Here is a 72,089-nt window from a genome sequence, read left to right as displayed (position 1 = left end):
ATTTTCCAAAAACACCTACAAATACATAAAATAACCAAATAAGTACAATATCGAGTACTAACAATATATATAATTGAGATAAATTAGACACATAAATGCGTCTATCACTAGTATAGAGCGATAACGTCTTCACGAACAAACAACGAGTTTACCCTGACTATATAAAGGATATGACTTACCGACAAGCTCATATCGGGATAATTAATGCTCCTAGACAGCTTGCTCTGCTAGTATAGAGCCACAAAGTTAATTATTCCTAATTACAATTGCTCATATTCAATGATCGAATCCACAATTGGTCCCATGGAATGGCAATAACAATTGCTCCTATTCCATTGTCGAATATGCGACTGGTCCCACGGAATGGCAATAAACAATTGTTCTGATTCTATGATCGAATCCACGGCTTGATCTCATAGAATAGCAATAGCTATATTATCTCATTACGCTGATTTCATGATCGAATCCACAACTGGTCTCATAAATGGTAATAGATAAATCTTAATTACTCTGATTCTATGGTCGAATCTACGATCCCATGGAATGGTAATGCTCACTTTATTATTCTGAATTCGTAGTCGAATCCTCAGCTGATCCTATGAATTAATAATAAACATCTTATTACTCAGTTTTGTGAATTATTCTCCACTGAATTCCACAATTAGTAATAAATAATCAACAACCGGGCGTCTGAGCTACCTCTAAGTAAGCCCCGATTCAAATGGTGAAAGTGTGTTCAACGACGATACACTAACAGTCACCGCACGACCGAGTATTTCAAAATACAACGAAACGATGAACCTATGCAAAATAGGGAAGAAAATAATAAATAATTAAAAATATGGACCAAGGTGCTGGGAACACGGACACACGACCTACCGACCGTGCCGTGGTCAGTTCCACGCCAGTGTTATATTTTTAATACATTTTTATTATTTTCCATGATTTGATGAAAATTCTCTCAACTGATCAAATCTCCTTCGTCTCGAGGAAGCTCCTCGGTTTCATGGTACTTCCATAAATCCATGACAAATAATATAAAATTAAGGAAAGGAGTGTGGGGAGTGACCATTGGCCAACCGGCCATGCCTTGGTCCCAGCCGGCCCCACACCCCACAGTTCCTTATTATTTTATTATTATTATTATTATTTCTCTAATTTCATGAAAAAACTCCTTGATTTCATGGTATTTTGCACAAATCATCATATAATAATAAAATAAAATTATGAAAACTTGTGGGACCGGGCCACTAGCCGGCTGGCCATGCCCTAGCCGGTCCCACACGCCCTTTGCTTTATTATTTTATTATTATTTATCCTATTTTTCCTTGAATTAATCAAATTCCTTGATTTTATGGTATTTCTCTCAAATTAGGAAAAATCCCCTCAAATCATCAAAAATACCTAAAAATATTAAAAAATTAGAGAAATTCGTGGGACCGGCCCTAGCCGGACGGCCGCGCCTTCATGGTCCCACACGCCCTTGTTTTTATTATTTTAATATTTTTTGCTTCCCTGAACTCATGAAAACTCCTTCAATTCATGGAAATTCCCTAAATTCATCAAATTTCTCAAAATTCATGAATTTTTCATAAAATCATCAAAATATTATAAAATTAAGGAAAAGGCACCACGAGACCGTGGTCATGACCGGACGACCATGCCTTGACCACGGCGGTCCCACGCCTCCTCATTCCTTATTTTATAATTATTTTTCATCATCTCATGGTGTTTTCCTCAGTTTCGTCGAAACCCTAATTCTGACATATTTTCTCGAATGGATGCTCAATTGCACGCCAGAAAATATCAAAATTCTCAGGACTGAGACGCGGACGCCTTGGGGACACGAGCACGCTATCTTGACCGACCAATATTGGCTCTTTGGCTCACGGAAGCCGGTCCCATCAATTTTCACTGTTTTGACCTAATTTGCACAATTGCTCGTAGTAGGTCCAAAACTCTTCCAAACACTTTAGGTTTTCATGAAGTGATCGTCAGGCGGTCACGTGACAACTCAGGGCCGGTTTCGTGACTCCATGGTCCGTCCCTCACCTCGTCATAATTAATTAGGTTTTCTCACCTAAGGCTCAGACGAGAATTTTTGAATAAATGATTAAGCCAGCATTTAATCATTCTTCCACCAACAAATCGTAAACTCTTCAAGAGTTCTTTGTATTTTCTCACGTGAGAATATGGACACTACATGGTTGATCCATGATCCCATGTAGTCGCTCCCTCCTTCATCCCATGGTTAAACTTCTGACGAACCATGAATTGATCAAATTAGGGTTTCTGAATCCAAGGATCATCATTCCAGATTCCAACCTTAATAATTTTACGACAACCTCATGGTCATTAATTTTATTAATTATGCTCGGTTCAACGACCAGTATTCTAATTAATATTTTTGGTACGCTGCCAATAAGCCATCAGATGAGCAACACATGCTCAGACGATCAAATATTCAACAATTCATCACATGAGCAACACTTGCTCAGATGATAAATATTTGCTCAAACCAAGGAATATTTATTCAACAATCAATATTCAACGATCCATCGAATGAGCAATACTTTCTCACTTCATCGTAAGAACTACACCTCTGTCTCATGACATGTTCAATTCATGAGTTTCAGAACATCATGTTCAACTCAGCAACTACATGGACTCATCGTCCCATCAAACCACGAAGTCATCAATTGACTAACAAACCACGAGACGTCAATCGCGTCACTTGAGGGATATCACTTAGGGTTTTTGGTTTGGCGGTCTACGGCACGCGTGTTCAAACACACGATGGAATGTGAGCAAGTCGTGCAATCAGTTGAAGGAATTCACGAGGTAGTGGGTGGAAAATCGACCAAGTCTCCACACGTTGAGCAACTGGTTTCAAACACGATCTCCACTTCCCCACTCCTTGATTCCATCAACTGTCACACTTCATGGAATCATGGTGTCTAAAATTCCAGCAATATAAATAAGTCTCTGAATCATGATTGAATGATCAGCATCAACAATATCATCAATCTCACGTCAAACTGACAACACGAGATCATCAACTCATCAGTTGAGCAATTTCAATCACTCAGAGCTTATCATATTCAGAATTCACACACCCACAATCTTTGATTACCATTGATTCCACACATTTCTCAGCTTCCCTCTTACAGATCAACCCATCCTCTCTTGTGATCGAATTTACTCTGGAACGGTCATTGTCTTAATTTAGGCCGGAGTATTACAGATTGATCTCTCGAATCTAAAGCACCCCCTTTGCAGCGGTGCATCTATGTGAGGTTTAACATTTCGCTCGGTTCGAGGAGTCTCCTCCCTACGGTTGTCTCCTCAATTCCTTAAAAAACAGCAAATCGTTTTTCCCTATCTACAGTGTGAAGCAGCATAATCCCCTCATTGCAGGTAGAACCCAAGTGTCGCTCGAGGAGATACCAATTTTCTATGAGCAATATCCATGGGATTTACTGAACTGCGAAGAAATCATCATCAGTGTTCGGAATATTTATTATTTCAGGTGCTTCTTCTTCTTCATCAATAGAAGTCCCAGAGGTACCATTTCTTGAGATGTATATGTGTAGGTATCATCTCTGGGAGTATCATCTTTGGAAGTGCTATCATGGGAATCAATCATCCTTGCAAAGTTGTTGTGACATTCATACAACGTTTATACTTCAACATATATTATTCGTAGATGCAAATTTTACCAAAGCATTGGAATTAAGGCACAACAAAATAATAAGGATGCTCACGTCAACATCTACAAAAATGGTAACTCTCCAACTCTTATCTGTTTACGATTTCACTAGCAGTAGAGACTATAATGCAAAAACTGTAAAAACTTGCTCATTCCTTCAAACCTGCAAAGACGAGCAAAATTTATTATCCAAAATCATAACTGGAATTTAATAAAACTGTGAACAATTCACCTAACTTTCACTGTGTGAGCAATACACATGGTTTTCACCGTGTGAGCGATTTACATAATCTTCACCGTGTGAACATTCATTGATTACTACTGTGTATATACACTATTAAATCACAAAATTCATGAAAACATTATTTTACTATGAGAACGATTGTTTGCTTTTAATAATTGCTTTAAATCAAAATTTGGTTTTACACAAAATTTTTATTATCGTGAGTAATTCACATATTTTTTTGAATTTTTTTTACGTGAGATGAATAACTCACGAATTTTTACGTTAATTAAATAACTCACGTATTTTTTTAAAGAAAAAATTTACTTGAGTTAATATAACTCACGTGAATAAATAAAAAAATTCTTTCCCGCTCGAACGAGCATTTATCTATGAAACGAGGGTCTTTTCTATATTTTGTGAAAGTCCGCATATTCAAAATAAAATTTGTTTTCATGAAAGCTCATACACAAAAAAATTAACCACTGCAATTAGATCATGCCTATTCAAAATATATATCTTTCTCTCATGATAGGGATTATTGTTCGTTTCTTAAACTAACGGACGGAAGGACGAATGTTTCCTAAAGTAAATTCTCATAAAAAATTTATGCATGGGTACACACATATATGAGATTTTTTGTTTTGATAACAATTTATGAACTTCAAAAAAAAAAAAATCGCACCTGGTCGGTGCTGGCAGGAAGTTGGCGGGGCGGTGGTCGGCGACGGCCAGCAGTGGCAGTCCGGCAAAAAAAAAAAAAATCTCCTCCTTCTCCTGCTGCTCGGACGTGAGAAGATATCAGGGGAGGGTGGTCGGTCAAGGAAGAATTTTTTTTTTAAAAAAAAAAGCTTTAGGGTTTCTTCCCTTTTATAACAATTTTATTTCCAAAAAACCTAATCAAACAAGGATTTCCTTTTTTGGGCACGGGCCCGTGAATGCTAAGCTGACCAAAACTGGATGTCCGATCGTCTAAATCAGCGGTGCCTCATCTCTCCGTGCTCACGGGATGACACTTTATCATACTGCCAGAGTCCTTTTTCAGGCATTTGCTCGTACACGACATCATTGGAGCAAATCGGGGATTCTGGCAATGCCTTTTTACGACTAAGTTCAATTACTTATCTAATCTACTAGAAAATCACCATCCAGTGCTTACTGCGGAACATGACTGTACCTCACTAAGCAGGGGACTTAATGTTGATGGTGGATTTTCGACAAAGGCTAAAATCGAAAAATCATGATACTGCAAACCCGGCTTCAGGAATGTATTTGACAATTCATATTTTATGATCCGTTAACCATTTCACGACCTCTGACGGAGCGAGCATCCCTCTCAGAGATATGATGAATATGTCCCTCGAAAATCCTCTCAGCTGAGCTTTCGGCACTTCGCACATTTCATCATCACCTCTACATATAATCAAAATGATTGGGTGGCTCCTAGACATATTGCATGCTAGTATAGAGCCTAACGCCTTCAGGATGTCACACTATTTGTTTTTCCCTGACTATGTAGAGAGAACGTGTATAAAATCTCTTAATGATTGGACGGCTCCTAGACATATTGCATGCTAGTATAGAGTGATAACGTCTTCAGGACGTCACATTGTTTGTTGTTCCCTGACTATACACCCCTGCATTCAGAACGAGTATGATGCTTCAATTATCCCATGCCTTGTTTCTCGAATAAACTCGCTCCTAGACATATCGCATGCTAGTATAGAGAAATTCATAGATTAATTCTAGCGTGTCATTCATCAATTGAATTCCTAGAAAATATCTATTTATCTCATTACTCTGTTCCATGGATGATCCTCAGCTGGATTACATAGATCAGTAATAGATAATCATTATATCTCATTACTCTGTTTCATGGATGATTCTCAGTTGAATTCCATGAATCAGTAATAGATATTCAATTTATTTCATTACTCTGTTTCTTGGTTGATTCTCAGCTGAATTCCATGAATTAGTAATAAATATTCACTGAGCGGGCACCTGGGCCACCACCGAGTAAGCCCCGAGAAAATGGTGCGAGTGTACTTAGCAATAATGCACGAACGATCACCCGAACGCATGAACGAGCATTCAAAAATATGGACAAGCGAGGAAACCTACACAAAATAGGTACGAAGAATAATATTAATGAAATAATAAAGAGGCGCTTAAGGGAACCGGGCCCACCGGCCTGCCGGTCATGCCGTCGTGGCCGGTCCCACACCTCTTTATTCTATTTTATTATTTTCCCTAATATCATGAAAACTCCTTCATTCGAGCAAACTTCCTTGTTTGAGCAAAACTCTTAGTTTCTCCATATTTTTCTTCAGACGATGAAAAAATAGTAAAAAAAAAGGAAGGGTGTCACGGACCAGGCCACCTCGCCGGACGGCCATTCCCTAGCCGCGACCGGTCCCACACCCTATAATTCCTTATTTTCTTATTATTATTATTTCCTTCATCTCATGAAACTCCTTCGTTTGAGCAAAAAACCCTAGTTTTCATATTTTCTCAAATATTACTCAAACCGTCAAAAAGCCAAAAAGTCAAATGGTCACATGACCGACTAGGCTACTCACGAAAGATATTAAAATATTATTATTTGAATATTCTCAAAATATTGGTCGCACGAGAAAAATCGAGAGTTTCAGCCAAGATCAAACTCTTCTGAAAATCCAAAATATTGCTCAAACGTGCACAAGAAAATACCAAAATTCCAAGGATTGAGAAACGGACACTATGGTGACAGGGGCATGCCACCTTGACCGAACAAGGTCGTCCCTAAGGCTTGTAAGGAGCCGGTCCCATATATCTTCATAATTTTAACCTAATTAGCTTTCTACAGTTCATAATTGGGTTCAAACTGTTTCCAACCAACTTGGAAATTTTTCAAACGACCACCAACTGGGCCCACAACCACCAAGGGCCGGTATCATTCCCCTTGGTCGATCCCTTATTTCTCCATAAGTAGGTTTCATTGTCTAATGCTCAGACGACCACTATTTTTAATAAATAATTAAACCAGCATTTAATCATCCTTTCACCTATGGTCTACAAAGGACTTTGGTGCATGCACACTCGAGCACCTGGGAGTTACATGGTCGTCCATCATCCCGTGTAGCCGGTCCCTCTCTCACTCAGTGATTGATTTTCATTAAATCATCAATTGATCAACAATCGATCGAAATTAGGGTTTTGAACTGAACGCTCTGCAAATCATAATTCTGAGCAAGTTCAAGCACTAATAATTTTATGTTGATCCAGCAATCAACATATTGATTAATTATATAGTACTCGGTCCAGCTGCCAATATTTTAAATTAATAATTTTATTTCGGCATGTGAGCAATATTTGCTCAGACTATCAATATTGATTCAACTATCAATATTCGATAATCCATGAAATGAGCAATATTTTCTCGGAAAATAATGTTACAATATTTAATAATTCATCAACCGAGCAATATTCGCTCAGACGAGAAATATTTTCTCATGATATGAACTATACATATGTCCCAACAGTCATGTTCAATCCATGAATCATAGAGTAATCATCAATCATGCTCGATTCAACAGTACTTAGACTCATCATCTAATCAAGTCAACAACTGACTAATTAAATACACGTATGCCTTGCAGACTCCACATTCGTGAGACATCAATCATGTCACATGGGGGGATTTTAATTAGGGTTTTGGTCTGGCTGCCTACGGCACCTGTGTTCATCCACGATGAGAAATATGAGTAAGTCGTGCAAGCAGTTGAGGGAGTTAGCAAAGTAGTGGCTGGACAATCAACCAAGTCTCTACACGACCTGGAACTGGTTTAACCACGATTTCTCACTTTCCCACTCTTTCACTCGAGCAACCGCCACACTTACTGGAGATCAATGTGTCTACATTATGGCAATATAAATAAGTCTTTGAAATACTTGAGGACAAGACAGTTAACGTTCATCTAAACCAAGAATTCTCATTAACTCTCAACAGAGAAGAATTCACTCAATCATTCAGAACTTAATTTTTATCTGAACTCAGCAGTTCATGAAACTTGTAGAAACCTACAACACATTCACAATCCTTGATCACCATTGATATCACACACTTCTCAGCTTCCCTCCTACAGATCGACCCTCTTCCCTCTTTGTGGCCGAATTGACTCTGGAACGGCCATTGTCTTGGTTTAGGCCGGAGTCCTACAGATTGATCTCTCGAACTCAAAGCACTCCCGTGCGGTGCATCTGTTTGAGGTTAAACAGTTTGCTCGGTTGAGGAGTCCCCGATTGCACGGTCGTCTCTTCACTTCCTAAAAAATCAGCAAATCGTTTTGCCCCATCAACACCACGGTTTGCAAAGATTTTATTTCTTAATTATAAATATATTTTTTCATGAGTATGAAATCATACTTAACCGATTTTAGAACTTAAACCAACTCAGTTTGCAAACGGGTACGCAAACTAGAGTTCCGGACTTTGATCTTTTCCAACAGTTCGCAAACAGGTACGCATATTGTCATTCCAGACTGAACTCGGGTGAAACAATTTGCAAACGGGTGCGCAAACTTGGTTCCCGGACTTTAACAGTTAAAATTGTTTGCATACGGGCATGCATACTTGGTTCCCGGACCTGAATCATTCTTACAACAGTTTGTATACGGGTATGCATACTATGCTATATCCAGACAATGGTTAATTATTTTAAACTCCCATTTCAATCATTGAAACATCCTTAGAAGACGACAATAGCTGTCTCACACAAACTATTAGCTTAAAAGTAATTTTCAAGAGATCGAATGATCAATACGAAACATTCCGAGTCTACGTCAAATGACTATCTCACACAAATCATGTAAGATGTTACAAGGCGATTTTCACATGATCATCTTTTGACTCATTATTTAGTTTCAAACAAATAATTGTTTCCAAGTAAACTCGTCAAGAATAATGATGAACATAGTTAAAGCAAAAGGTTTTCCAACACATATTTCGAGAAAGATATAAGTGAGTTAAACTCAGCTCGAAATATCAAATGTGTATAATATAAAGTACATATAGCTATAAGACTTAGTCTCAATATGAGATAGAATAGAATATACTTCCGAGTGATAGATGAGTTCAAGTATCCACATACCTTTTATTGATGAAGTTCCTCCGAGCTCCCCTTAGTAGATCTTCGTCTTCAATCAATGAACGGCGTGAAGTCTAAAGCTCAACTACACATTCAATCCTTATCCGAGACATAACTATAAGTAGACTAGAAATCAAGACTTATAGTTTTGACACCTAAACTTGACAAACAAGCTTGAGATAGCAACGCTTGCGATTTCGACTGAGCAGTGCTCTAATAATCTCCCATTTTGTCATTTTTAGTGACAAAACTATCAATACATATGGATTATAAAATAAATAAACTTTGTAGCTTCTCATCCAAATGCTTGATTTCCTTGGTTCTTCAACATTCCTTGAATTCTTCCTCATTCCAAGTACTCCAGTGATTCTGAACGTATTCAACTCAGCATTATAGTTGTTGAAGATCCGTAGCCATAACAATACGAAAACAATTGTTCTCAAATATTGTTATACAATGTCATAGTATTATTACACATCATCAAAGTTCAATTGTATCACAACTTTGACAATAATACTATGTTGATATGTATTACTCCCCCTTAGTCAATACTTCATCTCACAATGAAAACCACTCCCCCTTAGATAATGATCCGTAAACCATATATATGTAGTGTGAACTACAAAATAATTCTCCCCCTTTTTGTCAAAATAAATTGGCAAAGGTACGAAAATTAACGGGATCATAATGAAATTCTCATAGAGATACTTCATGACTAAAAGAGAACATGTCAACTTTGTTTCGATGATTTCACATAGTCGAAACTTAGTGTATTCATCAAGGAGTTTATAAAGATACAATATAACTCCTACGATATGCACAGCCGCACTCCCCACAAAGATTTGGCAATTAAGCACAAGTTAAATTAAGAACTCTTCCCCATAAAATGTCATTCCCGAAAGAACAACAAGAACGACCTTACTTTCACAAAAAAAGAAGGATTTCTTTGGACATTAACAAATCACATGAAACATGAATTTGTATCCAGTAAACTTGAATAAATTAACCACAAGAGAACCTTAACGATTAATTTAATCGGAAACGCGCAACATAAGAAGACATACAATACTTTCACATAGAAGTGGATCAGGGAAAGATCAATACTATGGAATATACAAAAGTTCATTCTATGTTTTATCAATATTTTCATAATGACATATAGACTTAACTTTTGACATATGTGGGACAATCATAGTTCACGGACGTAAACACCCATATCCCATAACATTTTTGCAATATGAAAAACCATAAAGATTAATACTGCAAAATCATCTTCCAAATAACTCAGAATTTAAAATAAATAAACCTAAAACATTGCAAGATGATAATCGTTGGCAATAGCTATGTGTAATCACAATATTTGTTATTTTAAACCCTAGTTATCCTTCTTAAAACACAAGAATAAATTCTCATAAGAAGTTTCCTATACATAATAAAAACAACTCCTAAAAACCAATAAGCAAACTCAAACATGAAGATAAAGAACACTTCCGGAATCCTCACGGGTCTTGAGACCTTTGAGCTTGTGATTGACATCATCCACTGCTTCTTCAAAGAATATATCCTCATTGAGAATATCGTTTATATGTGTCTTCATGAGAAACAAGGTCAGAGCTAACCTTTTTCAACTCAGTTCGTAACACATCGAGACCCTTCATAGTATCAACGAGCTGCAGTTTCGCTTCCTCAAAGTATTTAATGAAATCATGAACCACTTCGGCCGAAACCATATCATCATTCTCTACATCTTGATGAGTATAAGCATAGTAGCATGAGACATCAGAATAATCATCAGGATTTTGATACTTGATATCATCAACTTCTAATAGGGTTCTTTTCTTCTTCCTTTTGGACCCGAAACCAATACCTTTATCAAGAAAACCTCTTGCAAAATCACAAGTGTGAGACGGTGACGACATCCTTGACAAAACCGAAAAACAACCTAGAGTATGCGTATGTGACTCAATAGGATCGGTATTTAAATGGTTTCCTACAGAATGACTTTAGGGTTTCTAAAAATTGGTTCGTGACAAGTCAATGGATACCCGTACGAAAACCAATATTGTCCCCAAAACAAAACTCAAAAACTGTAAAGTACCTTTTTACAAGGTAAAACAACACAGCAAAATTTTTCTACGTGAAAATTTTCTTTCACAAGTTTTGGATCAATAAATTTTTTTTTCTCCCACGAGGAAAAATTTAGAGCACAAAAGTAGCTCACAAATCAAATGTAAATTTTTTTTTTTTAAGATTAAAGAGTAAACACTAGAAATGATTCAAAAAAAAAATACTTAGGCAAAGCTATCTGTAGACAGTAGTTTAGCTATGAACGATAAGAATATAGCTCAACTCATCAGAAAGCATTTTACCAATAAGTATACCCGATTATTAGCAAATCTTACTCAACAGGATTTTTCATGAGTAAGAACTCAACGCTTGTGATTAATTAACACAAGTATGAGATTTATGCTCATCAAATGAATATTGTTCATGGTTAATCCTCTTTCTCCTTCTAATTTTTGGAGGAAACCCTTTTTGATGTGAAAAAGTATCATAAAACTTACTATCATCGAAGTATGAGACTAAGTTTGAATCCTTACTAGAAGAAGTTAGTGTGGAGGATTTTGACAGCCTGTTGATAAGATCCTTGTATCATTCAATAATCAGATTAAGTCTGTCCTTCAAATCTCCACTGTTGTCTTCACCTACTGGTACTTTTCTCACATCTTGAACATCATTCTTCACCTTAGGTTGAACATGACCTTTCTGAATCTCCTTGACCAATTTGTATTAATGCTACAATTAGTTTGAACGTTCGATAAGCAGATTGAACTGACTTTCCTGGAAGAATTCACAGGGTGAGTTCTAAAACCAATAGGTTTATACATCTGAATGTCATTTACACCTTTTAGAATTAAATCTAAGGTGTGTTGAAGTCGACCAAAATAGTTTTCATTCAACCTCAATTTGCTCTTCCGTTGAACATGTCCTTTTGAATCACAAAAGAGAGATACTATCTGATCACCAGAGTGATTAGAGTGTGTAGGATTAGCAACATCGTTAGAAGATTTCTTCATTTCGTGGGATGTGGTGTTTCCATGATCAGCGGATGAACCAAGCACCTCTTTAGCAATAAGAAGGGTTTGCATTTTAGCTTCTGAAGCTGGTTTCATTAGAGAAACATGATTACAAGTAGCCACGTTTTCTAATGTCACAGTTGTGTCAGAAGTAATTGGTATGATGGACTCCACAGAACAACCTTTATCTTGAATAGAGAGATTACTCAATAGTTGTTCTATTTCCAGGGCATCTTCCTTGAGTTTAGCCTCGAGTAAGGTTCGGGATGAACAACTTTCAACATTTTCCTCATGAAGAAATCTTAGTTGGGAATCACGATCTTTTATCATACCAATCATCATATTGACCTTGTGTTTCAACCTACTGAATTCAACTGCCTGGATTCTAACAAGTTTTAGAATCGTTGCACTCTCTTGGGATGCTTCCCTTTCTACTTCAGAGTCAGACTCGTCAGTAAGATAATCAAGGTAACACATATCAATACTTGTTTGTTTCATGGGAAAAGCTTGTTCATCTATATGTGAGATCGGAAAGTCTTTCTCTTTAATATATTTCAATGAAACAAAACTTTTATCTTTGGTTATGCATTTGTCAAAGATAACACTTTTTTCCATAGAGCCAGATTGCTACAAACACTGATTTATGGGGTCTTAAACGTGTTTGCCTGCTCTGATACCAACTGAAAAAGCAGAGGTCTAACAACCACACCCAATATTTTGTTCGACTCTGTATGGAATAACTCCAATATAATTCCAAGAGAATCAACTAGACATTCAGACTCAATCAAGGAAAAACGTCCAAGAGTTATATCTCAATTTCTCAATACAATATGCAATGGAACAGATGTGAGCCCGATTGATATGAGAAATAACTTGAACGATATAAAAAACCAATGTTCAAGTATCATTCAATTTCAATCAACAACCAAAGGTCGGATTTACCAATTGATTGAACTACGCAAAATTTGTGATATTTAAATTATATAAACAAATATAATGCGGAAAGGAAATGACACAGACACCTGAAGTTTTGTTAACGAGGAAACCGCAAATGCAGAAAAACCCCGAGACCTAGTCCAGTTTTGAACACCACACCGTATTAAACCGCTACAAACTCTAGCCTACTACAAGTTAACTTCGGACTGGAACCTAGTTGAACCCTAACCAATCTCACACTGATTAAGGTACAGTCGCGTTCCTTACGCCTATGAATCCCAGCAAGAATCTACGCACTTGATTCCCTTAGTTGATCTCACTCACAACTAAGAGTTGCTACGACCCAAAGTTGAAGACTTGATAAACAAATTTTTCTCTCACATAAAAGTCTATTATGATAGATAAATCTGTCTCCGACAGAAATACCTACGAAGTTTTTGTTCCGTCTTTTCATAAATCAAGGTGAACATGAACCAATTGATAATACGGTCTTATATTCCCGAAGAACAGCCTATAAATATCAATCAACTCACAATAACTTAACTATATGGTAGTAGAACAAGTTTTTGTGGAATCACAAAGAATGAGATGGAGAGCTTTGTGATTACTTTTTATATCTTACCTATCGGAGATAAATCTCGAGAAAATCTTAGAGAAGATAGTACTCAATATGATAGAACAAGTAAGATCAGAACACGCAACTACAGAGAAAATAGTTGGGCCTGGCTTCATAATCCCTCTTCAAGTCGTTAACCTATAATGGTTTTAGGAAAAACCTAGGCTAAAGGAAAATGGACTCTAGTCGCAACTAGTATCACACAAGAGGTGTGGGGATTAGTTCTTCCAGTTGCTAGAGTTCTCCCTTATATAGTCTTCAAATCAGGGTTTGATAACTTTGAAACAAAGCAATCAATACTAAGATGAAAACCTGATTTAAGATTCAAGCTAAGTTTGCTTAAAACTAAAGCAATATCTCTTCACCGTTAGATGGTATTAGCTTGTTACACACAAATGAAATATACCTTCATTTAGATATGGGTAACCGTACCTAGCTAAACGTTTATATTGAGTTGGCTCAACAATAGTTAGCCGAAGTTAGCCATATGAACACGTTTGTATTAACAACATTCATCTTAACACTTCTAGATCAAATGATACTCAAATGAGTCTAATTTTGTTACTCATAGAGTTGTTCAATTGTTTATATTCTCATAGAAGTATACAAGACACAATTGAAGCAAAGTTGGATTGATTCAAAAGAATCAGATCATGAACACTTTAGCCACGGTTTGCAAAGATTGCATTCCTTAATCTATAAGTGTATTTTTTAATGAGTATGAAATCATACTTAACCTATTTTAGAACTTAAACCAACTCAGTTTGCAAAAGTGTACGCAAACTAGAGTTCCGAACTTTGATCTTTTCTGATAGTTCGCAAACGGGTACGCATACTGTCGTTCCAGACCGAACTCAGGTGAAACAGTTTGCAAACGGGTGCGCAAACTTGGATCCCAGATTTTAACAGTTAAAACCGTTCGCATACGGGTATGCATACTTGGTTCCCGGACCTAAATCATTCTTACAACAGTTTGCATACGGGTATGTATATTGTGTTATATCCAGACAATGGTTAATTGTTCTAAATTCTCATTTCAATCATTGAAACATCCTTAGAAGACGTTAATAGCTGTCTCACACGAACTATTAGCTTATAAGTAATTTTCAAGTGATCGAATAATCAGTACGAAACATTCCGAGTCTACATCAAATGACTGTCTCACACAAATCATGTAAGATGTTATAAGGCGATTTTCACATGATCATCTTTCAATTCATTATTCAGTTTCCAACAAATAATTTTTTCCTACTAACCTAGTCAAGAATAATGATGAACGTAGTTAAAGCAAAAAGCTTTCCAACACATATTTCGAGAAAGATATAAGCGAGTTAAACTCAACTCGAAATATCAAATGTGTATAATATAAAGTATATATAGATATACGACTTAGTCTCAATAGGAGATAGAATAGAATAAACTTCTGAGTGATAGATGAGTTTAAGTATCCACATACCTTTTGTTGATAAGTTTGTCCAAGCTCCCCTTAGTAGATCTTCGTCTTCAATCGATGAACGTCGTGAAGTCTAAAGCTCAACTACACATTCTATTCTAATCCGAGACATGGCTACAAGTAGACTAGAAATCAAAACTTATAGTTTTGACACCTAAAACAAGCTTGAGATAACAAAGCTTGCGAGTTCGACCGAGCAGTGCTCTAACATTACCGTTCGGGGTAATTCATATCTTCTGTCACGGGTCGTGAGTTAAAAAATGGCTATTAGAGGTAACTCATATCATCTAAGAAGAGGTGTTTTTTGTCGTTAAAGGAAAATCATACCCTCCATCAAGTGATGGTTACATCCGGACAGTTCATGCCATCTATCAGGCCATAATTGGCGCCACCACCACAGGTAGATGAACCGTCTGGGACAATGAGATTATTAGGCCTAAATAGCACATTGTCAGGCCTAACTGGCACCCCACCACCTCAGTGGCTACCTAGAAGACTGTTTCTGTAACAGTAACAAATATTGAGACTGATCAACCCTCACCCGTTTAATACGACGTGCGTTTTCGGGTCGGCTAGCATTCAACCACCTCGGCGGTTACCCGAAAGACTGTTTTTGTAACAACGGTCGGTATCCGGAACTACCTTGACAAATAGATGACGCTTAAGTAAGGTTTATGTTCAACAGAATGTTAGTCTCTGAACTTTGGCGTTCGCATACAAGGTGATTCATATCATTTGTTTGGCTCAAATAAATATCAACAATGATATTTACAGTTTGACGGATTCGATAACCCTTCGAATGAAAATCGTGTTGTCTACTGATAAAGAGTTTAGGAAATATTAACCAATGAATATTTGCTTGGTAATACTTCAATTGGTCCAAAAAAGTTTTTTGTAAAAAACCCAGTTTCTCGAGTGGCGTATCGGAAAGTCGGAGCTAATCCAACCTGTTGGAAGCGAAAATTTTTGTTCCGTCACAACAGACATATTAAAGTATAGAGTTCGGTTAGACTTTTCCAGGATTGGTCCTAGATTGGGTCTTAACTTGGGATCGGTTCTGGATTAGATTCTAACTTAGGATCGGTCCTATAGATTAGATCCTGAATCACATTTCCAACTAAGAAGCAAGTTTCGCAAGTCTACTTCCTTATACAATATAAGTGAAATTGCTTTCAAATATATATATTTTTAAGGTATGAATTAATCCGGAAGTTCAACACACTAAATAATAACAAATTATCAATTAGTGAAATATCGATATCAACGAAGTCCATAGATGAACTATACTTCGTGACTACATATACTCGAATTGTAGAAACAACTAGTATATAATATCTTAATGATACGTTAATCATGTTATAATAACCAAGTCACTAATACTAGAGTTATTGTAAAAAAACTTCACTTCATATGTTATGTTTTCAACGAATATTGACGTGAAAGAACAATAAATAGAAATGAAACAAGTCAAGTCGGTAGTTACTAACCTCAAGCTGAAGGATGATGTATGTGATAGGTTTCCAGGTCTTCGTGAGTAACCAAAGTGTAGGATCCAAATATCGCACAACGTTAAGAGTTTGCGAAATTATAGATAGAGCCTACGAAGTTATAGAGAGAGCTTGCGAAAAGGTAGCGAATCTTGCGAGAATGTAGTTTGGGCGCGAGATAATATGAGTTGTACTCCACTACATATGAGCTGTCATCCACTATGTAAACACCTATATAAAGGGAAAGTCAGAGAGAGATAAGAGGGTTAGAATTGGTATTATTATTATGTTCCTTCTTCTTCCTCTACCAACTTAGAGCTCCAAATACTCATTAATGGAATCTCCATGTAATCAAGATGTAATCACAAACAATCATAGTGAAGATCCCTAACCCCGTGGATGTAGATCAAATTGATCGAACCACGTAAATCTTGTGTCTTATTTTCTATTTTCATTATCTTTATCTTTATTTTCATATCAAATAAGTTTAGATCTAGAAATCATAGTCATGATAATACAAGGGGTATGTTGTAGGATTTCCTGCAACTATATTTTGGCGCTAGAAACAGGGAGGAGTAAAGGATTTATCCCTCCTGTAGCTTGTTGGTTCAAGAAGTTTCCATGAAGATTAGCTATTGTTCATATTTTTCTAGATCTACAAAGTTTAAGTTCAAAAATGGAAATTTCATGGAAGAAATTACACTTTCAGGGAAGAAAACAAAGGTTTCAATTGAAGATTTCCATGTTCAGGAGAAAAAGCAAGAGGCAAATTACTTAAGGAAATAAAGGAAACCGAAGATAAGGATGAGAAGCAAACAGTGTGATTTCTATCACAAACAGAAATTCGCACAGATGGTTTGAGCTGGAGCGAGTAAACAATAGGTCACGGGTTCGAATTCGCAGAGACACATATTTTTCATTTTCTTCTCATTTGCATGGGAGAATAAAAGAATAAGAGAAAAACATTGTGCGTTTATTTCGCAAAGAGATTCTTGAACAGTTGGTCAAGAGAATAATATGTACGTTCGTGGTCGCAAGTTCGAACTTCCCTGCGAGCATAGTTTTCTTCTTTTTACAGATAGCGAAAAAATGAATAATTTCGCAATATTGTCTCATTAGTTTGCAAACAAGAGGTAGCACAGTTGGTCAAGCTTCGCTAGAGTGAGTTGTAAGACTTGAGTTCGAATCCCTCATCAAGCTTAATTTTTCGCACATTTTTGAAATCCTAAAGGCGAAGAAATGGAATAAAGTACAACATTGTGTATTTCTTTCGCAAGCAACAAGTAGCGTAGATGGTCAGAGAAGGAGTATGCAAACTAGAGGACATGGGTTCGATTCTCCCTGCGACCAAATAATTTTTGCTTCGCAAATATTCATTTAGCAGAGTTGATATTTGATTACTTCGCACAGTCTTTGATTATTTCGCAAGAGAGGGTTAGCACAGTTGGTCAGGAGGCATGAATCCAAGCAGCTTGCCTCTTACACAGTTGGAATTTGATTACTTCGCAAGAACTTTGATTATTTCGCAAAAGAGGCTTAGCACAGTTGGTATGGTGCGAGAAAATCCAAGAAGCATATCAAGGGTTCAAGTCTCACTTCTCACACTTCTTTTTGCTGCGCGAAATTCATACATTTCAAGGCATTTATTCACTTCTTTGACAACAACAACGACTCACATGAAAGATAAGTACCACTTCCTTGAACATTTTACTTTATACTAAGAACGAATAAAAAGATTACTAAAAAAAGCGATTCAATCGCACGATTACAAAGATTTCAAGATTTCAAAGATTATAAAGATTACTAAGATTTCCAGATTACAAAGACTTCAAAATTACAAAGATTGCGAGATTTCAAAACTACAGAAAACTGAGAAAATTTAATTTATATGTTTCTCTAGAATATTTCTTTTACAGAGAATAAAAAGATTTTTGATTTACAAAATGCGAAACAATCGCAGAATTACAAAGATTTCACAATTACAAAGATTTCACAATTACAAAGATTTCACAATTATAATGTATTAGAATTTCTCTTGAATATTTACTTTGTTTCAAATGATATGATATTATGAGAATGAAAGAATGAATAAAAGAATAAAAGAACAAAGAAACGCGAAAATTTCGCAAGACACAATCTAAGATCCATAAAAATCTAAGATTATAATGGGGCGAACCTTTATGGCGTACACCCTAGTTCGCGAATAAAATTTCGCAAGAGGCAAATGTAAGACCTAAAGTACGTCATATTAGGGGGTACCTGTAGCATGACTCAGGGAAAAGGTTACACCGCCCCTGGAACCTGAGTCATGGAGATTTGGGGTCAATAAAGCCCATCCGGGAGAGGCACCTTGGATTCTCAGCCTAAGCATATGAATTAGGTTGGGCGAATAAGGTAATAAGAACTCTCCCAAGGAGTGCAGAATATGATCAAGGCGCCGAGGTACACGGTTGAGTCAAGAGTGCCAGGGGCGTTTGAAGCGTCCTTGCCATTCTTGACAAGTCTTGGCTTATACTGCACTCGGCCCGAAGAAAACCCCACTTAGGGTGCAGTCTCGTAACCATAAGCCCTATAGGTAAAAGGGATAAGAGGCTGCGAAAACAACTGGTTGTTGTTAAGACCGGATGGGAGGAGCTAACCTTGTATGGTAGAAGTACGCCTCCTTGAAGGGGCAACCAGGAGGGAGATAAGGGCAGCACCCTCCATTAGGGAGCTGATAAGTGTCTTAAGACGCAAATGTCATGAGACTTTTTACTCGCAAGGGTATTAAGACTTGTCATATTTGTGAAACAATCCTGAAGAGGCAATAATACTAGAGAAAAAGATAAGACGGGATCAATGGGTCATTACATGAAAGTGTGAAGACGTCCTGCGATTTCGTCGCAAGACGGCAATGTCATGGGGCTTTATTTTCGCAAGAATATTTAGGCCTGTCATATTGTCGCAACAATCCTGAAGAGGCAATAATACAAAAGAGAAAGTTAAGGCAAGATCAATGGGTTTTTACATGAAAGTGCAAAGACGTCCTGCGATTTTTTCGCAATGACAAGAGGTGGAAAAATAAGACCTTTAACTAGGAAGGAAAAATAAGACCACATAAGAAAATGAGTAAGCAAGTAAGCTTGCGAGAATGATTATATGTAAGCAAACAAGCTTGTGAATATGTACATGGAAATGAAACTGAGGCAGTGAAAATGTTGCAGACTTGATATTATGATCATACTGTTATGAGATACTAATAGTGCGGGAAAAAGGAAAGATGAAACACAAGTAAGAACTTGTGAGGAACAATAACTACACGAAGAGGAATGCATACACTAAAGAAAAAGCCAGAGAAATGGAGAATGGAGGCAATTTAAAGCTACATCAATTTTAGCGTGCAAAATGAGCTAAGTAACGCAAACATTAACTAAACATTAAAATAGATAAGCATTCTCATCATACAAGCATCATACTCGCATCATAAAAGCATTGCACAAGCATTTCATGGCATAAACATCGCATACACATTTCATAACATAATCATTACATAAGCATTTGATTCGCAGAATTGTTCAGAATTTCGCAGAGTTATTCAGAATTTCGCAGGATTGTTCAGAATTTCGCAGGATGATTCAAAATTTCGTCAAATGTGTCAGAATTTTGCAGAATGTGATTATTCCGAAAGATATGATTATTTCGCTCAATTATTTCACACAATTATAAGCAACTCGAAGAGATTATACTATCGCATGAGCACAACACATGAGACATAGGCAAGATAAGAATAAGGAAACAATTCGCACATTCAACATTTTCTCAAGGATTCTACCTTCATAGATAAAGAACAGAAGCAACTATGGATTACCAAGAAAACATTTTATGTTCTTTATCTCCTCGGCAAGAATCATTTCCAAAGTGGACGTACAACAACAAGAATCCTCACCAAAAATGAAGTAATAATTTCGCACGAATAGAGGCAATACTTATTATTAAAGGACATATAATTCTTATTTACTTCGCAGAGTTCTTCTTATATTTCGAGGATTGAGTACTTCTTATACTTCTTCAAGGATATTTCATACTTCGCATACTTCAAGAGATGATACTTCTTATTTACTTCGCAACGCTCCGGAACTTCACAAAAGAATAGAGGCAAGTACGTACTTTTCAAGTCCAATATTCTTTCGCTCGTTCTTCTAACAACTACTACTACAAAGTGGATTTTTCCTTAAAGATCACTCTTCAAGCAATATTCAAGGAAAAAGAGGCAAGATGTAGGATCCAAATATCGCACAACGGTAAGAGTTTGCGAAATTATAGATAGAGCCTGCGAAGTTATAGAGAGAGCTTGCGAGAAGGTAGCGAAGCTTGCGAGAATGTAGTTTGGGCGCGAGATAATATGAGATGTAATCCACTACATATGAGTTGTCATCCACTATGTAAACACCTATATAAATGGAAAGTCAGAGATAGAGAAGAGGGTTAGAATTGGTATTATTATTATGTTCCTTCTTCTTCCTCTACCAACTTAGAGCTCCAAATACTCATTAATGGAATCTCCATGTAATCAAGATGTAATTACAAACAATCATAGTGAAGATCCCTAACCCCGTGGATGTAGATCAAATTGATCGAACCACATAAATCTTGTGTCTTATTTTCTATTTTCATTATCTTTATTTTCATATCAAATAAGTTTAGATCTAGAAATCATAGTCATGATAATACAAGGGGTGTGTTGTAGGATTTCCTGCAACTACACAAAGAAAATCTCCATATTTTTATGTAACTAGTATAACCTAACGAAGTCGTCATGGTAAATTTTTCTGACCATGATGGTTCTTTCAATTTTTTGTCCAAAATGGTGTCGATTATATTCTCTCACAGTCGTCATGGTTTAATTACATGATGGATACCACATAGTATTTAATATTGAGATTTAGAACCATGATGACATCGCTAGTATTTTTGAAACATATTGTCAGACTTGGACAGTTTCCCACCTGCAAAACTTAAAAAATGCCTACTGCGGTACAAGATTAGTTTTAATGTTGTCAAACTATAAAATAGACTGGGTATCATGATCTATAATGTTAGAGCATTGCTCGGTTGAATGCATTAGGCATTCGTATGTCAAGTTTGGTTTTCAACTTTAGTTCCAAAACTCGGTCGCTTGAATTACTTACTACATTCAACTTCGTTAGGTTGGACTTAAGATATAAAAATGTTGAGACAATCTCTAGGTAGTCATATTGAAGAGTTGAAGACGTATCAATACAAACAAATACATTATCCTTCAGACTGAGGTCAGTAGCTATTGAGTTTGTCTCGTTCTATTTCTATCAAGTTCTAACAATCGCATTCATTGAAAACATAACATGCAAAGTTTGTTTACATGGATTTAGTTGTTTAGATGACTCGATCATCATTATGATCTAAGTGTCAAATGAAGGATATACATTAGTTATTTCTGTAAATTATTGCATAGAGTTACATAGTACAGTTTACTATACTCAAGTTGTTTCGACATAACCAAGGTTGTGAAATTGTGAAGTGCGAAGTTACTCGTTTTCATTATGAAGGATCGAATGGTATGTTTCAACATGAAGTGGAGTTTCGTTGTCATTTTTATTTTACCTTACAAACTAAACATGAGAACGTGTATACAAAAGTAATGTTATTGCATATGCAATATTTATTGAAATCCAATCAAAAAAACTTGACTTATAAATTCATATGATGAGAAATTGGGTATAAATAAATTATAGGCTTGTTATTAATATATAAAAAAAAATGGCATGATCCAATAGTTTAGAAATGTGCTATTTGACAAGAAGGTCGGGTGTTCGAGATAATAGAGGAATCTTTACGATTCTTGGTAAATTTGATTCTTATTTATGTTCTGATTCGATTTGCAAATGAGTGATACTAGTCTAATAACCTTAGACATAACACTAGTCTAATAACCTTAAACATAACCTTAGACATACTTGTTATAGATTGATTCCAAAGAGTGAAAACCATGTAAGCATGTAAGAAGTTTGCCATGTAATACAAAGAATAATGTGTACCCGTGTATATTCCGATTAAGGACCGTGCACAAAATATAGTTTGCGAACTGTACAAAGTGGTTCATGAATAATCAAGATCGTTGGTGTTCAGGAACATACTCAAAAGTACCTAGTTCGTGAACCAAGAAAATCATTTCGTGAACAAAAGAAAATTTAAAAAAGTTATAGAAACATACCAAAAATGCATAGTTCGTGAACCAATGAAACAGTTTGTGAACACAAGAGAAATTTCACGAGTTCGGGAACATAATGAAAACTGCATGTTTGTGAACCCTTGTGCACTTTGGAGTTCAGGAACATCAAGTTTTATGCATAGTTCGTGAACTAGCTAGAAAATCATTTTCAGAACATTAATGCAACTTGATGTTTTTATGATCTTATTCTATAAACATAGTTTGTTGAACAATAAGAATTTTCCTCAACCTTCAATAATGTTATAAGTCCTAAGAACATCCAATGCTGGAATTCATATTTCGAAATTAATTAAGTACAAGCTTGAACTCAAAACTCTTCTTTGCAATTCACCATATACTAAAGTTTATGACATCGTCTTAGTAGATAGAATGGTAAACACACATACCTTGTTGATGAAGTTCACGCAAATGTCTTCGTTGTTCTTCGGTCTTCAATCTTCGAGTGTATTTGGTGATTTTTGATACTCAACTACCATGCTCTAATCCTAGTATGAGACTGACTTTAATAGACTATAAATCAAAAAATAGTTTTGTTAGAGCATTACTCAGCTGAATTCAGTGGTATTGGTATGTCAAGTCAGTTGTCAAATTTAGATATCAAAATGCATTCTTGATTTAGTCTACCAAAGTTAGTTTCAGACTAGATTCGGTCTAGTGGAGTACAAAATCAAAGTTATCCTTGAAGACTGAAGATTCAAAACTATACGAAGACAACTATGGAGAACTTCACAAAGGTTAGTAACAAAGACTTTTTCTTTTGTGACTCGTGTTTATTCTGCTTATGTATCTACCGAAGCAAAGTTATCACTCTTTGGAACAATTCGTATGACGGTAAATACGCTTTCGTGTATACAATTAAGGAGAATTGAGCCTAAAACTTTTGTGAGAATGACCATTGACCTTTGATAAGGTTCTCGTCTTGTAGAGAATGGAAATATGAATTCAACGAGCCAAAAATTCACTTAATTTTGTTTTATTGTATAACGAGGAAATTGTGAGAGAAATACTTCATTTAATTCTGTTGTACTAGATTTTGTGTCCGTGCTACGCACCGGGCGGACCCGAAAACCATCTACCATCATTTTGTTTTTACCTATAACCACATTTTTGGTTTGGTATGATGTGGCTTCGCCTTGCCTCGTCATACGTTTTTATTTGGTGTCGCGGGGCTTCACCCCGCCCCGTCGTTTAAGATTTTTGATTTGTTTGGCTCGGCTTCGCCTCGCCCTGTCCCAATACATTATTTGATTTTGATTGGCTCGGCTTCGCCTCGCCCTGTCCCAATACATTATTTGGTGTGACGTGGCTTTGCATCGTCCCATCGTGCACTTTTATTTGGTGTCTTGGACTTTTCCCCGCCCCATCGATTTTTGATCTGGTGTCACGCGAATTATGAGAATTGGCATTGTCTGATATATCATTTCAATTTATTATCTGTCCTATGTACTAAATGAGAAATTTTAATTTGGCGTGGCGGCATTTTACTTTTCCCGCACCGTCACAGTACATTAAAGTTTGATGGGAGTTTTTGGTTGGTGTTGCCGTGCATTAAAGTTTATGGAGACACCAACAAACATCAATTCAAGTGATTCTCTAATGTATTATCGAGTAAGAATTGCGCAAAAATTGATTTTCATTCGCGTAAATTTATGAGATGAGCAATTTGAATTTAATATTGTCCTGCAACTGTCATTAATTCCAAAGCCATACATAAACAAATCTCATTTGACACTTCAATCATTTTAAGTAAGCTGCATACAAATTATAAATCTTTATGTACCATTAACTGAAGCACAAATCAAGTCTGGAAATCTAAAACTTTCAACTAAGATTAATAGGTGGAAAAATGTTTCTGATTACCCTGATTCCTAGAAGATTCCCAAGCCTTCCCAAGCCTGCATCTGTTCGCTGAATTGCTTAAGCTGTTTAAATAGGCGACTGAAGAATCAAGTTAACTTTGTGTACCATCATACAAAAGAGCAAGTTACTTACACTAAAGCTGACAATGCCCAATCCGAAAACAGCAGCTGCTGAACCTTTTTTAGGTTTGGAAACATTCGTACCAGGACCTGGAAAACATAAATACACCAAAAATTCAATACCATAGGGGAATTAAAACAACTGAAAAAAGTCAAAACAATCAGCGAACAAAATCCTAACATGTAGAGACCCAACATCTAAGAGTACAGACTTTGTCCAGAGGAGCTTTCGGGATTCATTATGCCCACATTTTTCCATATAATATTGCTAGAATGCTTCTCACTTCCAAAATCGTAAATCTATAATGGCAGAGTAGTTCTAATCTCAAGCTCATTTCTTTTTGTCCGTCTCAAAGTCTCTCTTAAGACATGGTATAGGCAGAATTTCAACATCTGTCTCATTTGTTGCTCAATATGTCGTTACCCTGTTACATGACCGTTTTCAAAGATACTTAATTTAACTTTGAAGACCTGCTAATGATATTCCGTAATGACATGAACTTACTTTGAATCCTATGCAAAAAAGCCAAAAAACCAAATATCAGTCTGTCATAAACTTAGTTTCACATTATGTAAGTTTTGGATCCATGAAATAGTGGTGTACCTATGCTCCAGTAACAGTCATCAACCTTGACCGATTGGAGGAAATCCCCCTGAAACTATAAAGGATTACATGGTAAAGGCGAGCCAAAAATTAATAAAAAAAATACTTCTAGACGAAATTAATTGTGTTCTTTAGTACCCCACATACTACACGGAACTCAAATAGTACCCTTCAAATGGTAATTTTTATAGAGTTTATAATTGAGTCCAGCAGTCTGTCCATATATATCCAAGACAGTATATCCTTGGTGACACTCTTACAAACAGATAGAAAAGGGAACATAAGAACCAATTCCAACAAAAAGAACATGGTGAAAGTTTAAACACATGCGCATTCGATCTGATAAGATAACCCAACCAAGAACAAATGCGAAATGATGGATGCACACAAAAATATTACCAACGCAATCAAATCTTTATGTGTTAAAACTCACATATTCCAGCGAACGACCATGGCCCATTCTTCATCTCGACAGTATCAAGACAAAACCTGAGAGAAACTATAATTAACTCCATTAGTTAAAGTTCCAAAAATTCGTATGTAAAAAACAGTACTCAAATTATCCGACCTTAATTAGCGCCATTAAGCACCATTGTTTTTTGCATCTCTACTTTATCCAAGTCGGTTTGCATCATTCAGACGCGACAAACATATCTACCAACACACAAATCAAATGGATCAGACCCTAAGGGTTCCTGCCATAAATAGAACATGTAGAGGACAAAAAAGAAACCAACAATAGAAAGTTAGTCTTCATTCAATTGCATTAGCTCTTACAAATTCAATTATACCTGAGTTGGTGGCTTTCTTCAACACAGTTGTGCCTATATTCCGCTGTTGCTTTATCAAAGAACCTCATCAAGCCTTCACTCCTATCCCTGAGTGCAATAAAGATAAGTGAAGAGTACAATGACTATGGTTTAGTATCCATTAGTGATTTCAGCAACAATCTCAGCAAGTCAAAAGTCAAGTGCCTATATTCCGTTGTTGCTTTATCAAAGAACCTCATCAAGCCTCCACTCCTATCCCTGACTGCAATAAAGATAAGTGAAGAGTACAATGACTATGGTTTAGTATCCATTAGTGATTTCAGCAACAATCTCAGCAAGTCAAAAGTCAATATTGATTTCATTATCAGTCCACAAACTTTGTGACGGAGTGAAAGAAAAGAATATACAACAAAAGAACTAATTCTGCAATTGGGAAAAATATTACCTGATTAACTTTTATACAACTACATTATGGAGGTGATGGTGATAGCGTCTACTGAAGAAAAAACACCCCAAATAAATCAATTTTGAGGGAACAAAAACACAAACCCAGACCTATATTCTGGTGGTGGTGGTGGTTTCTGTTAAAGGATAAAACCCTAAAAAATTAAAATAAAAAATACAAACCTTGAATCTTCGCAAGCTTGGTGGTGATTCAATAGAAACCTCAAATGTGAGTCAACTTGAATCGAACCCATAAATCAATGGTTCTTCCACTGATTTGAATCGAACCAAGAAATCCCCAATTACAGCAGAACATCGAACCCAAAACAACCCCAGACTCAAACTTAATCCCTTCTCCATCACTGGTTCTCATAAAACCCTAATTCACTGAATCTTCCATGTGAGTTAAGAATCAGTAGCTAAATCTCCTCCCTTACTCTCAACACATAATACCCATCTCTAATCTCCATCTGCATGTTCTAAATCGAACTCCTCTTCCAAATAGAACTTATTGAATTCTAGCAGAAACCCTAATTTTTATTTCTTCTGATTTCTTCTTCTTTCAGAGATCAATTAGCTTCCAGATTCATCACCCTCTTCTTCGATTTATCTAGCTCTGTAGATTTACATGAATCCCTCATAAAAAAATAAAAAAAAACTATTCATTGGATTTGAGTTCAACAGGGAGAAAGACATGAAGAACAGAAGAAAAGAACAGAATAAAACTCACTTCGATATATTGGTGTCTCTGTTAGCTTTAGGTTTAGTTTTTGGTGTAGGTAGGTATTGTCCACACTAACGGCGGTCAATTAATGTACATTTAATATTTGGTGTAAACGAAGTGTAATGAGTTTTTTAGCCACAAAAATGGACAGAGTATTGTATACCCACATTTCCGCTAACGGTGTTACTAACTGCCAGTTAAATATAGGGTGTAAACAGAGTGTAATCCAGTTTTTAATGTCTCAACCAATTGAGTTTCGTCACTTGTCCTCTCCAAAATTGCTCTGTGTGAAAGCTTTTATCTAATTTAATTTGAGGAGGGTGTCACACTCACCGTGCGACGTGGAAGCAGCTCATATGACTTAGTGGTTTAAAAGAGGGGAGATACCGATGAAATTGTGAGTGAAAAACTAAGACCAAAAAAACATGGATAAAAGTTCCAAGAGTCATGGACTGGCCATCTATCAGGCCTGCAAGGCCCAATTTGTGTCAATTAATTTCTTAGTATCCAAGTCCACAAAAGTTGAAACCTGTATCGAGGTATACTGAGTTTTTTTTAAGGCATACCAAATGATGATACCATCTAGGGTATCTTTATAAGAGGTGTTTGTCTATTTCCCCAAAATTACTAAGCTACCCTTTAATTAGATTAAATTACATAAATAACCTTCAATTTAATTAAAAACTTAAATTAAAATTTAGGTAGACTACTGAAATAACCTTTGACCAAATTAAAAACTAGACAAAAACTAAACCGGTCTTCATTCTTTCTTCTTCACATTCTTTCTTCTTCATTCCTCCTTCTTCTTCATTTCTACGCCGAACCCTCTCCATAAACTGATTAATCGTTCGATTTTACTCTGTTTGATCGATAGAATAGGATTTCTTAGTTGAAATTAGGGTTTTCAGAATCGGATTCGACACAAATATTTGCGACAAAATAGGACGAACCTAGGTTTGTTCTTTCTTTTTTGCTTTGTGGCATAACAGTTCGTCCCAAATTTTGGTTGCCATTTTGAGACGAACTTAGAGTATTTTGAAGTTCGTCTCATTCGATTGCACTTTATTTTAAGCCGAACTATGGTTGCCAATGGAACTTCTCAGGTATAAAATTGATGTAGAGGCTGACAAGATTAGAATAGTAGTTTGGTGTACTCGGTTGACATGTAGTCTACCATAGTTGCTGCTTCTTAATAAAATATAGCTACAAACAAGATTGTGATATGTAATGACAGAAAACTGCTGCAAGGATAGAATGAATGGAAACAGTAAGATATGCTTATTTAAATGTCGTATATCAGTGTATGGATGTGGAAAGGTAGGCGTAGTGTTGTACCAACATGTGGCCATTTATAGTGTTACTTAGAGCCATTTATGTGGACACCACCTACCTCTAAGGTACCGAGATTGGAGAAGTAAGGCTAAGGCAGCTTTATCCATCCTACTGTAGAAAATTTGCTCCTAAATGTAAATAGACATGTGTAAGTACCATTAGCATGACTTTATGTGTTCGTTTTATATTTCTATAACTGGTACGTAGCATTTATGTATGGTTCGGCTAATTCGATAGTGTACACTTACAGCCGAACTTTGGACTTAAGTAAAAATTGGATTTGTAGTGTAATGTTCGGCTGTAACAATTTGAGCCGAACATAACCATGTAACTTGAAAAAAAAATTCACAATAACAATGGGTTCGGTTATCCAATGAAAGCGATCGAACTAGCCGAACTGTTCTTCCCTGTTTACAAGTTCGGCTTTTATTGTACAGCCGAACCCAGTACGAAACTTCGAAAAAGTTTGTAAAAATTCAATTTTTTGGAGAATCGAAGCTAATATATCTTCTTTACGAGATTAGGCTTCTCCCAGATCATCCATTTTGAATCACAAAAATCTCACAAATCTCAAAAATCTTAGTTTTCTTTCACTTCTTCTTCCTCTCTCTCAAAAACCCCACTCACACTTAAAAATCAGATTTTTTCAATTGATATAACACTCACAACTTAATTTAGCCAATCATTAAAATTATTAAGTCATGATCCTTAGCACTAATTAAGTAAGGGTAATTATGTCACTATCAAAAAGGATAGATAAGGGGTGGTGGTGCTTTTTCTTTTAGTGACTCTATTTTGACATCATTCAGTATGCCTCAAAAAAACTCAGTATGCCTCAAAACAGGTTTCCAAAAGTTCCAGCTTGACTGTGGAAGAGGTAGCTGGGAAGAGTTGCAGTCCAATACCAAACCTAAAACGTGTTGGGGAAAACCAAGTGTCATCCAACCATTCTATTCCAAACTGGCAATCTCCATGGTATCATTGCATTGTGTTAGTTTCTTTAGATAAGCTTGGCGGTTCGCAACAAATGATACAACCTTTACCCAACAATAATTAGTACTGTACAGTTGAAGTGGTTCACAAATGGAACGGCCTGTGTGTAGTTACACTAAGTCAAGATACACCATTAGGATATAGATTGGAGATATAGGTAAGGTTTGAGCTGGGGAAATTGCAATTAACTATTCATGTAAGATTGATTGTAACTATCACATAGTTATCGAGCCACATTATCATGTAATGTACTTAGCAGAATCGAAATCCAAGTTATAACAAACCTATCTGTTCAAGGTTTACAAAGTAGCATGTGAACTGATAAATAACTTCAAGCTCTTGCAACGTATATAATGAGATTAAAATGAAGATTTTCCAGTAAGATCAACAGTTCATGGCTCCACTCTGTGAGGCTTACTCATTGAGTGCGATCGGACAGCACTAAGTAGCTCATAGCTTTCAGAAATCACTCAAGATTAATAAATATTTCTGCATCATGTCACTGTAATGAAGATTCCAGTATTTGCATTCAGAAACAAGAGTTGTAATGAAGATTCCAGTATTATACTCCTATATAATATGTAAAGATCAAGGAATAGCATTGAAAACTTATCTTCTTTTTGTTCTTCACTGCTGTTTATTGTCGTTATGTTGAGCATTCAGAATACCTGTTTGTCCAAGTATTTCGATCGAGAACTACTGCCTGTTCTTCTCTGTTACAGCATTAGAAGAGTCTGCTTAGAAGTAAGCTTCTGAAGATGATTCACCATTGGCAGAGTCGTAAGATTACTTACTGCATAGTAGCTTTATGATGATCCCCTTGGCCTGGTTTTACATGATGAAGTCGAGAACTCCTACTGGATCATTGGTGAGGTGCAACTTGCAAATGAACAGAAATGCTGAAGAACTTCTCCATAACATTTCATCAAACTAGAATAAAGTTTTGACATTGTACAATGTAGAAGAAAGCAAGATGGATGAGATTTCAGTTAGTGGGAAGCCCAAATGCACAACACTAACAGCGGTAGACAAAAAGAAAAGAAAATAAAAAGGGAACAGACAGATGATGGCTTCATCGATATCAAAATTTAAGAGAAACTCCAATGCACTAAAACTTTTTATACATCAGCTTATTCCAAAGATTTTAATCGATTGATTTGATCGACCCCTCATAGTGACTACTGGTAGTTCAGGAACATTTTGTATTCAGAGCCAAGTTTAGCTGATGATCTCACAGGCTCCGAGTTACAGCGGCTGAGCACGAAGGGTTGGTGGTAGGCCACAGCCTTCATTAACTTTTGTTCGATCATGCTCGCCATCGATAGGACAACTCTCCTTGCAGGATCCCTATTATTATTAGCACAAGAAATAGGCAGGCGTCGCTGTTGCCGTTGTTGAATAACGGGATGATTGCCCATATAATCTGTAAGCTTGTTGTTTAGGGCCAGTTGTGGCTGTTTTGCTTCACTATCATCAACAACACGACCATGACGCGCCGATTTCCTAGTGAAATCCCCACTGCAGACCCAAGTTTCCTTTGACACCTCCATGGATAGCTTCGGCTCACTCATCATCATCCACATCATGCACTTCGGCAATGCGGCAGGTTTCCTTTCCGTTTCTCCCTTCCCATCTGCCAATGATGATTTCACCTCATATTTCTCATTATCATTTCTGTTTTGTGCTTCTTTCTCTTCTCTCACCACTGTTTCCCCTTCCTCATTGGTTGATGATGACTTTTCCTCGCCACATCCTTCATTATCTTCATGGATTTGTGCCTCTTGCTCTTCATTTGCAACTGGGATTGTGCATGCCTCTTCGGCGATCTCTTGGTCTTGTATTATATCTTCAATCCCTTTTTCTTCTAATGGTGACTCAACTAATCTTTCTTCTTGCAAATCCAGTATTGCTTGATCACCTTCTGCTGTTACTAATGCAGGTTCTTCTATCTGTGGCTCTACAAGCATTTCAAAAGATCTCATTTCCCGCTCTTCCGCTTCTTCAATTCCTAGTTGTAGTATCTCTTCAAACAGGATCTCCTCCTCTTCCGTTATTGGGTTCTCAATAGCTTCAGTATAGTGCTCAACTTCTTGCTCACTGAATTCTTCTTCTGTTTTGAGATTTTCTACGGATCTAGAATTACAATCCACTGCTTGATCTTCATTATCTCTCAACATGAAAGTTTCTGCCAAATTTTCCACAGATTCAGTATTAGATCCCACTACTTGATTGCCTTCTATTTCTTGTAACATGACATCTTCTATTTCTGAATTCTCTACATTTACTTTGGTTAGTTCGACTTCCTGCACATCTTCAATTTCTTGAAAAAAGGGTTGTTCCTCCGTAATTGGGTCATCCCTGGCTTCACTTGTATGCTTCACCTCTTGATCCTCTACTTCTTGCAACACAAGGTCTTGCTCTCTTCTTCTTGGATTTTCCCCAGCCTCACTATTATGCTCCAGCTCATGATTCTTTTCTACTTCTTGCAATACGGGTTGTTCTTCAGCTACAGGGTTCTCCTCAATTATAACAGGATCCCCATTAGAGGTAATTTCCTCATTCTGCTCCAACCCTGCGACTGACTTTTGTTTCGCTTCATCCTTTTCTCCTTGTGGATCATGCGTCGGAATGGATGTTACTGTTTCTTCCAGCTTCGAAGGGTCCTCCTGGTTGCCACCGACTTGGCTTTCATCAGCCAAACCCTTCTCGAAACATTCTTTCACTTCACATTCCTCATCTAGCTCAGAACTCATTGCCTCTTCCTCTTCAAGTTCTCCATCCTCCTCTTCTTCATCAACTTCACTAACTCCATCCTCGAATTCGTCCTCATTGTCATCTTCCTTTGCAACAGCAGAATCCCAGAAACGGCTTAAAGAAGACATCCTCAAAGGATCAGACCTACACCTCATCAACAATAGAGCATTCTTTGGAGGCAAACAGACACTTCCCCTTCCCTTCTCCAAATCATCATCTCCCAAACACATACTTAACCTACCTTTCTCAAAATCATCTCCCAAACACTTGCTTAACCTACCCTTTTCGAAATCATCTTCTTCTTTGCAATTGCCCACATCTTCCATCACCTTCATTATATTTACCCTCTCTCTGATTTCCTCTTCATCTACTTCGTCTCCATACATCATCTCTATCACTTGTTCACTTGTCTTCTTCTGCTGCACCTCTCCCTCCTGAAAAGCCATCAACCATCTATCTAAAAACGGCCCACAAGAACCTGCCCCTGTAGTCTCCCCATCACCACCTGATGTAATTTTCCTCTTTTCTTCTCCATCTCTATCGCTAATTGAAGCCCTGTTCCCATCGCCACCAGTGCCGCATGGGAGAAAACAATTCAAATCAGCTCCAAAAGACCTCAGGGTTTCACAGATTGTAAGTGGGAAATGAACCCATTTCTGATTTCTATATGGCAAACAAGAATGCTGGTGATGTTGTTGTTGATGGTGATTCAACAACCCTTCTTGACTACTAGTACGATCTATATTCCTAAAACCCACTTCCGCAGTTCTCTTCTTTCTGGCTAAAATCTTCTTCCCCCGTTTCTTCGTCTTCACACGAACTTGTCCAATGCAGGTTACTTTCGGAGATGATGGCTCCGGAGTCTCGAATGAACAACCCCTCTTTTTACTACTTCCTGTGGGAAACATCATTGGAGAAAACTGCCCAGCTTTGATGCTTCCATTATTACCTCTAAGAAGCCTTCTGTTATTAAGAGAAGACGATATCGACAACGTTGATGGTTCACGAGATTTATCGTTATGACTTGGGCTTCGTATAGATTTAGAAGATGAAACCTTCATGAATGAAGAAGAATTTGATGCGGGTCTTGATGTAAAACAGATAAAGAGTTCACTACTTGTAGTTCCACTTCTATGGGTTCTATCGTAATCCATTACTGTTCTTCTTTTTCACTTACTCATTACCCAAAACAAAGATCTAGAATGTAGAAAAATAACCAGAAAAGAAGAGTTATTGATAGAGAGAAAAAGAAAGAAAAAAGATACCACAAGTTCCAATGATAAGTTGGTTAGATGTTAAGTGATGAATTGATGATGGTGATTCATTAACACACAATGAAATGAAGAAGAAGCATCTTCTGTAAATTCTGTGATAACAATCAAGTAAAGAACCCTTGAAACTTGAAAGTATCAGTGTTATCAGTGGACTGGTGGTAGAGAGAAAGAAAAACACTTTGAACCAAGTGAAAGCAAAATAAAAGAAAAATGTACGCATAATCATTTCATAAACAAAAAACAAATATAAAAAATCCAAGTAAAAAACAGAAAAAGTAAATCTACAAACATACAAAAACTTGGTCTAAGTTTGACTGATTGACTAGAGAGAATTTTGCAAGTGCATGCGGACAACACTTGACCCCCACCCTTTTCCATGTTGGATACTGGGTTCTCCATTGATAAAAACCCCAAAAACTACTTTCCCCTGTAAATAAAAAAAGGCGTAATAAACAAAACAAGTACACGTTCATGGTTTCTCGAAAGGTTTAATTAGCCCCGATGGAGAATCTCTCTGAATTAAAAAATGGAGCAGAAAAGAAAGGGTTTGTAGAAGTAGTAAACACTAAACAGTGTGTGGCACTGTGTGTGTTTGTGAGGTTTAACGGTCACCAAATTCAGAAAAGTTTTTCTGTCTCTGGTGTCACGTGCTTCGGATTTACTTAGGTGTGAGTGGTCCCTACCAACTTATGAAACTTTGAAAGGACAAAAGGATGAATAAAGAAAAGAGAATAATCTTTTTGCACTGTGTTTAAGAGCTTTAACCTTTGTGTTTTAGCACCCGAAAATCCAAGAGGGATTTACTGTTGAGGGATTTACTGTTTAGTCCAGAAAACTCGATCCGGGTTACTGACTAGTCCAGCGCCAAAAAATATTTACTCGTTAATCCAAAAAGATTTTGAAAGAGTAAAAATTACTCTACTAACCTTAATATATAACATTACGTATAATAATACATATGTTACTACATATGTAATATGTAGTATACTAGTTACTACTAATTACTACTAGTAACTAGTATGTAGTAATAACATATGTAGTATGTAATATACTAGTAGTAACTAGTATGTAGTATGTTATATATTGATATGTAGTATGTTTGATATGTGGTATGTTATATAGTGATACTACATATTGATATGTAGTATGTTATGTATTGATAATACATATAAAAAAATTGTTATGTATTGATACTACATATTTTACTACTAGTACTAGTTACTACTAGTTTACTAGTATACTATACTATAATAGTATACTAGTTTAGTACAGTAAAGTAGTTACATAATTTACTAGTAACAATAAGATATTTTTGTTACTACTAGTATAATACATATTAATATGTAGTATCATCGTATTAATACTACTAGTAACATTTACATGTGTTGATACTAATTAGATCTGGAAGGGTGTTTTAGAAATTTATAAAATACACTTTATAGTCCCCACGAAGTTTTTGGATTAAAAAGTAAATAATCTAGTCCAAAAAGGTGGACTAGCCATTAACTGGGTCTGCTAGAACAGGACTAGCCAGTAATTCCTACAAAATCCAATAGGTTGCTGATGGTCCCATTAGATCCACATTACTCACCTAATCAACTTTAATCTTCTCTTTTGTTTTGGTTTATTGAGAATATTCTCATATTACAGTTTCTAATACTGTCTACTAGATGGATTCAAGTTGAAACTCATTTGTTCCAAGGAATTTTCTGCTGCTAAGTTGTGGATGGGTTTTCACAAAACCAGATATATATAGTTCGCCCAATTTTTTGGTGTTCAGCTTAAAAGATGATTTTTTTGCAAGAACAGCATGTACAAGTCTGCAAAGGATCAATCTGCTTTTAGAAAATCCAAGTCCTGTAGGCAGTAAAATTTTGAAATGGTAATCTATGATACACACTAGGCCACTGACATCAAAGCAACTTCAGGGATTTTAAAGATGTCAATTAACACATGGTGAGGAAAACATCCCACCAAAGAAGAACATCACCTCTGTAGAGATCTGGCAAACAAACCAGGCACAAATGGTACCATATTACACCACAGTCTATTTTTACTAATAATCTTTTAAATAATTCAGAAATAAATAAATAGTGAATATCATGATTCCACCACACCAGATAAAAAAGCTCAGATTTGATTACACTTACAGGTCCAGCAGATTCCTCCTCAGCATTTGCATGTCCTGGTTCCCCAGTTCCTTGCTGAAAAAGAAGAAAAGATATACAAGAAGTAATGCTGAAAAGCTTGTACAGGGTTAGTGTGGATAGAGCTAAAAATAGATATATGAGTATATGACTGCACTTGATCACAGCAAAGTCTAGTCACCATTTCAGTTGTTTGCAGGAAAGAACTTCACACAGCAAGTGCTAAGTCGTACAGTCTATTACCATTACTTCTTTACAGAATACTGATATAACACAAAACGTTTGCTAGCACACAGAGAGTGGACTGCATGTAACAACTAAGCTGACTAAATATGAATGAACCAGATACATTATTTGTCAAATTTTTTGACACATTTTATAAGCAACTCTTCTAAATCAGATGTGTTCTTTACTTTTTTTTCTTTACATTGAACGATGTGATTGACGTTGTGCCGTGCTAGATAGCTTTGTTCAGCTCACCAATAAAAGCAAAACCTAAAGACGCTATGCTTCAGTCAGAAGATGGAGGAGACAAGGAGAAAAAGAATAGACTGCCCTTGTGGTTGACTTCCCATTTAGTCCACTTCCAGAACAATCTTACCAGGAATGACAAGCCTTTCGTCTTTTGCCGCATGAGCTTCTCTCACCTGAGTGATCGGAAAAGTCTTCTCCACGGGTATCTTTAACTTCCCAGCTTCTGATAGCCTGCGGATCTCATCCAGCCCCTCAGAATCCGCCCTCATGTATGTCCACCAGTACTCTGCAACACAAGTCACATCATGTAAAGAAGGAACCAATATTAGCTCAGTGCTTGACAGTTGCATATATCATTAATCACGCAGTGCAGTATTTATAAAGCTCAAGATATAACTTCCCACTTGATTCATTCAACATCCACCATCCACACTATATGCATTCTGTAAGATAAGGGCCAAAAGGCGCCTCCACTATTATGTGTTAATATCCAAAAAAACGCATCAAGATTGAATTCCACTTTAATCGTCACGATTTCCTCTGAGTGGAGTTATCCATGCCTACAACACTGATCTAATGTAAGGCGTCGCACCATCAAGGAACGGTTGGTGGTGCAAGATGGAAGATCAACCCTGGGCATGCACTTGGGAATATCTCCTGTAGTCCTGTGGTGTTGACCACTACTGGGAAGGTAGTAATGACAACTATATCGTAATGTTCACAGTTGTAGCTAAATGCCTAAACATTTAATTATTGTTTTTCTGATTGCATAAACCATCGAATAATAATACTTCAAACTTATATACCTATGCCATGGGTGTAGCGATATTGCATTTGCTTCTTCAATAAAATTCCTGTAGATAGAGGAATTCCAGCGAATATTCCATAACGATCAGATATGGATGCTGCTTCCCCCTGCAAAAAGGATCAGAATATAATTGTTCATTTGGCAGCACTGAGGAAATAAGAAGCTGAAGATTCCTACTGACACAAAGTCAATTAATATTAGGCCCACTTCTTACCTGCAGTGTCATATAGTGTCCACCTTTTGTGAGAAGGTTGACCCCCATCCTTTCTGTTTCTGGCAAACCGATTGTATCTAAAACAGCACTGAACTGTCCTTTAATTGCAGTTTCAACATCCTAAAATTTAAAGACCATGACATAATATCTCAATTAGAATTTTTCCAGACCCCAAACAAATTGATATAAGACCGACGGTGACTCCGATCCCAACCCACGCAATAAGTACCTCTCTTGTATAATCAACAGCCTGCTCAGCACCAACTGCCAGAACTTGATCAATACTTTGAACTCCACAAGTAGTCGACACATGGCAACCTGTAGCTACTGCAAGCTGAATTGCAGATAGGCCGACTGCTCCTCCCCCACCAATCACCAACACCCTCTGTCTGTAGAGACATTGAAAGGAGCTTATTTACAAGGGCATAGAGAATATTGTGGCAAAAGAGGACAATATGCTAGAAGAGAAATTCCACTTATAACTGGTGAATGGTATGAATGTGAGAACATGGAGAGCATGATAAAAGGGCATCAAATCAATACAAATAGCCTGGAACAATCATAACGAGACAGCCGAAAAGTTCAAGAAGAAATAGCTACTCTAACTTTCACATGGTATTAGTTTTGAATGCACCTGCAAAAAGATATATGTCGCATAAAATTTAGCATCAACAGGAATATTCCACTTCGCTTAATATGTCTAGTTTACCTATAATGAAGATGAAAATAAGAAAGAAAGATGGGTGCATCCATCAAATGCTATGTGGCTAAGACCTTTGACGTTTCTCGGAGTGGTAAGAATATGTATAATTATATATGCCGTTACGAGAAACGAATTTTTCAAATCAAAATAAAATGTTAAGCATATGACATAAACAAAAATCCTAGTGGTAAAAGAACAAGGTAATGGGCAATCACCAGTTCTTTCCCATGTTTCACTGTCTATGCAGTTTAGTCCCCAGTATACTGGTTCTCAACAGGGACACTTATTCTCTTTATTTATTGAATACGCAGAGGAATTAAGGCTTCAACAAGAAAGAGTGGCAGATAGAATTATTCAGGTTGAACCTATATGAAGCAGGCTGGCATATGCTTTAAGTGTAAAATTGGGAACTTCACCTAGGCATCACCCTAGAGAGGTAGAAATCAAGACCTCCTATACCAGATGAATACTCATTTCAACTGGAAAACTCAATTCAATTATGTGATACTATGCATTCTTGTAAACCAGTGATGTATAAAAGCGTTTTCTTTTCTTTTTATTAGAGAAGAAAAAAGTATAAAAGCATTTAAAGCTGTACTTACTGACTATGCCAAAAATTTATTATTTTCTATATATCTTCTCTAGGGTAAATTCTGAGAGTTCCTCAAGGAAAGTCACACGTCATCAAACAAATGGAACCTTAGTAAGCTACAAAATTTGGATCTAAAACATACCCCTCGGCGATCCGAGCAGTGCCTTTTAAAGCACGCCATGCAGTCAGTGCAGCAAACGGAATGGCACTTGCCTCCTGCGTTATTGAAGTAGTTTAGGTCAGTTCTGTAGAGGTACATAGTCCAGCATGTGGGAAAAGAAGTAATGCAACTGTTACGACTTACCACATGGCTAATGGAAGCTGGCTTTGGTGTAAGTTCATCCTCTGAAAGAATTGCATAATCAGTATAAGTACCTCTCATAGCAGTTGGATGCAATGCCCCAAAAACATCCTGCCCAACACTCAGAGATCGGACTGAAGTTCCAACTGATGCAACTTCACCACTAATATCACGGCCCAAAATCAACGGAAGCAGTGGTCCGAATATAGAACGGCCATAACCAGCTCGCATCTGAATTTAAAAACAAAATAAATTCAAACTACTCAAAAAGTAAAATTCAGTGTTTGTTTTTATATACTATGATAGAAACTATAATTTTGCATGTAAATACAATGAAAGATTTTCAACATAAACATGGATACGATCTCACATGGTTGTGTATAACTTTCCTCAACTCTTTAAAAATCATTACTATCTCCCTAACAAATGACAATTAGAAAACCTATTATTCACCAGAAAACCTAATTCTAACTGATTTTCATAGTTACAGTGATCAACCTACTCATAACAAGCTCAAGATTTGTGACCTAGACTTATCAATATCCAAACAACTCAACTCAACTGATACTTAATAAAACTCCACATTTCAATTCCCCTAACAAAAATGACGCTTACAGTAACGGTTCAACATTGCACAGTAATATATATATATCAATGAACTGAAAAATAACCAAGAGAAATTGAAGAACACTAACCCTTGTATCAAGAGGATTAATAGAAACAGCTCGAGTTCTAACAAGAACTTCATGCGGTTTCAGATCAGGAACTTTCACATCATGCCGAATTTCAAGAACTTCAGGTCCACCAAATCGTGGTAAAATAACTGCTCTACAATTCGTAACTATATTTCTTATAAACCCTAGTTTTGCCATTGAAGAAGAAGAAGAATGGCGCATTTTAGTTGATCCTAGTCTCCACACAGCCATTTCTTTCAGTTTTCCAATTGGTTGCAACAAATTATAGATTCTTAATGTACTAGTATGATCAGCCAAAAAACAAAACCTAATTCGTGTCGCAAAAAAATAAGAACTGGGGGTGGATGGGGATGAATTGTTGAAATGTGAAGAGAGGGGCAAAGTCGACAGGGGAGGACTCTGGAGGAGGAGAGATGACGTGGACGTATTTCTATTCGCAAAGAGGCTTGTGGTCCCCGAAACATTTTGTCCTCGTCATAAATCGACCGACTGGGACAGAGGTGGCATATGGTCGGGCCAGGACGATCTATCCATGGCGGTTCTCCTAGCTCTGAACGGGTTGTACGAGTGGCGGAACTAGGATCATGTCCGGAGGGTCTGGAAAAAAAACTTTTTTTTTTCTGCTAAGTCATGTAATTTTATTATTAAAAATGTATCCAAAATTACACAGTAAGGATAATAAACCTGCAACTGAAAATTATAGAAGCAACAAAAAAGAAAATTAGCAAGGTTAAAAGAAAATAAGTTGTGTATATCACGGTTCTTTTAGGAACCTAGATTATCTCAAGGGTTGAATCTAAAATATACTTCATCTTCAAACTCCAATTCTCCCAAGTATCCAGGCTTTTCGTCATAAAAAAGCACAGTCCCTCTTGCAAGTAGTACACCATTCTTGGCCATCTTGTCTGCAGAAAAGTTGATCTCTCTATAAGAGTGTCTGAATGTGATATTAGTTATGTATCTCTTGGTGTTATTCCATCTATTCCAAACAATCCAAGGAATTATGCCATTACTAAAAGCCTTTAAGACTACTTTAGAATCAAGACTGAAACATACCTCCACATACTTTTCTTGACTGCCCATTCATCTGCTATCACCAGTGCCATCACCTCAGCTAGGTAATTTGTTGCTATCCCCAATCCTCCAGATGCTGCACTCACACAACCACCATACTCATTTCCTGCCACAAACCCAAACCAGCATTCTCAGGATTTCCTTTTGATGCACCATCACAACAAATAAGAATTTGATTTCTAGTAGGTAGTTTGAAGAAGCATTGTTTTACCCCCAGCCATGTGTGGTTTAATCCCAGTGATACCAAAATAAAGAAGAATCTGAAGATCATACATACTCCCCCATTTGGTGCCTCTTATTCTTATACCACACTCCTTTGTGAAGCTATTTATTCTTTGTTTAAACTTGTCAAGTTTTGGTTCTTCACCCTCATGTATTACTATATTCCTTGTATGCCAGAGTTCCACCATTATATTAAAAGTATAGTATACTGTCTTGATTGCTCCACTCTTGCCATGAGTAAAGCTCAATACTTCCTCAAAATTTATAGGGTTCAGAAATTGGAAGATCCCCCGGCTAATACCAAATTCTGACACTAAATTCACAGTGCCATAATATATGATCCATTGTGTCCTGGTTATAGCCGCACAAGTAACATTTAGATCCTGTCATAAACCCCTTTTTTTCCTGACTTCTTCCTCAGTGGCACAAGCTCCTCTCAAGAGTTTCCACAAGTTTGCAGAGGTGTAACAATGCACACATGGATTCCAAATCTTGTTTACCCAAGGCACTTCAGGGTATTTTTTTCCACCAACTGAACAACATTAGATACAGAGAATTTACCTATTAAGTCAACTGCCCAAATCAATTTATCATGCCCCTCACCTAACACAGGTAATTCGTTCTTCTCAAAAAACTTATACATACATTCTGGAATATGCCATACCTCATCTACAGTCAAATGTTCCACTTTTAGATCAATATTATGCAACACAAATTCATCATATACATGTCTCTCAATTAAAGCATACTCTTTGATCTGTTTATCCTGCCAGACTGAAGAAAAAGAAATTCATCTCCAACCAACCATCTTTTTCCTTCATTAAATTCAGGAATCACCCATTTAATACATGTCCATATTGATGACTGCCTATAAGATGTAATCCATTCATCTCTCTTGTTTTTATATTTATCCCTCATGAACATTGTCCATTCTACATCCTCTGTTTAAATATTCCACGGTTATTTCATTAGTAAGGCTTTATTCATAACTTCCAACCTTTTTAAACCCAGCCCACCTTCTGAAATTGGAGCATTCACTTCATTCCATTTCACTGAAGTCAATTTTTTCACAGCAGGGTCTCTAGACTACATGAAATTTTTAATAATTTTCTCACACTCCTTTATGACTGATCTTGGCCACTTATACACTGACATATTATATATAAGTATACTACATAAGACATGCTTAACCAATGTTAATTTAGTAGAGAACGACAGAATTTTGCCCATCCAACCAGCCAACATTTTCTGCATCATTTCCACCATTCCCCATACTTGATAAGACTTAACTCTGTCAGGGTTAAGAATTACCCCCAAATATTTATCAGGTAGGTATGACAAGCCCATTTGCAAATAATATGCTATCCCATTCCTTCTTGCATCTAATACACCATCTACAAAGCACTTACTCTTTTCTGGAACAAACAAATTATGTGTATCGGCAAACAAAAAAGATTACCTCTTGAAAGAATATCGGAAATATTAGCAAAATTGAATATCATGTTTCTTGTTGGCACTCATATCTTTTTAGAGATTGGTTGTTGTTTCCAACCAAGAGTGCTTCGAGAACCAACTATAGTTAAACATATGATTATTGTATATCATGTTCCTTGTTGGCATTCATATTCTTTTTAGAGATTGGTTGTTGTTTCCAACCCAGAGTGCTTCGGGAACCAACTATAATTAAACCTATCCAAAATAACAATAAATATCTTAATTAATTGACAAGTTACCAACAACAAATATGTTTGTTGAACTTCATCACACTGGTTAACTGGATGTCGCATTATTGAATGGGCAGTCAACGTTCTAATGGAGTAACTTCTATTTTTTGAGGTCTGACTTCTTCCCATTCAGTCTGTGAATACGTATTACTTAAGGTTCAATTTTCTGAATAACAACTTCATCAGCTTCAATATTCAAGCAATACTCTATGATTCATCTTTTTTAGGTTGATGCTTAAAAAATGCTTTCAACCTTTCTCGTTTGCATGGATAATGCTGATTTGACATTGTACTTGTAACATTTAATTGACTCAGTTACTATGTTGTGGATAACAAACTGAAGCTACAGAATTCAAAAACTTAAAACTTAAAGAGGCACGGGATAACGCAGTACCATTTAGATATCTCAAGACTTAAAAAGAAATCCCAAAATCATATCGTGTTATAGATGCCGATGGCCAATTTCTATAAAGCCTAATTAGCTTATTTAAGGTCCACAATTGGCATTGGAGATTGAAAATTAAAAGATTCAAAATTTCATGCATATGAACGCTGGTGATCTATATTATAACAAACAATGGTGTTTTTATCAATGGTCTGAGATCTACGGTTCGCACATATAAAGGACGATCCAGATGGAGCAACTAATATGTGTTATGGACACAGACGGAGATTTAGATTTTCAAGTCATAAAGACGGTACAAATCGAGCCACTCCTATATGTTTTATTATATAACCAAAATGAACGATAATTTACACTTTGGGGAGATAAATAACGACCGAGATCGAGCCATTACTTCGTTTATCTTTTTTTTTTTAAACTTCCATCTTACTCTTCGGAGAGATCAATAAATAAATCTCATTTATCAAAGGCTTTACTCTTCAGAGCAATTAAAGGTGATTTTTTTTTACCATCGACGAGATCTATTATCCTAGGTAAAACTCATTCTTATTTTGGTCATTCATATTAGGGTTCTTTTTTCTTAATTTTAATTTTTTATTTTGAAAATTGAAATTAGTTGCGGTTGTTCAGAGTACCTCCGTCTCTAAAATCTTGATTAGTTGCGATCGAGATTCTAGCACCCTAATCTAAATCAACCAGGTTGTTTATTCGAAGGCATGATTTAGATTTATACACTTTGTTTGACTTCGGATATTTTTATTTAGATATTATACTATGTGTTTAAACCATGAAAAAAAACACCAATGGCGGGACAAATCACATGTAGCACCTCCAAAACCGTACCAGTAATTAAGCACCTACGAGACCTTCAATCGGCTGACTGAGATGGTGGAAGCGGAAGTGGACTTTATGGGGACGAATGAGGTCACAAGCCTAGACCTCTTGGTGATTGATAGAAATGTGAGTAGCTCCAATTACATGTATTGCCTAATGACGACTTTTTCAATCGCTTCCTCCAACTATACGAACCTTTAGCATCATACCTATTCATCTGCTATGTTTTTCTTAAGTATTTTATATTTTTTAATTCGATCAATCAATTTTTTGTATGCCTAATACATCATCGAATCAAAGATTTTTTGGTCTCAAGATGTATCTTCACTTTTACAACAAAGACAGTGGCAACAAAGTTTATGTTGTGAGGTATATAAACTCAAGATCTCGAATTTTCTGTATCAGATGGTTTCTCTTTGGTTCTCCAAATATGCTTAATTTGGAGTATTTGTTTTATCTTTGATTAATTTCTGATTAGGTCTTAGGGAACGTTTACAGTTGCAAAAGACAAAAAAAAATGGAGTCATATTTTGTTTGACTACATTAATAGTTTAGAGTGGCTTATTTATATTTTTAGGCCTATTTTTAGTTAAGAGAATCACGTACCGTCATGGCGGTCAGTTTTAGTCCTCCAATTTATTGGCTATACACAAAATTAATAGAAAACTCGAATAATAAGTATAGAAAACATACTAGGCCTATCATCAAGAATGTTTACATAGAACTAGGAACACATGCGCGAAGTATATATATATACCGGGGCTCAACTTTTTTCGAGTTTTTTATTTATTGTTTGGCCAGCCGGTCAGTATCCTCATACGAAATTTAATCAATATGTAATAATCGGGTCGTGTTTAGTTAGTCGGATCATAACAGGCCCCGACCGTTGATTTGTCTGAGGTCAATCAAAAATTATTCGTGAGTCCATAAGTTAGCTGGAACCTGTAGCCCCAGTGTGTTTTTTTTTTTTGGCCGAGTTAGCCTCCGACTGCGGATTACAAAATCTATGATCAAACGTGTAATCCTTTTATTAAAATTAGTCGCAATTATGTTGAAATTCAAATGTATAATCCTTAATTAGTTTGCATGTTTTCTCTGTTTTTGTTTGTTGTTTGGTCAGCTGGGTAATAACAGTCGGGGCCTACGACCCCGACCATTAGGGATGATTTCAGTATTTTGTCGGCCGTGTCATAGTTAGTTTGTTATAATTAGTCGGACCTACAAATCTAGTGTTTTGTTGGTCTGTTCAAATTAGCCGAGGCTTACATCCCCTGCCATGGCTCCTTAACCACTTTGGAAATTAGTATTTGGCAATAAAATGTTTTGTTGGTCCAGAGTTGTTTATTCTTTTGAAAATTAATATTACAAAACTAGTCATAAAAATCCAAGGTGACCAAACTTGTGGTACAAAAACCCCACTCAAATGTTGGGATCCATTAAAATTCCATCTTAAACAAAATTGATACAAAAACCCCAAATTTTTAAAAATTGATACAAAAACTCCAAATTTCAAAATTGGTTTCATCAAATTCTTTGGGGTTTCACCAAATTTTATGATGAAACCAAATTTTGATTTCATCAACCGCGAGTTACTTTTGTTTTGTTGGGGTTTTTGTGTTACTTTTGTTTTGATGGGTTTTTTGTGGATGGATAGTGACACCTTAGGGATTATAACTCGCGGACCGTTGATATTAAGATTAGTCACTTTTATTAAGAAATTAAGTTAAATTTGGAAACTTAATTATATCAGGAAAATTATTCTCTGGTCAAATCTAAGATTAAGATTAACCGTGTTTATTGTTATGGCTAGGCTAGGATTAGTATTGTCCCGCAACATAATCCTAGTATAGCTAAATTATGTTAGGACATGACTACTAAATTAAACGTCATCCTCCAACAGTATTAATAGTACACAAAATTGGTTAAAAAGACCAAAATCAATAATTTCTGGGTGAAATGGACAGTTAGATTTTGATACTGTTTAAATAGACAAAAATGTAAAAATAGGCAGGATGTATCCAGTTTCATCCTTGCTATTTTTTAAATTTAAGCTAGGATGAATCCAATTTCATCCTTGCTATTTTTTTGGCCATTTCACCCAAACTATTTTTTACTCGTCCATTTGAACCGTGATTTAAAAATATTTGGACAAATAACCCATTTTCCGTTAATAGTACTAATATATATAGAGAGATTATATCGACAGTACACTAACTAATGCATCAATTGAGAAAAGCACATTGCTTGCTGCCAGTAGCAGTATATTTTATGGAATCATTAAATCATACTACTGATATTGTGATGACTATCACCCTCACTTTTCCTGTATGCTTTGTCAATATTCCGGTAATCAGTCACCTATCCATACCCATCATTCTGATAGGCCGTACGCTCCGGACGGTGTTCATTTCTCCTGTCCCCTTCGTTATTGTCTCTAGGTAACCTTTCTCTGTCCTTCCCTTCTTAGTAATCCTGACTCTGGTGATGCACTTCTTGCTGGCCTTTTAGTTCTTGAACTTGCAGGTGGTAATGATCTTACTATGTCTCTTAATGTTCATGAACTACCAAGAAAACATAAAATGCAAACCCAAAATTAAATAAACTTGCACCCAAACAGAATTGTATTAACCACTAAACAGTGTATAAGATGTTCCAAAATTGCACTTTAGTTCTCCGACAACAACAATGGAAGCAAGTAATTTCCCTTCGTCCCTAAAAAATTCCCAATGTACAACACAGACTCTATAGAGAAAACTATCAGACACATGGATGGTTGCCGAATAAGCTCCGGAAGGTCTAATTGTCGGTCGACAATAGCTATTACTTGTGGTCATGGGCATATGAGGGGTGACCTCCAGCGTATGAGCTACGCCAGGCAGATGAGCAGGCGGTACATAAGAACATGAATGTTCATGTACATGTAATTGAATTCTATGACTATAGTGCCAAGCTTATTTGGCCGGTACTTAACTTTTACTTCTATGTAAATAATCTGAAGGTGGCCTAAAATAAACAATGTACTGTATTATAAATCAAACAAACAATAATATTGGGAAAGAAGAAACAGAATTTATGGGAGACAACCGATTTTAATACAATAAATACATCTTATTAACCACATAAGAGAACTTAAGAGCAACAGAATCAAATAAGAAGAGAATCAAAATTAAGTTATTAACCAAATACGATTCTGCAAAAATAAATAATACACATTAGGTTTTGAATCAAAATTTGTAGAAAAACATTACTTAAACCTAACCTTCTGCTCCAGTTCTGAAGTACTTATGCCTGTTGAGATTTGTCTAGTTCTGTTTCTTTTTCCTCTTCCTCTAGTGGCAGAGATTTAACCTAAACCCAAAAAATCCAACTACGAAGCAACAAAATCACAAACCTATCATAATTTTTGAGTTCTTCAATATATCAATACTTTACCCTATTAGAAGAAGAAGTTGAATGAACTTACCAAAGAAGTTGAATGATCATCCAGACATTATATTCTGGATATTACTGATCATTGACGATGACAGAAAAAAAAAAAACAGTTCGTCTCTTTTTAAACCCTAAACTTGTGCGAGATTTTTTTTTTTTTTTTTTTTGAAACTTCAGAAATCGCTTATAAATTCTATATAAAGGTTTGTTTATTAAGCCTTTTGATACCAACGGGAGAATCCTGAAGAACAGGCGAAGTCTTATATAGGACTTTTTGGTACCATAATTAGGACACATCTTTGTTTCCCGAAACAGTGCTATATACTAAGAAACCTCACGATACACAGTTACGGAAAGCACTACGAAACCAAATACTTAAAGGGAGCTTGAAGAAATCAGGAAACTCAGGCATCTGACGCACAAAAATATCCCTCACCTGTGCCGTCGGATGACGAAATCAATGGTCGGATATATCCGGATAGACAAACACCACTTCTTTTTATAATATACATATATTTAGGATTATAAATCGTGACTGGGTAGGAAGATTTCTGTATATAGCTGTCTTTTAGGAAAACATTTGTGTTGCTAGTGTATAAGCCACGGGACAGTATGCGGAGCATTTGGAATATAAATGAATTCATTTTTACTTTTTTTGTTTCAACTTCAACGTCTTAATGTTAAAGATTAAGAATTAATGCAAGTGCTGGTAGAGGAATGTTTTCTTTGGTGCGATTGGTGCAAAGTTAGAGTCCATGACCCAGTACCCGGGTAATACATAAGATGCTAAGACAATAATTTGTAAAACCTTTTCACCTCTAAAACCGATATCACCTACACATATAATGTTAAAATGATTACACCTCCCTTGTAATGTTTGTACAAGGTACCATATTCGCTTTGAAGTCACTAACCACGACGGGCTCTCGCTATATTTGGGACATTTGACTCCATCGTCGAAACGATTATAGGCCTCCCAGTAATGGACATGTGTTAGAGCACTGCTCGGTCGAACTCGCAAGCGTTGCTATTTCAAGATTGTTTGTCAAGTTTAGTTGTCAAAACTATAAGTCTTGATTTCTAGTCTACTTATAGTTATGTCTCGGATTAGGATAGAATGTGTAGTTGAGCTTTAGACTTCACGGCGTTCATCGATTAAAGGCGAAGAACTACTAAGGGGAGCTTGTGGAAATTCATCAACAAAAGGTGTGTGGAGACTTTAACTCATCTATCACTCAGAAGTCTATTTTATTCTATCTCCTATTGAGACAAAGTCGTATAGCTATATAGACTTTACTTTATACACATTTGATATTTCGAGTTGAGTTTAACTTGCTTATATCTTTCTTGAAATATGTGTTGGAAAGCTTTTTTCTTTAACTACGTTCATCATTATTCTTGACGAAAGTCAAAAGATGATCATGTGAAAATCGCCCGGTAACATCTTACATGATTTGTGTGAGACAGTCATTTGATGTAGACTCTCGGAATGTTTAGTACTGATCATTCGATCACTTGAAAATTTCTTATAAGCTAATAGTTTGCGTGATACAGCTTCTAAGAATGTTTCAATAATTGAAATGGGAGTTTAGAACAATCAACCATTATCTGGATATAGCACGGTATGCATACCCGTATGCAAACTGTTGCAAAAATAATTCAGGTCCGGGAACCAAGTACGCATACCCGTATGCGAACGGTTTTAACTGTCAAAGTCCGGGAACTAAGTTTTTGTACCCGTTTGCAAACTTATTCACCTGAGTTCGGTCTGGAACGATAGTATGCATACCCGTTTGCGAACAGTCAGAAAGGATCAAGTTCGGAACTTAAGTTTGCGTACCTGTTTGCAAACTTATGAGGTTAAGCTCTAAAATCGGTTAAGTATGTTTTTATACTCATGAACAAAATGCAATCTTTGCAAATCGTGGCTAAAATGTTCATGAACTGATTCTTTTTTACTCAATCCGATTTTGCTTCAATTGTGTCATGTATACTTCTGTGAGAATATAAACAATAGAACAACTCTACGAGTAACACAATTAGATTCATTTGAGTATCATTTGATCTAGAAGTGTTAAGATGAACATGGCTAACACAAAAGTGTTCATGTGGCTAACTTCGGTTAACTGTTATTGAGCCAACTCAATATACACTTTTAGGTACGGTTATCTAAATGAAAGTATATTTCACACTACAAGAAAATGGGGGTTTTGTGTCACAAAAATTTGTCAGGAAATCCTCTTTTTTTGTCTCGAAATATTTTTTGGGATGAATTTTTTTTTGTCACGGAGTTGTCTCAAATACCCCGTATGGGAAAGTATATCGCGGCAAAATTATGAACGGTCACGAGAACAATTAATTAATAACTAAAAATTTATAGTCAACAAAAGTCTCTTTTGCCAACGAAATAAAATTGTTTGTGAAAGTTATTTTAATGACGAAAAACTTCGACACCAAAAGGCAATTTTTTGCGAGCAAGATTTTTGTCGCAAAAATGTAAATTCTAGGACAAACTAATTTGTCTTTAATGATAACTATTTCAGACCAATAAATTTGTCCCAAAAACGAAATTCTTGTGTCAATTTAATTTGTCTTTAGTGATAACTATTTAAGACCAAAAAATTGTCTCAAAAGCGAAAATTTTGTGTCAATTTAATTTGTCTTTAATAGTAATTATCTGAAACAAATTTTTTTTGTCCCTAATGAATTTAATCGGAGACAAAATCAATAGCCCCTGAATACCAGATTTTGAAGACTAACTTGTTCGTCTCTAAATATTTTATTAGTGACCAAATTTCTTGCCTTAGAAAGAATATTCGGCGTCAAACCCCCTACTCTCCGAAAGATTTATTTTTTCTCTAAATTTTTTATCAAAGATAATACATTTTGCCTTTAAAACGAACTTTCAAAGACAAATGTTTTTGTCTCCAAAAGCAACATGTTTTGTCCTTAAAAATTCCACCAGTGACAACTCACTTTGCCTCAAAATACTCTTTTCAAAGAAATGCTTCCCTCTAAAAATAGCGCCTCTAAAAATCATAATCAATGATAATTAAATTTGCTTTAGAAAATGAATTTCTAAGACAACTTTCTTCTTCATTAAAGAGATTTTTTTTGATCTCTAAAGACTTTATTAAGGACTACTTTTCTTCCTTAGAAGAGAATTTTAAAGACAAAATTATTCGTCTCTACGAGCTTAATTATGAACCGCAAACGAAAATAATATCAAAAATTCATTCAATCTTTTTTATTCGCATTTTTTTATTACAATCTTAGAATCATAACAGATGGAGCTCAAAACATTTACCGTTACTATGGAAAACAACCTAAAAACAATAAAACCAGCATAAATTGAAATTGTATTCTAAACACTAAAAATTTAAAATACTATACTCATAACTTGAAACCCTTCTTCATCCAGGTCAATTTGGTTCATGATTTGAATCGATATCTCTTGTTGGAATAATTCGTAATCTGCTTGCATCTTCCGGAATTCTTCTTTTAAATCTTATTCCAAGAACCTCATTGAAAATATCAGTTTCATCTCTTTGCTCTCCTTCAATGATGCTTTTTTGTTGGAGCGGAATCATCTTATCCTATATAAAAATTACATGTCAGTTTACAGGTTGATAAAATTAAGAAAAATAATTAGACAAAAATCAAGATGATATAACTTTGTGTTGCTTACAATTTATTCGGTCTTCGTCTTTAAGCTAGTGAAACAGAAGCACCTGGCTTCTCTTTGGCTGCAACAAAAGGAGAGCAAGTGAGAGAAGAGTTTAATAAAAATTGAAACAGACATATACATATAAGTGTTCATATAACGCACTTAAATTGTCGTTATACAGTTGCCAATTCGAGTAAAGATCTGTCTATTACTCCAGCTACTTCTTCAAATAATATTCATTCTTGGCATGCAGATAACTAAATGGAAAATAATACAAACAGTCGAACAGATATGAGCCAGTCTGATGGTTTGCTCCTTCCTGGAAATGATGATGATAGTTTAAAAACTATGATATACCTCTGCGCAATGCAGGTACATCTTAAAGGCAGTTCCGGAGCTGAGACAGGTGATAGAGCCCGATTGCATGATATGCACTAACAAATTGACCGATTATTAAATGTACACAGAATGAACATCATTATTAAGTGCATTAAGAAACTGTCAGATTCACCGCACACCTCATACAATTGGGGTTTAAGTTCAAACATGTTTTCTGGTTATAATTTGTTCAATTTGCTATGTAATTGGGATGTAGTTGTGCACTCATCCGTGTAACCTTGAGTTTTTGATGTCACTGTTTTGGTGACTCAAAAATTTTAATCAAAATTTGCCCTTGTTCTGTCAAAAAAAAAAAAAAAAACCCGGCTAGCATCCTTATTACGGGCTTAGAACTTAAAGTAGTACACTAACCCTTAAACTTCTCTAGTGCTAAGTAATTCGGTATCATGTTAAAAATTCCTTGCTTGTTAGTTCATGTGGTTGGAGAAAAATACCTGTCAAATGTCAATCCTTTCCCAACTAAAGCCAGTTTGGTTTTGACAGTCCCACTAGGACGTTTGTAGCATAAATGGATAAAATGAGGAGGATTTGCAGAAGCGCCGGCAACAACCAAATACAAACCCATTTTCAATTCTTTGCATTGTTCAACATCCAAAATGTTGGCAGTAAAAACATCGCTATACATGGAAGCTACTTTTGAAGCCTCTTTTGCTAGTTCACCTGTGTCATAAGATTCAGACAAACAAGTAACTCAGCACTTTGCTCCTCCAAACATCAGCACAAACAAAGGCAAAGGGCGGTACTTAAAAGACTTGAAATAAGATGAAATATTAACCCCACAATAAAACAAAAAATGCATGAGAGTGGTGGTGCGCTCTGTGTGAATTGTGTGAAAATCTTTTTAGACATTCATAGGAATAGGTTAATCAAATGTGATGCGGACAGGTGCATATCTTGTGCAAAAGAACTGATAATTCTTACGAACCAGGGGTGAGCACATTCGCTGGTGCATTAACTAGTTCTCGCCCAAAAATAACCCCTGAGCAAACATCACTAGCATATTTGAGCTTGTTTTCAAGTTCAGGTCCAACACCAAGACCAATAATATCTACGGACTTAAGCAGTGGATTCTTTGAATCTGACTTAAACCTATTGTCTTCATAAACACCTAACACGGCTCCTGCAACAATAAAAACATCCGAAATAATCAATATCCATGTGTGAAAAGAAGGAACGCATCAAAAATAGTTCCAAACTATGCATATCATCCTGAGACAACCAAGAAAACTTGCAAGGCTCACAAGAAAAAATTACCTAATGCAACAGCTTAATGATTTTGTTAGGTGTTGCAACCGACTCTTCTCCAACTACATCCCCATCCCGATCTCGCAGCCACCTAACCAACTACAATCAGTTGAATTTTTCATTAAGTCTGCAAAGAAAAGCATGTCTAAGGAAACGAGAAATGCATAGCACCCAGCTCACATGAAGCATAAATTTTAGAAATAATAACTAACTGGCACACATGAGTACATGACTAGGTGAAAGCAGAACAAAACTTGAGTGCAAACAATATTTGAGGGGGAACAGTGAAAGGAAGCCTTCGTGGTCCTCAGGTTGTATATATGAATATATTATCTGCAACCCACTACCAGATTTAGCTGGCTTTGTATCTGATCCTCTCAAACCCAAATCGGTGAATTTGTTAAAATTCAGCTTCCCAGGCTTCTAGACAGAAAACTGAAGGTCTAAGAGCCTTTAGCTACTAAGTATTAAACTGAATCACCTCAACTTTACTCGCACATATCAAAAATCAGTGTTGGAGACAATTCATTAAAAATTATAAAATTGCAGAACGTTCATTCGATTTCAGAAACCAAAGGGTTTATACAAAATTACATTGCAGAAAATTGGGTGCTTCAGATTCGTTGAGCTTTCTCCTTCTTTGGTGCCTGAATTAAAAAAAAAACACAAAATCAGTAAAACAAAACCAATAAAAAAAACAAATTGGAAAGATGAACCAACACACAATACCAACCATCGAATTTCAGTGATGAAGTCATGTATTCTGAAAACCTAACCCCGAGGAAGAAATCAAAACCCTTGTTAGAAATCGGCATCCTAATTAGAAATCAAAACCCTAATTATAAATCAAATCCCTAATAATAAATCAAACCCCTGATTATAAATCAAATCCCTAAGGAGGAATCGACAGTTAGAAATCAAACCCCTAATTATAAATCAAATCCCTAAGGAAGAATCGACAGAAGATGAGACAACTGGTAGAAATAAAAACCCTTATTAGAGATCAATACAGACTAAAAACTGAGATTTGACGAAATTTGTAGAAAATCTACCATTGATTAAGAAACTTGAACACGCTAAGCATCTAATGAAGGTGGTGCATCACCTTATTCGCTACTGGTGTGCTCTATTAGAACTCTTCCCTCTAATTTTTTTTCTATTTTTGTTTCTTACGATTGATGAGAAATACCAGAAGAGAGATTGAGAAAGAGATACCATACGACAGACTCTCTTGGACTGAGCGGAAAGAAAAAGGTTTTCATAAAGCGGATCTTGGTCAAAGGTGTAATATTTACTGAGCGGTAGATTTTTTTTTTTTTTTGAAACGAAAAGAAGATATTATTGGATGGTTAAACTGTTATATAAGACATGTCTATTAGTAACTGAGAACTGATTTATGTAGGAGAAGAATCAGTCCATAGTTTAGTTATGGGCTTTTTAATAAAGTGGCAATGTTTTTGTAATATTTCAGAAAATGACCGTTATTTTGAATGTTTATATAAAGTGGTCGACATTGACATTTTTTATCTGGTTTTTTTTTAAAAAAACGGGTAACAACAGTTAAGTATACACGTGTCAGTTAACCAGGTTACTAAAAGACATTAAAGTCCCTTATTGAGTGACTAGGCCTATCTAAATAATTATAAGATACTGAGTTTTACAGAATCATACTGAGTTGCACCCGATCATATGTTTTCCCCCAACTCCTGTTCTTCCACAAAATGAAGAACCCTAAGTTAGAAATACCATTACTGTCTTTGTTTGCTACTGATTTAGCCAAATTAAGTGACTAAAACCCATCCAAAGCTAATTAAACCTACCCATCAGATCCAAGGAGTGCTCAAACTTGAGAAGAACCAAACTTTAAACAACAAACCGGCCAATAATTGATAGGAACCAAATCAAATCCTGCAAAATAAACCCTCCAGTCCCCTGGTTCATTTTACCATTTCCGTTTTCTGCTAATTCAACAAAATTCAATCAATAAAGAAGGAGAATCAAACATTAATCCATACATTTTCCGCAACTCTTTCCCATTAGAACCACCGTTACATTCTTACTTGAATCCATCAGTACTACTTCACCTTTTTAAGGTTTCATCATCTCCCAACCCCATTACTCAAAAACTAATTAATGGAAACCAGTACTTTTCCATCGTCATTCAATGCTCAATGCACATACGATGGTCAGTTGAACAATTCGAAGACTAACCATCAAGATACCACCAAATCATCACCATCAAACCAAGATCGGAACCAAAAACATCAAAAAAAACATAAATCGGTAAAACCCCCAATTCGAATAACCCTAAACCCAATTTCTATTTCATGTGAAAAATTAATACAATCAACCATCAAATATATGCAAAACGAAGATAAATAAACATTGGGTTTGATGTACTTACCCTTTTTGAAGACCCATATTACTTCAATTTAACGTTGTCCTTCTTATTCTTCCATTAACCTCAACTCTTGTGCATTGTAATCGACCAACAAACTGTGGTAATACTCTTTCCTTGCCATAAAATCTTCCAAAGCATATTATAGACTTAATTATTCTTTAATTACTTGCACTTTTATCCTCAAAATTTCTCTCCACTGGTTTTTCATGTAATTACAAGAACATAACACCCGATTGAAGAAGAAGGAAAAGGTGTTGTGTTGGTACTGTTTTGTTAGGATATGATAGTCAATTCGCCATGAGAAATTGACTTAATCAACGTGATTGACTTGTCTGGTGGGCCTAGATGTGAAAAGTAACAGAAATGCCACTTTATGTAAGATTTAAAAAAACTGGTCGGTTTATAAATTAGTGGTCCGGAAGCTGGTCATTTTTTTAATTTGCCCTTTAATTAACTCATCCTTTCTAGCTATCTTAGATGGGATATCAGCAATTTTATTTCTTTCTTTTGGAATGTGATAACATTTCCAAGAACTAAAAACAACAAAAAAAAAGACTTAATGTTTGCACTTCCTTAGGAATAATAGGTTTTCTGGTTGCATGCTCTTCTATTGAGTTTTTGCAATTCTGAATAATACTGTCTGGATTCAAGCTCTTATCTTGAAAAAACTTGTCACATCTTGCAGTCCACAGGCACCAAGAGATCTTTTAACCACTTCTTGTTCAGTTATCTGTTTATTCAGTTATCTGAGGGGTAAATATTTCTCTTGGACTTCTCCTACCGATTAAGGCAAGTAAAAACTTTTTTTTTCCTTTTAATCCGACCTTTCTAACTGAAATTATCTGATTTATGGATCGGGTCAGTATTTGTTGTTTTGAGTTATATCTAATTTATCTGATTCAAAAACATGTGAGTTAATGGCCTAGTATTTAACTCGGACTTCTCCACTTTTACTAATAATTATTGAATTATTATTTATATGAACCACCAATTTTTAAATTGTTACTTAAAATCTTAACTCTAAACCATTAACATAAAACATGATCACCAATAAGGTGAAGACGAGAATCACCATTAACGATAAAGGCTAGAAACTCATTTTCAGATCGTTTTGAGAAGTTATATTCGTTTTCAATTTGAGTATAAAATTATACTCGTTTTCAAATTTGGTGTAAAATCAAATGCATTTTCAATTCGGGTATAAAACTATTTTCGTTTGTACTTGAACTGAAATCGAGTACGATTTCATATGTGAAAATAATGGGTTAACCAAAATCGGTTTACACGATACACACAAAAAACCGATTTCTGACATTGCACAATAGGAATCGGTTTATAAAAATGCTCATGTAATCTGATTCTAACCAAAAACAAAACAAAAGGAAAATATATCTCTTCCGTACCAGAATCGGGCGATGTGGGCATTAACGTAGACCGACTTCGGTTCAATTTTCTCGAACGATAATGGCCATCCAGGATAATCGGTCTCTGTGGGGATGAACAACAACCATTTCTAAATGAAATCGGTTTACAAGTACGTTCACAAACTCCAGCAGAATTTCTCAGGTCGAGAACTTCCGCCAGTTCGCGGACTAGGTTCGCGGACTGAGTTCGCGAACGTAGCTCACGTCACTATTCCGGTTCTCTTGATCAACAAAGTTCGCAAACTTCGGTTCAAGAAAAAAATGACTTATACATATATGTGTTGCCACACAATGCTTATATCCATCATTGGTTATTTAATCTAAACTCTCATTTCAATCATTGAAACATTTTCAGAGGACCTTATATAGTTGTTATTCACAAACCATTTTTCGTCAGAACAATTTTCAAAGTGATTGAAACATTACATGACATTCATCACTAGGTAAAGATGAATTTGGCTAAAGCGAAAGCTTACCAACACATATTTCGAGAAATAGATAGGCGAGATAAACTCGGCTCGAAATAACAAATGTGTATAATCAAAGTCTATATAGCAAAACGAATTTTGTCTCAAGAATAGGAGATAGAGTAAATAGACTTTTGAGTGATAGATAAGTTCAAGTCTCCACATACCTTTTAGTCGATGAAGTTCCACCAGTTCCTTGAGCAGTCCTTCATCTTGTATGATGATTGCCATGGAGTTCTTGAGCTCAACTACACTTTCTATCCTAGTCCGAGACCTTAGCTATAATAGGCTAGAAATCAAGACTTATAGTTTTGATCACTAACATTGACAAACATGCTTGAGATAGCAACGCATGCGTGTTTGACCGAGCAATGCTCTAACACTTATAAACCCGGAAAACTTTGATTTTCTAAAAATGAAATCGGTTTACCTTTTGCAGTCTGGTGGACAATTTGGAATGAGAGAAATGCCAGATTATATGGTGGGAGAAGAAGAAATTGGAATCAACTAATCATCTTCGTTAAATGCACTATGTATGGGCTTCTTCGACTAAGCTGTTTGATGATTATTCTCTTAGTACTCTTATTTATAACTGGGAAGCTGTTGTTGGCAATAGCAACAATTATCCAAAATTTTGTATATTGTCTCTTTAGATTGTCACCACTTTGGTGACATCTAAATTTTAATAAAATTTTCCCTTTTCTTTGTCAAAAAAATAATAATTGTGCATCGTAAAAATAAAATTGAGCATCTATGCTTCCGGATGAGCCATAAAACATAACAAATAAATTCAATTTTTTTCCTGAGTTAAAGACAGCTAAACTTTCATGTCTTTGGACAAACTTAAAGGTCTCAGTTGATGTCCAAAAACTACGAGGCTCATTTAATGTTTCTCAAAAATAATTTTTGGATTCGGATATCCAATTTTTTTTGTTCCAACAAGAAATTTAGGAAAGAACTCCTTGCTGAACACTTTAGGAAAGATCTTGCTTTCCTATCTCTTTCAACATCGACTTTGTGTTTTCCTCTTTGCCTATTCAAAGGGTAGTTGTTTTTTATTTGCTTTTTTAACAATAAAGATAGAAGGTTTATATTAGAACTTTAAACATAGGCCATACATTGTCTTTGCCTAATATCAGCACTTATTAAGATTTTATAGGGGCAATTACGACAGGGTAAATAAATCCTTTTGTGCCAGAAAAAAAAATTGTATGATCTTTTGTCTGGGTTTTGGTTTAATGCAGGAAGTGAATCAGTTTTCCCATGTGGCAGCATTCGTGATCTTTATGTGTCAGGGGAAGACCTAAATGAAATGGAAGCTCTGGCCAAGAAATTTGAGAAGGAAGATGGAATTTTGGATGAGGTTCAACAACAACTCAAATCTAGAAGTGATTTGTGTTTGCAGTCAAATTTATTTCCAGGCCCTGATCAGTCCGGCTATGTTTCGTACTGTGAGATAAAATTTGAGAAAAATTTACAAGCTAGATCAGCTACAATGTGTCGAATGCGAGATTTGAACAGTGATACTGATTTCTTTCATGTGTCAAGACACAGTGAAGAGTTAACTAAAACTCTACCTCTCTCGCATCTGCAGCGTCAGAAATATGTTTGTTTCTAGATCCCAAGGTATGCTCTTTCCATGAAATTGGGTTTCTGTTCCTTGAGGCTTTGAACTTTGTAGTTAATCTTGTTTCAAAATATCTCTTAACAGGTTGTTCCTGACAATGGTTTCGAGGAAGTACCACTCAGTGCATGTAAACCTTCACAATATTCTCCATTATATGACAAATTTTTGAGTAATACGAGAGACAGTTCTTAGGGATCTCCATTATGAAGAAGCAGAGATCACTCTTGTTCCAGCTACTGCTCTCTGCATATTCCACAATAAGCATAAGGGATACGGCTCCCTTTCTAGGAATGAGAGAGGAAGAGGCCACCAACTTTAAGCATGTTTACCCTTAATTCTGATAATATGGACACCCACTTTCTGCCTAAGTTTCTTACTTTTGTAGATGTCGGCAACTCGGCATGATGGTATTTTGTACTAGTGTTAATATGTTATTGTAGGATCCTCCTAAATTTGTATATACTTAGTCCTGGTGCGTGATATTACCTTTTGGTTTTATACAATCCTTGTACCTCTAGCTGACGATGATTGAGATTATGAAAATTGCGTGCAGTTGATTATTCAATTTGTTTTTTACTTAATCACTTCATATTGTTGCATCTGGGACAAGTCCAAGCATCAAGCTAGCACTCTGCTGGTGGTGATATTTCGAGAGTACTGTTGCTGCTTTGGAACCACTTTCTAAACTAAGGATCACTTTGGTGTAGGTATGAAGTGTACCACTAAATTGTTAACACATTTTTATTGATCTATTACATGTTTACAGCTGTTTTTTTTTCACTTAAGAATCTGCTTTATCATGGTCATGCGTTAGATTTTGAACCCTTCTATTTATCTTTTTAGATGAGAATCTTGGAATGGATTTGGAAGAGGAAAAATCTCTCTCTTCCCGCAACAAACGTTCCACCACGTATGATTGCGAATGCCGGTTATACTGGAAGCAACAACACCAGTTCAATTCTTAGAACTGACCAGACTAAATCACAAGCAGTCACCGAATATTCGGAGTTGCTGACCACATATTCTCTTGCCACTACAAAGTTTTAACGGAAAAATTTCAGATTTGCTTCGTATTCATTTAGATGACGAACCAATTTTTGTCTGCATAAATAGATATAAGGACAAAAGTTACACGTTGTCAGCAATAGTTTTTTTGGAGACCAATTTTTTCTCTGTCAGTAAAAAACAATCCATTTGCGACAATAATTTGTTTGGATACTAATAGTTTTAACGGCAAAATCCTTATTTGACGGACATTCAGGAACAAAAGTCTCGGATTGTAAGTAATAATATGTTTGGAGACTATAATTTTCCTTTGTCACTAGAAACCAATTTTGTGACCGAAATAATTGGTTACAAAGAAATATTTAGAGGCGGAGATAGGATTGGTCACTATATTTGGTCACAAAAAAAATATTTTGAGACGGAGACAGGATTGGTCACTATATTTAGTCACAAAAATTTTCAGTGACAACTTTAAAGACTAAATTTACCGTTTCTCACGAAAAAAATATATATGGAGACAAAAAAAAATTCCTCCTACACTAGATTTGTAGACAAAATTTTACTGGTCACATAAAATTTTATCACTAAACGTGTGTTTTGTTGTAGTGTCATTTGTGTGTAACAAGCTAAGACCATCTAACCGTGGAAAGATATTAGCTTGAATCTTAAATCAGGTTTCATCCAACGGTGCATATTGATTGCTTTGTTCCAAAGTTATCAAAACCTGATTTGAAGACTATATAAGGGAGAACTCTAGCAACTGGGAAACCCAATCCTCACACCTCATGTGTGATACTTGTTGCGACTAGAGTTGATTCTCCTTTAACCTAGGTTTTTCCTAAAACCACTATATGTTAACAACTTGAAGACTTCATTGGGATTCTGAAGCCAGACCCAACTATTTTCTCTGTAGTTGCGTGTTCTGATCTTACTTGTTTTATCGTATTGAGTATTATCTTCTGTAAGATTTTCTCGAGATTTATCTCTGATAAGTAAGATATAAAAAGTAATCACAAAGCTCTTCGTCTCATTCTTTGTGATTCCACAATAACTTGTTATACTACCATATAATTAAGTTATTGCGAAGTGATTGATATTTCTAGAATGTTCTTCGGGAATATAAGACCAGATTATCAATTGGTTCATGTACACCTTGATTTATCAAAAGACGGAACAAAAACTTTGTAGGTATTTCTGTGGGAGACAGATTTATCTATCATGATAGACTTTTTTGTGGGAGACAAATTTATTTATAAAGTCTTCGACTTTGGGTCGTAGCAACTCTTAGTTGTGGGTGAGATCAGCTAAGGGAATCAAGTGGGCAGAGTCCTGCTGGGATTCAGAGACGTAGGGAACTTGACTGTACCTTAATCAGTGTGAGATTGGTTAGGGATCAACTACATTCCAGTCCGAAGTTAACTTGTAGTAAGCTAGAGTCTGTAGCGGCTTAATACAGTGTGGTGTTCAAATCTGGACTACGTCCCGGGGTTTTTCTGCATTTGCGGTTTCCTCGTTAATAAAATTTCTGGTGTCTGTGTTATTTATTTTCCGCATTATATTTGTTTATATAATTGAAATATCACAGGTTATGCGTAGTTCAATCAATTGGTAAATCCAACCTTTGGTTGTGGATTGAAATTGATTGACACTTGAACATTGGTCTTTGGTACCGTTCAAGTTGTTTCTCATAATAATCAGGCTCTCGGATTCTATTTGTTTGATTTGATGATTACATTGAGAAACAAAGATATAACTCTTGGATATATTTTCCTTGACTGTCTAGTTGATTCTTTTGGAATTATATTGGAGTTAGTCCATACAGATGCCGAAACGAAATATTGGGTGTGTTGTTGTACCCCCGCTTTTTAAACATGGTTTCCCTGTCAAAGGTGCACCACATACTCCCCTAGAACCCATATGTGTTTATGTAGTTTCTATTTATCACTAACCTGTTGCGTACTAAGGATGGTTAATACGTCATTTGTTAGCTTACTGCGTCTGTTGTCGTTGGAACAGACAATGGAGAGGGCCACAGTCATTGCGCCATTAGGGAATATTAAAAATATCAAGGTTGATTATCAGATTGTTAGGCATTCCTTTAGTGCATATCCAAATGTTACTCAAAGCTTCATCATCAACGATATCCATCTCCCACTTCAGAATTACTTTATGCATCCACTAACGTCTGTTTGTTAAACACATAGTTCTGATAACAGCTTACGAGAGTTGATGGGTAATTCATGCATTTGTAATATAACTTCACCCATTTTTAGGAATGTCAAACGTTTCTTAACTGATGAGAATCTTTCGCATTCGGATGAGATAAATGAGAATATTGGGTAAGAGTTTCATTAGAGTTGTTTATCTTAGATTCACGCAATCGTGTAACAAGTGTTGGCTTAACAACTTATTCTTTTAAGAAACATTAGTGACAGTGTCATTTTAGACCTACATGATGTTTGATTGACTATTTTATTTCTAAAAGTGTTTTGGCTTTCTCCTTTCTTACCATTTGAAATTTACATTTATCTTTGAATAGCTATTATTTTACTAAATGTTGATTGTTTTCATAGTCAAATACTCAATCTATCAAAGTTAGTGGTTCTGAGACATTGAATTATTAGTATAGATACAACTTCCTGCAAATTTGATTGCAAATTGTTGTCTCCAACGAGAGAATCTGACTCGGTAGAATCATAAAACCAGTAAGTAACTGTTTCTACTGAAAACAAGTATGTTTTTCATAATTTTTAACCTTGTTGGATTCCGTAACCGTGATGCTGGGGTGCGAATAGTAACGACAAAGATGTTTAACATTAAGTAGCACTAAAGTGTGCTCAATGTCCAAGGCCGGATATCCTTAGCTCTAAGAATAACACAAGCAGTCGTCATTGTGCTTCTAGAATGCCTACTAATAATTATGGCTAAAAATCTGAACTTCTCTTAGTAAAACTCCTTCCCACAGAGTGAAGCATTGTGTGACAGTCGCTAGCCGAAATGTAAATTTCACGCTACACAAGGACTGTAAATTAATTTCGGAATGACTTTCTTGATGCAACAACTTAAAGCTATTAGAGAAACAATTATAAATAGCTTGATGGGATACTAATAACCAAGAGACTCGGACACCCCTCAACATTATGTTTTCGATACACCCAAGATTGTTGGTGGTAGGTGATGGTACTGTAAAACCACCGGCTTAGTTGATCATCGGTATTTCCGAAGCAAAACATAATTAACACTACTTCAAATATATTAATAAGCTATCATTTCAAGAACACTTTTTATGGCGCGGGTCATACCCTAGTGGCTAAAGAAGCTCGAATAAAGAATCTACAACATATGTCATCCTATTTACAACAAAGAGTTTTAAAAGCAAGTATTATTTCCAATGTTTTCGATAAAAACGAACTTGTAAGCTTATTGTACTATATTTTCTAGTTAATATATTTTAACATTTCCATTAAAAAACAACAACACTGCCATCATTAATTTATTGCATTGTTATTTCCTTATGGTTGTATTTTCAGGTCTAATGACTATCAACATTGTAGCAGTACTATTGGTCATTATTAGTTTGATTCTTGTAATTCAGCATGCAGTGGAAGGAAGCGTAATGGATGTCTACTTATCAGAAGAATATGAATTGGATATACAAAGGAAACTCGATATTCTAAATAAACCTCCTACTTATACAATCCATATATGTATAACTTTGTGTATCACTTTCATTTTATTAATTTGAAAACCGATTTTATACTGATTAATTTAACATTCAAGGGCGCAAAAAATCAACATGATCAAACTTACTCAAAAATCCTGACCGCAAGTTAGGTTACATATAAACACCATATCCAATAAGGGCTTTAATAAACTGGCCAACTTTTTGACCTATAATTAACAAAGTGACCGTTTTTTGGAATTGTTTTATAAACTGGCCGAGTTTGACATTTTCCTACCCGTTTTTTCTTCAAAAAAACGAGTAACGGCAGTTAACTTAAACGTGTCAGTTGAAGAAGACTTAAAAGACCCTAAAACTTTGACTAATCTAATTACGTCTCCCTATATCTTTATCCCTGACCTTCAATTCCTTCCATCTCAAAATTGAAACGATACATATCCTTACAAAACCAATTCTGATATGAAGTATCCAAACATCAAATTAATTCAATTGAAAATGAAAACTTATCAATTTATATAAAATTACAACTACCTAATTCATGTAGTAGCAAAACAAGTTGATACATATGGTATAAATACAAGATCATATAATCAATCTCATAATCAATTTCATCATTACTCCACTTTAAACATCATCAACAACACAAACAAACCAGTACTTTTCATCATCATGATTCGATGCTTACGGGGCTAATACTCATATGGTGGTCAGATGAAAATTTCAATATTAACCAGCACTACCCACAACAACAAAGAGCAACCACCAAGCCACCACTAAATCACACCCCTTACTTGAACAATATACCATCCAATGATCACCATAGACTAAGATCGAACAAAACACCAAAAAAATCATAAATCAGTTAACCCCCATTTTGGAAGAACCATAAATTTAATTTCTACTCCATGTAACAAATTAATACAATTAACCATATGATATGAGCAATACGAAGACTAATAGACGTTGGGTTTGACGTACTTACTCCTTTTGAAAACCCGTATTGCTTTAATATAAAAAATTTCTTCTGCTTCTTCGTCGTCCTTTAATTTTAACTTTTGTGTATTGTAGTCGAACAATAAACTTTGGTAATACTTTTGGTATACCATTAAATCTTATGGATAATCAAACAACGAATTTATTTTTTAATAGTACCATAATCCTCGAAAATTTCTCTTGAATAGTTTTTCTAGTTTGGTTTTGATGGTAATGGCAAAAAAAGCAAACGAAGAAGATGTACTGTCGGTGCCCTTTCTTTAATTCTTATATGGACTTATAAGGATATGATAGTCATTATACCATGAATTATTGACTTAGTCAATTAGGTAGATCAATCTGGTGGGCCTAGACGTGTAACTTAGCATAAATGTCACTTCATAAAAGATTTAATTTTTTTGGCCGGTTTATTGATTATATGGGAGGAAGTTGGTCGGTTTGTTAATTTGCTATAAAATAAAAGTAACAAAAATATCCCAAATTAGTTAAAGCTTTATAAATTATATTTTTTCTGTTTAAAAGAAATATGTATCAAGCTTATCATTTTCTTCTTTGTATGATGAATCGGGTTAAACCCCCAAATTTCTTAAATATTAATGTTATACATAGCATGGGACTAAAGAAATAAAAAATAAAATTAATATACAAGTAACATTCAAAAAGAGAAAATATGGTTTACAACTTTACATAATAAATCTTGTGAATCTCATGTTGTATGTGATGCTGACGTAGGTTTGATTATCTTTTATAGTCACAAAGACATCTATTAAGGAAAACAAACAACATAAAATTTGGAGGATAAAAAAAAACAAGCAACAATTTTGACGGCAATAGGGAAAAGATTATTGAAAAGAACATGTCGCACACTTGTATGGATGTGTAAACAACATCATCCCAGTTACAAATTAAGGTTGACAAAGACAACCCACAAAAAAACGCTTAAAGCATGGTTGAATAACAAACATTTAATTGAAGTAATTAGAATATACAAATAAAAACAATTGTATAAAAATAATGTTTCTTGCATCAATTTGTTAATTTTAAGGATTTTTAATATTTGATCTCTTCGATCCTAATTCTCTAATAGCTTGACCCATGATTTCCTCATCTCTACCATTTGCATAAACTACAACACTGTCAAAGAAATTAATACCATGATCTTTACAACACTGTAGTAATGTTTTGGCCTCTCTAACATCTAATTGATTTCCAAAACTCAATCATGCTCCATAGGATAATTGGCTTACTTTTAATCCAGATCTACCCAAATTCTTATAGTGATGGTCATGGGGCGGGTATGCTAATCCAAGTCACTACCCCATTCCCCAATTTTTTAATGGGCTCTTTAGGAACGGGAAAATTATGGAGGCAGCATAATTATTTGAATCTATGAAGTGTATTGGTATCTTATATTCACATGTGTACTATTCTTATTCATGGTGCTGGCAAGTTGGAAGATGCAAGAAAATTGTTTATTGAAATTCCAAAAATGGGATTAGTGCCTACTGTAGTAACGTATCAATGATAAATGGCCTCTTTCATAATATGATGTTTATCTAGGCTAACGACTCAATAATTGAAATGGAAAAATAAGGGTTGTTCGCCAACTGAGGATTTTAATTTTTGATACGAAAATTTCGGCTTTGGTAACAAGTTAGCATTTCGGGTTTCGTAACAAATTTGTGTTTTGTTCTAATATATATTTTATCCAAAACTATTATACAATATTTAATAACAATAAAAATTTATTTTATATTATATTATATGTGATGTGACATATTTTGTATGTGATGCACGTAATATCACATATAACACAAAAAAAGAAAAAGAAAATTGTTAAATCTCTTTATTTATATATTTGTGCAAGCTTAGACTTGTTCAATTTGATGGGCCAATTCTATTGGGAAAATGCTGTGTTTGTTTTTAAGATTTATTAGGCCAAAACTATTAAAAGATTGGTTGGCTAATAAGAATTATTGAATGTTGTAGTACAAAAATATAAAGTTACATATTGGAGGGGGACTGTCATCCGGGGGTCCTATGCTCTTGGTACGAGCATGTTGAAAACGTGAGGGTACCAAAATACACCACCAACTTTTTCTTAGGTAATCTGTATGGAATAAAATCAAATTCAATTCCGAGAGTTCAACTTAATGAATCTCAATCAAAGGACTTGTTATTCACGTGGATGACTCTAGAATTCGAAGGCTCAGGGATACTGAGGGAACTAAGTAGCTAGGGGTAGTCTGCTTGGTTTCAACTATACGAAGTTGGTATTTGGTTTTGTATAACGGCTTAATTCTGAGAGTATTCAAAACTGGACTAGGTCCCCGGGGTTTTCTGCATTTGCGGTTTCCTTATTAACAAAATCTTGTTGTGCCTTTTACTTTGTTTTCCGCATTATAATTATTATTATAATTAAGTAAAATACACAAGTACGTTAACTCTGTAATACTTGGTATTGATCCTATAGAGTTTTGGTTATTTCCGAACCTATTATCAAGTACACACTTTGTTGTCGTATCGTCTCGATCTTGTATCCAGGGTCAATCACACAAGTGATCTTGTTGTTGTATTGTCTCGATCTCATATCCATAGACGATCACACGAAGTGTGAACCGAATTGTTGTATTGTCTCGACTCTGTCCATAGACGATCACATTCGGAAGAGGACTTATAGGTTGATAAACAAAAGATTGTGGTGTATTTGGGTACCCTCGTCTTTTCAAAGGAGTTAGCAAAGTAGTGGATGGACAATCAACCAATTATACCACGCACGTGAAACTGGTTCAACCACGATTTCCCACTTCCCACTCTTCCACTCCTCTGCAGCCGTCACACTTACTGAAGATCAATGTGTTTACTATTTTCGCAATATAAATAAGTTCATCAATCCATGATTGAACAACATGATTGAACTCAAGCTATCAGAAATGTTGATGGTGGATTTTTAACGAAGGTCATATTCGTAAAACCACATCGGAAATTATGTATCTTTGATCATGTCAGAATGCATAAGAGGTTATGACTTCGCTTTCCGCAAGAGAAACGAATTGCGGTACCATGACCTCCATACATGACGGCAGTATAAAAGCCTCTTGCTTAAGAGCTCTCGATATTCCATGTATCTCATACTGAGCAATTCAGTATCCTTTCAACATGTGCAACACATTTGAAAGATGTCAGGTGTCTGAACTTTCCAAGAATGATATATGATGCTGATCACATCATATCTAAATGCTCCTAGACATATTGCATGCTAGTATAGAGCCACAAATTAATTAAATCCAGTCGTCAAATTCACCGGTTGAATTCCTGGATAATAATTAAACCTAGTGGCGGTAATTCCTAGATAAACGCTAATATTTACTTACTCCGATCCTTGGCTTTTAGCTGAATTCCATGGAATAGTAATAAATATTCACCTTCCGGGCATTTGGAGCAAACCCGAGTAAGCCCCGAATAAAAGGACGGGTGCCTTTAATAATAATGCTTAAAGGAGCATCCAAAAACATGGAAGAACTAGGATTGGAAGTTTAATCAAAGAAGGAAAAGGAAAAGAGAGAAAATATTAATAAAATAATAAAAATAGGATAACCGTGAAGTGGGCCCCACACGGTCGGCCGGCTAGCCGTGCGCCGGTTTTGGCCAGTATCCACTCCTTTTCCTTGTTTTTCATATTATTTTATTATTATTAGGGTTTCCTCTTTCAAGGACTTGCTCTTTCTATCCAAAACTCCTGAAACTTCCATACTTCTCTATGAACCATGTGGTTAGCAAAGCAAGTGGTCCGCAACCATCATGAATTGTGTTTCTACCATGAGAAATATTAAAATAATATAATTTTAATATTTTAATAGTGGTCCTTCCACCACTATTAAGAGTTTCAGTTAAACTCAAATTCTCCATAAAAGGATAAAATAATGCTCGATGGACCATCAGAAAATACCGAAATTCTCAGGATTGGTCCGCGGACAGCATGGCGACACGGGCATGCCACCATGACCGGTCATGGTCGTCCCTTTAGCTTGAAAAATCCGGTCCCACCTCTTTTGATGATTTTTAACCTAATTAATCATCAAGAGTCCACATTTGATTCAAACTCCTTCCTGTAACTGGGAATGATCATCCACACACTGTTAGAGCACTTCTCGGCCGAACTCTCAAGCTTGTTTGTCAATGTTAGTGATCAAAACTATAAGTCTTGATTTCTAGTATACTTATAGTAATGTCTCGGACTAGGATATATTGTGTAGTTGAGCATTAGACTTCACGGCGTTCATCAATTGAAGACGAAGAACTACTAAAGAGTGCTTATGGAACTTCATCAACAAAAGATATGTGGAGACTAAAACTCATCTATCACTTGGAAAGTCTATTTCTACTTTATCTCCTATATTGAGACAAAAGTCGTATTACTATAGTTTTCGATTATACACATTTGAGATTTCGAGCTGAGTTTAACTCGCTTACATATTTCTCGAAATATGTGTTGGTAAGCTTACGCTTCAACCAAGTTCATCTTATATTCTTGACGAAAGTCAAAAGATGATCATGTGAAAATTGCTGAGTAACATCTTACATGGTTTGTGTGATACAATCATTTGGTGTAGACTTGGAAGGTTTTGTTATGATTATTTCAATAACTTGAAAATTGCTTTGATGCTAATAGTGTGTGAAAACGGTTATTGTCATCCTCTAAGAAAGTTTCAATGATTGAAATAGAATTTAGAACACTTAACCAACATTGGATTATAGACATGTTATGCACTCTTGCATATATGTGATCCATGTCTGGGAACCATAGTATGCATACCCGTATGCGTACCTGTTGGTTTGAGAAGTCCGGGAACCTAAGTACGCGTACCCGTACGCATACTGGCGTAAGGTTCATGTCCGGAAAATTCTGCTGGGTTTGGAGGTATGCATACCTGTTTGCATTCTGGCGAAAACCAAACTTGGTCCGGCTATTCAAGTATGCGTACCCGTTTGCATACTTGAGTGGTTAATCAGTTGTGACATGAACAAATATATTGATATAATAAGGAATGCATTCTTTGCAAATCGTGGCTATAATGTTCATGAATTGATTCGAGTGAATCAAACCGATTTTGCTTCAACTGTGTTCTTTTATACTTCTATGAGAATATAGCAATTGAACAACTCTTTATCTAGTTTCATTTGAGTCATTTGAACTAGTTATGGTTAAGATGACTAAGGTTGATACGAGAGTGTTCATATAGCTAACCTCGGTTAACTACTGTTGAGCCAACATGGTGTACACGTTTAGGTATGGTTACATAAACCTAAATGAGGGTACATTTCATTTGTGTATAACAAGCTAAGTTCGATCTAACAGTTGAAAGATATTAGCTTGAATCTAATCAGGTTTTCATCTAACGGTGAATATTGAATGCTTTGTTACCAAGGTAACATTGATTGCAAACCCTTATTTGAAAACTATATAAGAGAGAACTCTAGCAACTGGGAAACCTAATACCCACACCTCCTGTGTGATACTAGTTGTGACTAGAGTTGATTCTCCTTTAACCTTAGGTTTTTCACGAAACCCTGTAGGTTAATGACTTGAAGACTTCATTGGGATTGTGAAGCCAGTCTCAACTATTTTCTATGTAGTTGTGTGTTCTGATCTTACTTTTACTATCGTGATTGGGTATTATCTTTGCTAAGATTTGCTTGAGATTTATCTCTGATAGGTAAGATTAAAAGTAGTCACAAACATCTTCGTCTCATCGTTTATGATTCCACAATATCTTGTTTCACTACCATACGATTATGATTATTGTGAGGTGATTGATAATACTAGGTTGTTCTTCGGGAATATAAGTCCGGTTTATCAATTGGTTCTTGTGCACCTTGATTTATCAAAAGACGGAACAAAACTCGTAGGTATTTCTGTGGGAGACAAATTTATCTATTCCAATATACTTTTCTGTGTGAGACAGATTTGTTTATCAAGTCTTCGACTTTGGGTCGTAGCAACTCTTGGTTGTGGGTGAGATCATCTAAGGGAATCAAGTGCGTAGAATCCTGTTGGGGTTCAGAGACGTAAGGAGCGCAACTATACCTTGATCAGTGTGAGATTGATTAGGGCTCAACTACATTCCAGTCCGAAGTTCATTGGTAGTAGGCTAGTGACTGTAGAGGCTTAATACAGTGTGGTGTTCAAAGCTGGACTAGGTCCCGGGGTTTTCTGCATTTGCGGTTTTCCTCGTTAACAAAATTCTGGTGTATGTGTTATTTTTTTCGCATTATATTTTGTTATATAATTGAAATATCACAGGTTGTGCGTTGCATCGATCAATTGGTAAATCAAACCTTTGGTTGTTGATTGAAATTGATTGATCCTTGAACATTGGTCTTTGGTACCGTTTAAGTTATTTCTCTTATATTCAATCGGGCTCGCAAATTCCTATTTGCTGATTGAATTAAGAGATAGAGATATAAACTCTTTGATATACTTTCTCTAAATTGAGTCTGACTGTCTAGTTGATTCTCTTGAAAGTATATTGGAGTTTGTCTATTCAGATTGCCAAACGAAATATTGGGTGTGGTTGTTAGACCCCCGTTTTTTCAAACACCATTAGATGGTCCCACGACCACCAAGGGCCGGTTCCACACCCTCTTTTCCCATAATTAGGTTTTACTACCTATTGTTTAGTGAAGCACAATTTTAAATGGTTAAACAACAATTAATCATCCTTTCATCAACTGCTCTGCAAATGAGTTTGGTAAATGCTCAGTTTGGCATCCGGACACTACATGGTCGGTCCATTACTTATGTAGCCGTCCCTCTCTCATCCATTGATCATCTAATGGTCATAATTAAGGTTTTGAACTTAATTCTCTATCTACCATAATTTTGAATAGGTTCAAACACCAATATTTTAATATTTATCCAACAATCAATATTTTAACTAATTAATTAAATAATATTCGGTCCAGTTACCAGTATTTTCAAGTACTAATATTTTATTTGGTCTTGCTACCAATTATTCGTGTATGTAGCAGTATTTTCTCTGACTAGCAATACTTGCCCTAACCATCAATGCTTTTGGAAATACCCTAATTGCTTCAGCTAGCAATGGGTCACGACCAACAAGGTTCAGAACCGCCACTTCTAGCAATATTGATTCAACTATTAATATTCAAGTCACAGTATTTCTCATGTTGATTCAGCTATCAACATTTGCGAATTTCATACTGATCCAACCATCAGTATTTCATTGGTTCATTAACCAACATTTGGTTCGTCAGTCGACCGTTATTTTAATAGTATAATCTCTCATCGTCATTCGACTGAATCATGACACATGGATCGAGAAAGACCTTTTATGATCATTCAGTAATGATTATTTTCACAAGTGCTAGGATTTATGATCGATCCAGCAATCTCATAAAACCATCACTAAGTCATTCGACTATCATTTATTGCTTCAACTGGATATGTCACGGTCATCAGTGACCTAATTCAATATCCATGGTCTGCAGAGCATGTTGCTGTTTCATAACTACATGCTTCATCCATTACAATATTGAACTTCGTCTGTTCAGTTCATAAAATTCATGGTTTTAGGTCAAAGGTTGACAATTCATGTCTGCAAAGCGGACTCACACATGAGACATCAATTAATATCACATGGGGGGATATCATTAGGGTTTTGTTCTGGCGGTCTACATCACGTGCAATGTGAGGTACATCCACGATGATAGTTGTGGTAAGTCGTGCTGGCAGTTAAAGGGAAAAATAGAAAGTGGATGGTTGATCAACCAAGTCTCCCATGCAACGTG

The 72,089-nt window shown here is 35.8% G+C and overlaps 1 protein-coding gene and 3 long non-coding RNA genes across 18 annotated transcripts; all 4 read right to left on the bottom strand.

The window, feature by feature from the left end:
- Positions 1-24,544: 24,544 nt before the first annotated feature.
- Positions 24,545-27,392, bottom strand: LOC113316978. Of its 7 annotated transcripts, none has more exons than XR_003343147.1 (7): positions 26,854-27,392; positions 26,672-26,722; positions 26,248-26,488; positions 26,025-26,110; positions 25,457-25,945; positions 25,065-25,365; positions 24,545-24,942 (listed from the first exon to the last, which is right to left on the bottom strand). It is a non-coding gene; the product is annotated as an uncharacterized LOC113316978 (long non-coding RNA). The 7 variants fall into 7 exon arrangements; XR_003343148.1 differs by having other exon boundaries at positions 25,358-25,365; XR_003343150.1 differs by having other exon boundaries at positions 25,065-25,955.
- Positions 27,393-36,057: 8,665 nt separating this feature from the next.
- Positions 36,058-40,068, bottom strand: LOC113319579 (reticulon-4-interacting protein 1, mitochondrial-like). The gene is made up of 7 exons (XM_026567831.1): positions 39,682-40,068; positions 38,990-39,217; positions 38,828-38,901; positions 37,620-37,779; positions 37,391-37,510; positions 37,175-37,283; positions 36,058-36,654 (listed from the first exon to the last, which is right to left on the bottom strand). The coding sequence occupies exons 1-7, from the start codon at positions 39,910-39,912 to the stop codon at positions 36,470-36,472; spliced, it is 1,107 nt and encodes a 368-aa protein (XP_026423616.1). The 5' UTR covers positions 39,913-40,068; the 3' UTR covers positions 36,058-36,469.
- Positions 40,069-46,165: 6,097 nt separating this feature from the next.
- On the bottom strand, positions 46,166-47,472 carry LOC113317753. The gene is made up of 3 exons (XR_003343980.1): positions 47,402-47,472; positions 47,198-47,305; positions 46,166-46,499 (listed from the first exon to the last, which is right to left on the bottom strand). It is a non-coding gene; the product is annotated as an uncharacterized LOC113317753 (long non-coding RNA).
- Positions 47,473-50,570: 3,098 nt separating this feature from the next.
- LOC113319290 lies at positions 50,571-53,916 on the bottom strand. Of its 9 annotated transcripts, none has more exons than XR_003345294.1 (8): positions 53,731-53,916; positions 53,412-53,494; positions 53,273-53,325; positions 52,688-52,777; positions 52,359-52,553; positions 51,868-52,093; positions 51,056-51,113; positions 50,571-50,963 (listed from the first exon to the last, which is right to left on the bottom strand). It is a non-coding gene; the product is annotated as an uncharacterized LOC113319290 (long non-coding RNA). The 9 variants fall into 9 exon arrangements; XR_003345298.1 differs by having other exon boundaries at positions 52,688-52,805; positions 53,412-53,449; XR_003345293.1 differs by having other exon boundaries at positions 53,412-53,449.
- Between the last annotated feature and the right edge of the window lie 18,173 nt (positions 53,917-72,089).

The sequence above is a fragment of the Papaver somniferum genome, chromosome 10 (assembly GCF_003573695.1).
Source record: "Papaver somniferum cultivar HN1 chromosome 10, ASM357369v1, whole genome shotgun sequence".
NCBI classification, from domain to species: Eukaryota; Viridiplantae; Streptophyta; class Magnoliopsida; order Ranunculales; family Papaveraceae; genus Papaver; species Papaver somniferum.
This window is presented reverse-complemented; position numbering and strand designations above follow the sequence as displayed.

What these genes read in the sequence shown, in the direction of transcription:
- LOC113319579 (XM_026567831.1), bottom strand. Translation starts at nt 39,912, where the DNA reads ATGGCTGTGTGGAGACTAGGATCAACTAAAATGCGCCATTCTTCTTCT. An exon ending in GACACTATATGACACTGCAG is followed by an intron (nt 37,284 to 37,390) that starts GTAAGAAGTGGG and finishes TCCTTTTTGCAG; the next exon opens with GGGGAAGCAGCATCCATATC. An exon ending in TCGCTACACCCATGGCATAG is followed by an intron (nt 36,655 to 37,174) that starts GTATATAAGTTT and finishes CTTGTGTTGCAG; the next exon opens with AGTACTGGTGGACATACATG.